The 72,089-nt window shown below is 50.8% G+C and overlaps 1 protein-coding gene across 1 annotated transcript; it reads right to left on the bottom strand.

Annotated features, from left to right (window-relative positions):
* Nucleotides 1-27,577: 27,577 nt before the first annotated feature.
* On the bottom strand, nucleotides 27,578-41,120 carry tmed10 (transmembrane p24 trafficking protein 10). Its single transcript, XM_072245601.1, has 5 exons — nucleotides 40,865-41,120; nucleotides 36,545-36,665; nucleotides 34,229-34,302; nucleotides 33,562-33,688; nucleotides 27,578-29,055 (listed from the first exon to the last, which is right to left on the bottom strand). Exons 1-5 carry the CDS (start codon nucleotides 41,054-41,056, stop codon nucleotides 28,934-28,936), a joined length of 636 nt encoding a protein of 211 aa, XP_072101702.1. The 5' UTR covers nucleotides 41,057-41,120; the 3' UTR covers nucleotides 27,578-28,933.
* Between the last annotated feature and the right edge of the window lie 30,969 nt (nucleotides 41,121-72,089).

Raw genomic sequence — 72,089 nt, 5'->3', positions numbered from 1 at the left:
TGATGGAGATGTGCACAGGAGAGGGGGAGTTGATGGAGACGGGCACAGGACTGGGGAGTTGATGGAGACGTGCACAGGACTGGGAGTTGATGGAGACGTGCACAGGAGTGGGGAGTTGATGGAGATGTGCAGAGGAGTGGGGAGTTGATGTAGACGTGCACAGGAGAGGGGAGTTGATGGAGATGTGCACAGGAGAGGGGGTGTTGATGGAGATGTGCACAGGATAGGGGGTGTTGATGGAGATGTGCACAGGGTAGGGGTTGTTGATGGAGGTGTGCACAGGAGAGGGGAGTTGATGGCGATAAGCACAAGAGAGGGGGAGTTGATGGAGATGTGCACAGGAGAGGGGGAGTTGATGGAGATGTGCATAGGAGAGGGGGAGTTGATGGAGATGTGCACAGGAGAGGGGGAGTTGATGGAGATGTGCACAGGAGAGGGGGAGTTGATGGAGATGTGCACAGGAGAGGGGGAGTTGATGGGGATGTGCACATGAGGGGCAGTTGATTGAGATGTGCACAGGAGTGGGGAATTGATGGAGATGTGCACAGTAGTAGGGAATTGATGGAGATGTGCACAGGAGAATGGGAGTTGATGGAGATGTGCACAGGAGAGGGGGAGTTGATGGAGATGTGCACAGGAGAGGGGTGTTGATGGAGACGTGCACAGGAGAGGGGAGTTGATGGAGACGTGCACAGGAGAGGGGAGTTGATGGAGATGTCCCCAGGAGAGGGGTAGTTGATGGAGACATGCCCAGGAGAGCAGTAGTTGATGGAGATGTGCACATGAGGGGCAGTTGATGGAGATGTGCACAGGAGTGGGGAATTGATGGAGATGTGCACAGTAGTAGGGAATTGATGGAGATGTGCACAGCAGAATGAGAGTTGATGGAAATGTGCACAGGAGAATGGGAGTCGATGGAGATGTGCACAGGAGAGGGATTGTACATGAAGATGTGCACAGGAGAGGGGGAGTTCATGTAGATGTGAACAGGAGAGGGAGACTTCATGGAGATGTGCACAGGAGAGGCGGAGTTGATGGAGGTGTGCATAGGAGAGGGGAGGATTGTGAAGATGTACACAGGAGAGGGCGAGTTGATGGAAATGTGCACAGGAGAGGGGAGTTGATGGAGATGTGCACAGGAAAGGACGAGTTGATGTAGATGTGCATAGGAGTGGGGAATAGATGGAGACGTGCACAGGAGTGGGGAGTTGATGGAAGTGTGCACAGGAGAGCGGGAGTTGATGGGGATGTGCACAGGAGAGGGGTGTTGATGGGGATGTGCACATGAGGTGTAGCTCATGAGGATGTGCACATAAGGGGGAGTTGATAGAGATGAACACATGAGGGGGAGTTGATGGAGATGGGCCCAGGAGAGAGGTAGTTGATGAAGACATGCCCAGGAGAGGGTTAGTTGATGAAGATGTGCACATGAGGGGGAGTTGATAGAGATGAACACATGAGGAGGAGTTGATGGAGATGTGCCCAGGAGAGAGGGAGTTGATGGAGACGTGCACATGAGCAGGAGTTGATGGAGATGTGCACAGGAGTGGGTAGTTGATGTAGATGTGCACAGGAGAGTGGAGTTCATGGTGAAAAGCACAGGAGAGGGGGAGTTGATTGAGATGTGCACAGGAGAGGGGGAGTTGATGGAGGTGTGCACAGGAGCGGGGTAGTTGATGGAAACATGCCCAGGAGAGGGGTAGTTGATGGAGATGTGCACATGATGGTCAGTTGATGGAGATGTGCACAGGAGTGGGGAATTGATGGAGACGGCACAGAAGAGGGGGACTTGATGGAGACGGGCACAGGACTGGGGAGTTGATGGAGACGTGCACAGGACTTGGGAGTTGATGGAGACGTGCACAGGACTGGGAGATGAGGGACACGTGCACAGGAGTGGGCAGTTGATGGAGACGTGCACAGGAGAGGGGAGGATGGTGAAGATGTGCACAGGAGAGTGGGAGCTGATGGAGATCTGCACAGGAGAGGGGAGTTGATGGCGATAAGCACAAGAGAGGGGGAGTTGATGGAGATGTGCACAGGAGAGGGGGAGTTGATGGAGATGTGCACAGGAGAGGGGGAGTTGATGGAGATGTGCATAGGAGAGGGGGAGTTGATGGAGATGTGCACAGGAGAGGGGAGTTCATGGTGAAAAGCACAGGAGAGGGGAAGTTGGTTGAGATGTGCACAGGAGAGGGGGAGTTGATGGAAACTTTTCCAGGAGAGGGGTAGTTGATGGAGATGTGCACATGAGGGTCAGTTGATGGAGATGTGCACAGGAGTGGGGAATTGATGGAGACGGGCACAGAAGAGGGGTCTTGATGGAGACGGGCACAGGACTGGGGAGTTGATGGAGACGTGCACAGGACTTGGGAGTTGATGGAGACGTGCACAGGCCTGGGAGTTGAGGGACACGTGCACGGGAGTGGGGAGTTGATGGAGACGAGCACAGTAATGAGAGGTTGATGGAGACGTGCACATGAGCGGGAGTTGATGGAGACGTGCACAGGAGTGGGGAGTTGATGGAGACGTCCACAGGAGAGGGGAGGATCATGAAGATGTGGACTGGAGAGTGGGAGCTGATGGAGATGTGCACCGGAGAGGGGAGTTGATGGCGATAAGCACAAAAGAGGGGGAGTTGATGGAGATGTGCACAGGAGAGGGGGTGTTGATGGAGATGTACACAGGAGAGGGGGGAGTTGATGGAGATGTGCACAGGAGAGGGAGAGTTGATGGAGATGTGCACAGGAGAGGGGGAGTTGATGGAGATGTGCACAGGAGAGGGGGACTTGATGGAGACGGGCACAGGACTGGGGAGTTGATGGAGACGTGCACAGGACTGGGAGTTGATGGAGACGTGCACAGGAGTGGGGAGTTGATGGAGACGTGCACAGGAGAGGGGAGGATAGTGAAGATGTGGACTGGAGAGTGGGAGCTGATGGAGATGTGCACCGGAGAGGGGAGTTGATGGCGATAAGCACAAGAGAGGGGGAGTTGATGGAGATGTGCACAGGAGAGGGGGTGTTGATGGAGATGTGCACAGGGTAGGGGTTGTTGATGGAGGTGTGCACAGGAGAGGGGAGTTGATGGCGATAAGCACAAGAGAGGGGGAGTTGATGGAGATGTGCACAGGAGAGGGGGAGTTGATGGAGATGTGCATAGGAGAGGGGGAGTTGATGGAGATGTGCATAGGAGAGGGGGAGTTGATGGAGATGTGCACAGGAGAGGGGGAGTTGATGGAGATGTGCACAGGAGAGGGGGAGTTGATGGAGATGTGCACAGGAGAGGGGGAGTTGATGGAGATGTGCACAGGAGAGGGGGAGTTGATGGAGACATGCACAGGAGTGGGGAGTTGATGGAGATGTGCACAGGAGAGGGGGTGTTGATGGAGATGTGCACACGATACGGGGTGTTGATGGAGACGTGCACAGGAGAGGGGAGTTGATGGAGACATGCCCAGGAGAGCAGTAGTTGATGGAGATGTGCACATGAGGGGCAGTTGATTGAGATGTGCACAGGAGTGGGGAATTGATGGAGATGTGCACAGTAGTAGGGAATTGATGGAAATGTGCACAGGAGAATGGGAGTTGATGGAGATGTGCACAGGAGAGGGATTGTTCATGAAGATGTGCACAGGAGAGGGGGAGTTCATGTAGATGTGAACAGGTGACGGAGACTTCATGGAGATGTGCACAGGAGAGGGGGAGTTGATGGAGATGTGCACAGGAGAGGGGTGTTGATGGAGACGTGCACAGGAGAGGGGAGTTGATGGAGACGTCCCCAGGAGAGGTGTAGTTGATGGAGACATGCCCAGCAGAGCAGTAGTTGATGGAGATGTGCACATGAGGGGCAGTTGATGGAGATGTGCACAGGAGTGGGGAATTGATGGAGATGTGCACAGTAGTAGGGAACTGATGGAGATGTGCACAGGAGAATGAGAGTTGATGGAAATGTGCACAGGAGAATGGGAGTCGATGGAGATGTGCACAGGAGAGGGATTGTACATGAAGATGTGCACAGGAGAGGGGGAGTTCATGTAGATGTGAACAGGAGAGGGAGACTTCATGGAGATGTGCACAGGAGAGGCGGAGTTGATGGAGGTGTGCATAGGAGAGGGGAGGATTGTGAAGATGTACACAGGATAGGGCGAGTTGATGGAAATGTGCACAGGAGAGGGGAGTTGATGGAGATGTGCACAGGAAAGGATGAGTTGATGTAGATGTGCATAGGAGTGGGGAATAGATGGAGACGTGCACAGGAGTGGGGAGTTGATGGAGGTGTGCACAGGAGAGCGGGAGTTGATGGGGATGTGCACAGGAGAGGGGTGTTGATGGGGATGTGCACAGGAGAGGGGGAGTTGATGGAGATGTGCACATGAGGGGGAGTTGATGGGGATGTGCACATGAGGGGGACTTGATAGAGATGAACACATGAGGGGGAGTTGATGGAGATGTGCCCAGGAGAGAGGTAGTTGATGAAGACATGCCCAGGGGAGAGGTGTAGTTGATGGAGATGTGCACAGGAGTGGGGAATTGATGGAGACGGGCACAGAAGAGGGGTCTTGATGGAGACGGGCACAGGACTGGGGAGTTGATGGAGACGTGCACAGGACTTGGGAGTTGATGGAGACGTGCACAGGCCTGGGAGTTGAGGGACACGTGCACGGGAGTGGGGAGTTGATGGAGACGAGCACAGTAATGAGAGGTTGATGGAGACGTGCACATGAGCGGGAGTTGATGGAGACGTGCACAGGAGTGGGGAGTTGATGGAGACGTCCACAGGAGAGGGGAGGATCATGAAGATGTGGACTGGAGAGTGGGAGCTGATGGAGATGTGCACAGGAGAGGGGGTGTTGATGGAGATGTACACAGGAGAGGGGGGAGTTGATGGAGATGTGCACAGGAGAGGGAGAGTTGATGGAGATGTGCACAGGAGAGGGAGAGTTGATGGAGATGTGCACAGGAGAGGGGGAGTTGATGGAGATGTGCACAGGAGAGGGGGGAGTTGATGGAGATGTGCACAGGAGAGGGAGAGTTGATGGAGATGTGCACAGGAGAGGGAGAGTTGATGGAGATGTGCACAGGAGAGGGGGAGTTGATGGAGATGTGCACAGGAGAGGGGGACTTGATGGAGACGGGCACAGGACTGGGGAGTTGATGGAGACGTGCACAGGACTGGGAGTTGATGGAGACGTGCACAGGACTGGGAGTTGATGGAGACGTGCACAGGAGTGGGGAGTTGATGGAGACGTGCACAGGGGAGGGGAGGATAGTGAAGATGTGGACTGGAGAGTGGGAGCTGATGGTGATGTGCACCGGAGAGGGGAGTTGATGGCGATAAGCACAAGAGAGGGGGAGTTGATGGAGATGTGCACAGGAGAGGGGGTGTTGATGGAGATGTGCACAGGGTAGGGGTTGTTGATGGAGGTGTGCACAGGAGAGGGGAGTTGATGGCGATAAGCACAAGAGAGGGGGAGTTGATGGAGATGTGCACAGGAGAGGGGGAGTTGATGGAGATGTGCATAGGAGAGGGGGAGTTGATGGAGATGTGCATAGGAGAGGGGGAGTTGATGGAGATGTGCACAGGAGAGGGGGAGTTGATGGAGATGTGCACAGGAGAGGGGGAGTTGATGGAGATGTGCACAGGAGAGGGGGAGTTGATGGAGACATGCACAGGAGTGGGGAGTTGATGGAGATGTGCACAGGAGAGGGGGTGTTGATGGAGATGTGCACACGATACGGGGTGTTGATGGAGATGTGCACATGAGGGGCAGTTGATGGAGACATGCCCAGGAGTGGGGAATTGATGGAGATGTGCACAGTAGTAGGGAATTGATGGAAATGTGCACAGGAGAATGGGAGTTGATGGAGATGTGCACAGGAGAGGGATTGTTCATGAAGATGTGCACAGGAGAGGGGGAGTTCATGTAGATGTGAACAGGTGACGGAGACTTCATGGAGATGTGCACAGGAGAGGGGGAGTTGATGGAGATGTGCACAGGAGAGGGGTGTTGATGGAGACGTGCACAGGAAAGGGGAGTTGATGGAGACGTCCCCAGGAGAGGTGTAGTTGATGGAGACATGCCCAGCAGAGCAGTAGTTGATGGAGATGTGCACATGAGGGGCAGTTGATGGAGATGTGCACAGGAGTGGGGAATTGACGGAGATGTGCACAGTAGTAGGGAATTGATGGAGATGTGCACAGGAGAATGAGAGTTGATGGAAATGTGCACAGGAGAATGGGAGTCGATGGAGATGTGCACAGGAGAGGGATTGTACATGAAGATGTGCACAGGAGAGGGAGAGTTCATGTAGCTGTGAACAGGAGAGGGAGACTTCATGGAGATGTGCACAGGAGAGGCGGAGTTGATGGAGGTGTGCATAGGAGAGGGGAGGATTGTGAAGATGTACACAGGAGAGGGCGAGTTGATGGAAATGTGCACAGGAGAGGGGAGTTGATGGAGATGTGCACAGGAAAGGATGAGTTGATGTAGATGTGCATAGGAGTGGGGAATAGATGGAGACGTGCACAGGAGTGGGGAGTTGATGGAGGTGTGCACAGGAGAGGGGTGTTGATGGGGATGTGCACATGAGGTGTAGTTCATGAGGATGTGCACATAAGGGGGAGTTGATAGAGATGAACACATGAGGGGGAGTTGATGGAGATGGGCCCAGGAGAGAGGTAGTTGATGAAGACATGCCCAGGAGAGGGGTAGTTGATGAAGACATGCCCAGGAGAGGGTTAGTTGATGCAGATGTGCACATGAGGGGGAGTTGATAGAGATGAACACATGAGGGGGAGTTGATAGAGATGTGCCCAGGAGAGAGGGAGTTGATGGAGACGTGCACATGAGCAGGAGTTGATGGAGATCTGCACAGGAGTGGGTAGTTGATGTAGATGTTCACAGGAGAGGGGAGTTCATGGTGAAAAGCACAGGAGAGGGGGAGTTGATTGAGATGTGCACAGGAGAGGGGGAGTTGATGGAGGTGTGCACAGGAGCGGGGTAGTTGATGGAAACATGCCCAGGAGATGGGTAGTTGATGGAGATGTGCACATGATGGTCAGTTGATGGAGATGTGCACAGGAGTGGGGAATTGATGGAGACGGCACAGAAGAGGGGGACTTGATGGAGACGGGCACAGGACTGGGGAGTTGATGGAGACGTGCACAGGACTTGGGAGTTGATGGAGACGTGCACAGGACTGGGAGATGTGGGACACGTGCACAGGAGTGGGCAGTTGATGGAGACGTGCACAGGAGAGGGGAGGATGGTGAAGATGTGCACAGGAGAGTGGGAGCTGATGGAGATCTGCACAGGAGAGGGGAGTTGATGGCGATAAGCACAAGAGAGGGGGAGTTGATGTAGATGTGCACAGGAGAGGGGGAGTTGATGGAGATGTGCAAAGGAGAGGGGGTGTTGATGGAGACGTGCACAGGAGAGGGGAGTTGATGGAGACGAGCCCAGGAGAGGGGTTGTTGATGGAGACGTGCCCAGGAGAGGGGTAGTTGATGGGGATGTGCACAGGAGAGGGGTGTTGATGGGGATGTGCACAGGAGAGGGGGAGTTGATGGAGATGTGCACATGAGGTGGAGTTGATGGGGATGTGCACATGAGGGTGACTTGATAGAGATGAACACATGAGGGGGAGTTGATGGAGATGTGCCCAGGAGAGAGGTAGTTGATGAAGACATGCCCAGGAGAGGGGTAGTTGATGGAGATGTGCACATGAGGGGGGAGTTGATGGAGATGTGCACAGGAGTGGGGAATTGATGGAGATGTGCACAGGAAACGGGGACTCGATGGAGATGTGCACAGGAGAGGGAGAGTTCATGAAGATGTGCACAGGAGAGGAGGAATTCATGGAAATGTGCACAGGAGAGGGGAGGCTCGTGAAAATGTGCACAGGAGAGGGGGAGTTGATGTGCACAGGAGAGGGGAGTTGATGGCGATAAGCACAAGAGAGGGGGAGTTGATGTGCACAGGAGAGTGGGAATTCATGGAGATGTGCACAGGAGAGGGGGACTTGATGGAGACGTGCATAGGACTGGGAGTTGATGGAGACGTGCACAGTTGTGAGAGGTTGATGGAGACGTGCACAGGAGTGGGTACTTGATGGAGATGTGCACAGGAGAGGGGAGGATGGTGAAGATGTGGACTGCAGAGTGGGAGCTGATGGAGATGTGCACCGGAGAGGGGAGTTGTTGGCGATAAGCACAAGAGAGGGGGAGTTGATGGAGACGTGCACAGGAGAGGGGAGTTGATGGCGATAAGCACAAGAGAGGGGGAGTTGATGGAGATGTGCACAGGAGAGCGGGAGTTGATGGAGATGTTCACAGGAGGGGGGAGTTGATGGAGATGTTCACAGGAGGGGGGAGTTGATGGAGACGTCCCCAGGAGAGGGGTAGTTGATGGAGACATGCCCATGAGAGCAGTAGTTGATGGAGATGTGCACGAGGGGCAGTTGATGGAGATGTGCACAGGAGTGGGGAATTGATGGAGATGTGCACAGGAGAATGGGAGTTGATGGAGATGTGCACAGGAGAGGGGGAATTGATGGAGATGTGCACAGGAGAATGGGAGTTGATGGAGATGTGCACTGGAGAGGGATTGTTCATGAAGATGTGCACAGGAGAGGGGGAGTTCATGTAGATGTGAACAGGAGAGGGAGACTTCATGGAGATGTGCACAGGAGAGGGGGAGTTGATGGAGGTGTGCATAGGAGAGGGGAGGATTGTGAAGATGTACACAGGAGAGGGCGAGTTGATGGAGATGTGCACAGGAAAGGATGAGTTGATGGAGATGTGCATAGGACTGGGGAATAGATGGAGACGTGCACAGGAGTGGGGAGTTGATGGAGGTGTGCACAGGAGAGCGGGAGTTGATGGGGATGTGCACAGGAGAGGGGTGTTGATGGGGATGTGCACAGGAGAGGGGGAGTCGATGGAGACGTGCACAGGAGAGCGGGAGTTGATGGAGATTTGCACAGGAGAGGGGGAGTTGATGGGGATGTGCACAGGAGTGGGGAGTTCATGGAGATGTGCACAGGAGAGGCGGAGTTGATGGAGGTGTGCATAGGAGAGGGGAGGATTGTGAAGATGTACACAGGAGAGGGCAAGTTGATGGAAATGTGCACATGAGAGGGGTGTTGATGGGGATGTGCACATGAGGTGGAGTTGATGGGGATGTGCACATGAGGGGGAGTTGATAGAGATGAACACATGAGGGGGAGTTGATGGAGATGTGCACAGGAGTGGGGAATTGATGGAGATGTGCACAGTAGTAGGGAATTGATGGAGATGTGCACAGGAGAATGAGAGTTGATGGAAATGTGCACAGGAGAATGGGAGTCGATGGAGATGTGCACAGGAGAGGGATTGTACATGAAGATGTGCGCAGGAGAGGGGGAGTTCATGTAGATGTGAACAGGAGAGGGAGGCCATGGAGATGTGCACAGGAGAGGCGGAGTTGATGGAGGTGTGCATAGGAGAGGGGAGGATTGTGAAGATGTACACAGGAGAGGGCAAGTTGATGGAAATGTGCACAGGAGAGGGGAGTTGATGGAGATGTGCACAGGAAAGGATGAGTTGATGTAGATGTGCATAGGAGTGGGGAATAGATGGAGACGTGCACAGGAGTGGGGAGTTGATGGAGGTGTGCACAGGAGAGCGGGAGTTGATGGGGATGTGCACAGGAGAGGGGTGTTGATAGGGATGTGCACATAAGGGGGAGTTGATAGAGATGAACACATGAGGGGGAGTTGATGGAGATGGGCCCAGGAGAGAGGTACGTGATGAAGACATGCCCAGGAGAGGGGTAGTTGATGAAGACATGCCCAGGAGAGGGTTAGTTGATGCAGATGTGCACATGAGGGGGAGTTGATAGAGATGAACACATGAGCAGGAGTTGATGGAGATGTGCACAGCAGTGGGTAGTTGATGTAGATGTGCACAGGAGAGGGGAGTTCATGGTGAAAAGCACAGGAGAGGGGGAGTTGATTGAGATGTGCACAGGAGTGGGTAGTTGATGGAGATGTGCACAGGAGAGGGGAGTTCATGGTGAAAAGCACAGGAGAGGGGGAGTTGATTGAGATGTGCACAGGAGAGGGGGAGTTGATGGAGGTGTGCACAGGAGCGGGGTAGTTGATGGAAACATGCCCAGGAGAGGGGTAGTTGATGGAGATGTGCACATGATGGTCAGTTGATGGAGATGTGCACAGGAGTGGGGAATTGATGGAGACGGCACAGAAGAGGGGGACTTGATGGAGACGGGCACAGGACTGGGGAGTTGATGGAGACGTGCACAGGACTTGGGAGTTGATGGAGACGTGCGCAGGACTGGGAGATGTGGGACACGTTCACAGGAGTGGGCAGTTGATGGAGACATGCACAGGAGAGGGGAGGATGGTGAAGATGTGCACAGGAGAGTGGGAGCTGATGGAGATCTGCACAGGAGAGGGGAGTTGATGGCGATAAGCACAAGAGAGGGGGAGTTGATGGAGATGTGCACAGGAGAGGGGGAGTTGATGGAGATGTGCAAAGGAGAGGGGGAGTTGATGGAGATGTGCACAGGAGAGGGGGTGTTGATGGAGACGTGCACAGGAGAGGGGAGTTGATGGAGACGAGCCCAGGAGAGGGGTAGTTGATGGGGATGTGCACAGGAGAGGGGTGTTGATGGGGATGTGCACAGGAGAGGGGGAGTTGATGGAGGTGTGCACGAGGTGGAGTTGATGGGGATGTGCACATGAGGGGGACTTGATAGAGATGAACACATGAGGGGGAGTTGATGGAGATGTGCCCAGGAGAGAGGTAGTTGATGAAGACATGCCCAGGAGAGGGGTAGTTGATGGAGATGTGCACATGAGGGGGGAGTTGATGGAGATGTGCACAGGAGTGGGGAATTGATGGAGATGTGCACAGGAAACAGGGAGTCGATGGAGATGTGCACAGGAGAGGGGGAGTTCATGAAGATGTGCACAGGAGAGGAGGAATTCATGGAAATGTGCACAGGAGAGGGGAGGCTCGTGAAAATGTGCACAGGAGAGGGGGAGTTGATGGAGATGTGCACAGGAGAGGGGGACTTGATGGAGACGAGCATAGGACTGGGAGTTGATGGAGGCGTGCACAGTTGTGAGAGGTTGATGGAGATGTGCACAGGAGTGGGTACTTGATGGAGATATGCACAGGAGAGGGGAGGATGGTGAAGATGTGGACTGCAGAGTGGGAGCTGATGGAGATGTGCACCGGAGAGGGGAGTTGTTGGCGATAAGCACAAGAGAGGGGGAGTTGATGGAGACGTGCACAGGAGAGGGGAGTTGATGGCGATAAGCACAAGAGAGGGGGAGTTGATGGAGATGTGCACAGGAGAGCGGGAGTTGATGGAGATGTTCACAGGAGAGGGGCAGTTGATGGAGATGTGCACAGGAGAGGGGGAGTTGATGGAGATGTGCACAGGAGAGGGGGAGCTGATGGAGATGTGCACAGGAGAGGGGGAGCTGATGGAGATGTGCAGAGGAAAGGAGGAGTTGATGGAGATGTGCACAGGAGAGGGGGAGCTGATGCAGATGTGCACAGGAGAGGGGGTGTTGATGGAGATGTGCACAGGAGAGGGGGTGTTGATGGAGACGTGCACAGGAGAGGGGAGTTGATGGAGACGTCCCCAGGAGAGGGGTAGTTGATGGAGACATGCCCAGGAGAGCAGTAGTTGATGGAGATGTGCACGAGGGGCAGTTGATGGAGATGTGCACAGGAGTGGGGAATTGATGGAGATGTGCACAGGAGAATGGGAGTTGATGGAGATGTGCACAGGAGAGGGATTGTTCATGAAGATGTGCACAGGAGAGGGGGAGTTCATGTAGATGTGAACAGGAGAGGGAGACTTCATGGAGATGTGCACAGGAGAGGGGGAGTTGATGGAGGTGTGCATAGGAGAGGGGAGGATTGTGAAGATGTACACAGGAGAGGGCGAGTTGATGGAGATGTGCACAGGAAAGGATGAGTTGATGGAGATGTGCATAGGACTGGGGAATAGATGGAGACGTGCACAGGAGTGGGGAGTTGATGGAGGTGTGTACAGGAGAGCGGGAGTTGATGGGGATGTGCACAGGAGAGGGGTGTTGATGAGGATGTGCACAGGAGAGGGGGAGTCGATGGAGACGTGCACAGGAGAGCGGGAGTTGATGGAGATTTGCACAGGAGAGGGGTAGTTGATGGGGATGTGCACAGGAGTGGGGAGTTGATGGGGATGTGCACAGGAGAGGGGTGTTGATGGGGATGTGCACATGAGGTGGAGTTGATGGGGATGTGCACAGGAGAGGGGAGTTGATGAGGATGTGCACAGGAGAGGGGTGTTGATGGGGATGTGCACATGAGGTGGAGTTGATGGGGATGTGCACATGAGGGGGAGTTGATAGAGATGAACACATGAGGGGGAGTTGATGGAGATGTGCCCAGGAGAGAGGGAGTTGATGGAGACGTGCACAGGAAAGGTGGAGTTGATGGAGATGTGCACATGAGTGTCAGTTGATGGAGATGTGCACAGGAGTGGGGAATTGATGAAGACGGGCACAGTAGAGGGGAGGATGGTGAAGATGTGCACAGGAGAGGGGAAGTTGATGGAAATGTGCACAGGAGAGGGGAGTTGATGGAGATGTGCATAGGAGAAGGGGACTTGATGGAGACGGGCACAGGACTGGGGAGTTGATGGAGACGTGCACAGGACTTGGGAGTTGATGGAGACGTGCACAGGACTGGGAGTTGAGGGAGACGTGCACGGGAGTGGGGAGTTGATGGAGACGTGCACAGTAGAGGGGGAGTTGATGGAGACGTGCACAGGAGTGGGTAGTTGATGGAGATGTGCACAGGAGTGGGCAGTTGATGGAGACGTGCACAGGAGAGGGGAGGATGGTGAAGATGTGCACAAGAGAGTGGGAGCTGATGGAGATGTGCACAGGAGAGGGGGAGTTGATGGAGACATGCACAGGAGAGGGGGTGTTGATGGAGACATGCACAGGAGAGGGAGGTTGATGGAGACGTGCCCAGGAGAGGGGTAGTTGATGGGGATGTGCACAGGAGAGGGGTGTTGATGGGGATGTGCACATGAGGTGGAGTTGATGGGGATGTGCACACGAGGGGGAGTTGATAGAGATGAACACATGAGGGGGAGTTGATGGAGATGTGCCCAGGAGAGAGGGAGTTGATGAAGACATGCCCAGGAGAGGGGTAGTTGATGGAGATGTGCACATGAGGGGGAGTTGATGGAGATGTGCACAGGAAACGGGGAGTTGATGGAGATGTGCACAGCAGAGGGGTAGTTGATGGAGAGGTGCACATCAGGGGAAGTTGATGGAGATGTGCACAGGAGAGAGGGAGTTGATGGAGATGTGCACATTAGGGGGAGTCGATGGAGATGTGCACAGCAGAGGGATAGTTCATGGAGATGTGCACATTAGGGGGAGTTGATGGAGATGTTCACAGGAGAGGGGGAGTTCATGAAGATGTGCACAGGAGAGGGGAATTGATGTGCACAGGAGAGGGGGAGTTGATGAAGATTTGCACATTAGGGGGAGTCGATGGAGATGTGCACAGCAGAGGGATAGTTCATGGAGATGTGCACATTAGGGGGAGTTGATGGAGATGTTCACAGGAGAGGGGAGTTGATGGAGATGTACACAGGAGAGGGGGAGATGATGGAGACGTGCACAGGAGAGGGGAGTTGATGCCGATGTGCAGAGGAGAGCTGGAGTTGATGGAGATGTGCACAGGAGAGGTGGAGTTGATTGAGATGTGCCCAGCAGAGGTGTAGTTGATGGAGATGTGCACAATAGGGGGAGTTGATGGGGATGTGCACAATAGGGGGAGTTGATAGAGATAAACACATGAGTGGGAGTTGATGGAGATGTGCCCAGCAGAGGGGCAGTTGATGGAGATGTGCACATTAGGGGGAGTTGATGGAGATGTGCACAGGAGAGGGGGAGTCGATGGAGATGTGCACAGCAGAGGGGTAGTTGATGGAGAGGTGCACATCAGGGGAAGTTGATGGAGATGTGCACAGGAGAGAGGGAGTTGATGGAGATGTGCACAGGAGAGGGGAGTTGATGGAGATGTGCACATGAGAGGGGAGTTGATGGAGATGTGCCCATGAGGGGGAGTCAATGGAGACGTGCACAGGAGAGGTGGAGTTGATGGATATATGCACAGGAGAGCTGGAGTTGATTCAGATGTGCACAGGAGACGGGGAGTTGACGGAGACGTGCACAGGAGAAGGTAGTTGATGGAGATGTGCACAGGAGTGGGGAGTTGATGGAGATGTGCACAGGAGAGGGGTGTTGATGGAGATGTGCACATGAGAGGGGGAGTTGATGGACATGTGCACAGGACTGGGGAGTTGATGGGGATGTGGGCAGGAGAGGGGAGTTGATGGGGATGTGCACAGGAGAGGGGGGAGTTGATGGAGACGTGCACAGGAAAGGAGGAGTTGATGGAGATGTGCACAGGAGAGGGTGAGTTGATGCAGAGGTGCACAGGAGAGGGGAAGTTGATGGAGATGTGCACAGGAGAGTGGAGTTGATGGAGATGTGCATAGGAGAGGGGAGTTGATGGAGATGTGCACAGGAGTGGGGAGTTGATGGAGATGTGCACAGGAGAGGGGGAGTTGATGGAAATGTGCACAGTAGTAGGGAATTGATGGAGATGTGCACAGGAGAATGGGAGTCGATGGAGATGTGCACAGGAGAGGGATTGTTCATGAAGATGTGCACAGGAGAGGGGGAGTTCATGTAGATATGAACAGGAGAGGGAGACTTCATGGAGATATGCACAGGAGAGGGGGAGTTGATGGAGGTGTGCACAGGAGAGGGGAGGATTATGAAGATGTACACAGGAGAAGGCGAGTTGATGGACATGTGCACAGGAGAGGGGAGTTGATGGAGATGTGCACAGGAGAGGGGGAGTTGATGGAGACGTGCACAGGAAAGGATGAGTTGATGGAGATGTGCATAGGAGTGGGGAATAGATGGAGACGTGCAGTGGAGTGGGGAGTTGATGGAGGTGTGCACAGGAGAGGGGGAGTTGATGGGGATGTGCACCGGAGAGGGGGAGTTGATGGGGATGTGCACAGGAGAGGGGTGTTGATGGGGATGTGCACAGGAGAGGGGCAGTTGATGGAGATGTGCACATGAGGTGGAGTTGATGGGAATGTGCACATGAGGGGGAGTTGATAGAGATGAACACATGAGGGGGAGTTGATGGAGATGTGCCCAGGAGAGGGGAGTTGATGGAGACGTGCCCAGGAGAGGGGTTGTTGATGGGGATGTGCACAGGAGAGGGGTGTTGATGGGGATGTGCACAGGAGAGGGGGAGTTGATGGAGATGTGCACATGAGGGGGAGTTGATAGAGATGAACACATGAGGGGGAGTTGATAGAGATGTGCCCAGGAGAGAGGTAGTTGATGAAGACATGTCCAGGAGAGGTGTAGTTGATGGAGATGTGCACATGAGGGGGGAGTTGATGGAGATGTGCACAGGAGTGGGGAATTGATGGAGATGTGCACAGGAAACGGGGAGTTGATGGAGATGTGCACACGATAGGGGGTGTTGATGGAGACGTGCACAGGAGAGGGGAGTTGATGGAGACGTCCCCAGGAGAGGGGTAGTTGATGGAGACATGCCCAGGAGAGCAGTAGTTGATGGAGATGTGCACATGAGGGGCAGTTGATTGAGATGTGCACTGGAGTGGGGAATTGATGGAGATGTGCACAGTAGTAGGGAATTGATGGAGATGTGCACAGGAGAATGGGAGTTGATGGAGATGTGCACAGGAGAGGGATTGTTCATGAAGATGTGCACAGGAGAGGGGGAGTTCATGTAGATGTGAACAGGAAACAGAGACTTCATGGAGATGTGCACAGGAGAGGGGGAGTTGATTGAGATGTGCACAGGAGAGGGGTGTTGATGGAGACGTGCACAGGAGAGGGGAGTTGATGGAGACATCCCCAGGAGAGGGGTAGTTGATGGAGACATGCCCAGGAGAGCAGTAGTTGATGGAGATGTGCACATGAGGGGCAGTTGATGGAGATGTGCACAGGAGTGGGGAATTGATGGAGATGTGCACAGTAGTAGGGAATTGATGGAGATGTGCACAGGAGAATGAGAGTTGATGGAAATGTGCACAGGAGAATGGGAGTCGATGGAGATGTGCACAGGAGAGGGATTGTACATGAAGATGTGCACAGGAGAGGGGGAGTTCTTGTAGATGTGAACAGGAGAGGGAGACTTCATGGAAATGTGCACAGGAGAGGTGGAGTTGATGGAGGTGTGCATAGGAGAGGGGAGGATTGTGAAGATGTACACAGGAGAGGGCGAGTTGTTGGAAATGTGCACAGGAGAGGGGAGTTGATGGAGATGTGCACAGGAAAGGATGAGTTGATGTAGATGTGCATAGGAGTGGGGAATAGATGGAGACGTGCACAGGAGTGGGGAGTTGATGGAGGTGTGCACAGGAGAGCGGGAGTTGATGGGGATGTGCACATGAGGTGTAGTTCATGAGGATGTGCACATAAGGGGGAGTTGATAGAGATGAACACATGAGGGGGAGTTGATGGAGATGGGCCCAGGAGAGAGGTAGTTGATGAAGACATGCCCAGGAGAGGGGTAGTTGATGAAGACATGCCCAGGAGAGGGTTAGTTGATGCAGATGTGCACATGAGGGGGAGTTGATAGAGATGAACACATGAGGGGGAGTTGATGGAGATGTGCCCAGGAGAGAGGGAGTTGATGGAGACGTGCACATGAGCAGGAGTTGATGGAGATGTGCACAGGAGTGGGTAGTTGATGTAGATGTTCACAGGAGAGGGGAGTTCATGGTGAAAAGCACAGGAGAGGGGGAGTTGATTGAGATGTGCACAGGAGAGGGGGAGTTGATGGAGGTGTGCACAGGAGCGGGGTAGTTGATGGAAACATGCCCAGGAGAGGGGTAGTTGATGGAGATGTGCACATGATGGTCAGTTGATGGAGATGTGCACAGGAAACGGGGAGTCGATGGAGATGTGCACAGCAGAGGGATAGTTTATGGAGATGTGCACATTAGGGGGAGTTGATGGAGATGTTCACAGGAGAGGGGAGTTGATGGAGATGTACACAGGAGAGGAGGAGATGATGGAGACGTGCACAGGAGAGGGGAGTTGATGCCGATGTGCAGAGGAGAGCTGGAGTTGATGGAGATGTGCACAGGAGAGGTGGAGTTGATTGAGATGTGCCCAGCAGAGGTGTAGTTGATGGAGATGTGCACAATAGGGGGAGTTGATGGGGATGTGCACAGGAGAGAGGAGTTCATGGTGAAAAGCACAGGAGAGGGGGAGTTGATTGAGATGTGCACAGGAGAGGAGGTGTTGTTGGAGGTGTGCACAGGAGCGGGGTAGTTGATGGAAACATGCCCTGGAGAGGGGTAGTTGATGGAGATGTGCCAATGAGGGTCAGTTTATGGAGATGTGCACAGGAGTGGGGAATTGATGGAGACGGGCACAGAAGAGGGGGACTTGATGGAGACGGGCACAGGACTGGGGAGTTGATGGAGACGTGCACAGGACTTGGGAGTTGATGGAGACGTACACAGGACTGGGAGTTGATGGAGACGTGCACGGGAGTGGGGAGTTGATGGAGACGTGCACAGTAGTGAGAGGTTGATGGAGACGTGCACAGGAGTGGGTAGTTGATGGAGATGTGCACAGGAGTGGGCAGTTGATGGAGACGTGCACAGGAGAGGGGAGGATGGTGAAGATGTGCACAGGAGAGTGGGAGCTGATGGAGATGTGCACAGGAGAGGGGAGTTGATGGTGATAAGCACAAGAGAGGGGGAGTTGATGGAGATGTGCACAGGAGAGGGGGAGTTGATGGAGATGTGCACAGGAGAGGGGGAGATGATGGAGACGTGCACAGGAGAGGGGGTGTTGATGGAGACGTGCACAGGAGATGGGGTGTTGATGGAGACGTGCACAGGAGAGGGGGTGCTGATGGAGACGTGCACAGGAGAGGGGAGTTGATGGAGACGTGCCCAGGAGAGGGGTTGTTGATGGAGACGTGCCCAGGAGAGGGGTAGTTGATGGGGATGTGCACAGGAGAGGGGTGTTGATGGGGATGTGCACAGGAGAGGGGGAGTTGATGGAGATGTGTACATGAGGGGGAGTTGATAGAGATGAACACATGAGGGGGAGTTGATAGAGATGTGCCCAGGAGAGAGGTAGTTGATGAAGACATGTCCAGGAGAGCAGTAGTTGATGGAGATGTGCACATGAGGGGCAGTTGATTGAGATGTGCACTGGAGTGGGGAATTGATGGAGATGTGCACAGTAGTAGGGAATTGTTGGAGATGTGCACAGGAGAATGGGAGTTGATGGAGATGTGCACAGGAGAGGGATTGTTCATGAAGATGTGCACAGGAGAGGGGGAGTTCATGTAGATGTGAACAGGAAATGGAGACTTCATGGAGATGTGCACAGGAGAGGGGGAGTTGATTGAGATGTGCACAGGAGAGGGGTGTTGATGGAGACGTGCACAGGAGAGGGGAGTTGATGGAGACATCCCCAGGAGAGGGGTAGTTGATGGAGACATGCCCAGGAGAGCAGTAGTTGATGGAGATGTGCACATGAGGGGCAGTTGATGGAGATGTGCACAGGAGTGGGGAATTGATGGAGATGTGCACAGTAGTAGGGAATTGATGGAGATGTGCACAGGAGAATGAGAGTTGATGGAAATGTGCACAGGAGAATGGGAGTCGATGGAGATGTGCACAGGAGAGGGATTGTACATGAAGATGTGCACAGGAGAGGGGGAGTTCATGTAGATGTGAACAGGAGAGGGAGACTTCATGGAGATGTGCACAGGAGAGGCGGAGTTGATGGAGGTGTGCATAGGAGAGGGGAAGATTGTGAAGATGTACACAGGAGAGGGCGAGTTGTTGGAAATGTGCACAGGAGAGGGGAGTTGATGGAGATGTGCACAGGAAAGGATGAGTTGATGTAGATGTGCATAGGAGTGGGGAATAGATGGAGACGTGCACAGGAGTGGGGAGTTGATGGAGGTGTGCACAGGAGAGCGGGAGTTGATGGGGATGTGCACAGGAGAGGGGTGTTGATGGGGATGTGCACATGAGGTGTAGTTCATGAGGATGTGCACATAAGGGGGAGTTGATAGAGATGAACACATGAGGGGGAGTTGATGGAGATGGGCCCAGGAGAGAGGTAGTTGATGAAGATGTGCACAGGAGAGGGGAGTTGATGGAGATGTGCACCGGAGAGGGGGAGTTGATGGAGACGTGCACAGGAGTGGGGAGTTGATGGAGATGTGCACAGGAGAGGGGGAGTTGATGGAAATGTGCACCGGAGAGGGGGAGTTGATGGAGACGTGCACAGGAGTGGGGAGTTGATGGAGATGTGCACAGGAGAGGGGGAGTTGATGGAAATGTGCACAGGATACAGGAAGTTGATGGAGATGTGCTCAGGAGAGGAGGAGTTGATGGAGATGTGCACAGGGGAGGGGGAGTTGATGGAGATGTGAACAGGACATGGGAGTTGATGGCGATGTTCAGAGGAGAGGTGGAGTTGATGGAGATGTGCACAGGAGAGGTGGAGTTGATTGAGATGTCCACAGGGGGGGAGTTGATGGAGATGTGCACAGGAGTGGGGAGTTGATGGAGGTGTGCACAGGAGAGTGGGAGTTGATAGAGATGTGCACAGGAGAGGGGGAGTTGATAGAGATGTGCACAGGATAGGGGGAGTTCATGAAGATGTGCGCAGAAGAGGGGGAGTTGATGGAGATGTGCACAGGAGTGGGGAGTTGATGGAGATGTGCACAGGAGAGGGAGAATTGATGGAGATGTGCTCAGGAGAGGGAAGGTTGGTGAAGATGTGCACAGGAGGGCTGGAGTTGATTGAAATGTGCACAGGAGAGGTGGAGTTGATTGAGATGTGCACAGGAGACGGGGAGTTGATGGAGACGTGCACAGGAGAGGGGGAGTTGATGGAGATGTGCAAAGGAGAGGGGGAGTTGATGGGGACGTGCACAGGAAAGGTAGTTGATGGAGATGTGAACAGGAGTGGGGAGTTGATGGAGATGTGCACAGGAGAAGAGTGTTGATGGAGATGTGCACAGGAGTGGGGAGTTGATGGGGATGTTTGCAGGAGAGGGCAGTTGATGGGGATGTGCACAGGAGAGGGGGTGTTGATGGGGATGTGCACATGAGAGGGGTGTTGATGCAGATGTGCGCAGGAGATGGGGAGTTGATGGAGACGTGCACAGGACTGGGAGTTGATGGAGACGTGCACGGGAGTGGGGAGTTGATGGAGACGTGCACAGTAGTGAGAGGTTGATGGAGACGTGCACAGGAGAGGGGTAGTTGATGGGGATGTGCACAGGAGAGGGGTGTTGATGGGGATGTGCACAGGAGAGGGGGAGTTGATGGAAATGTGCACATGAGGTGGAGTTGATGGGGATGTGCACATGAGGGGGAGTTGATAGAGATGAACACATGAGGGGGAGTTGAAAGAGATGTGCCCAGGAGAGAGGTAGTTGATGAAGACATGCCCAGGAGAGGTGTAGTTGATGGAGATGTGCACATGAGGGGGGAGTTGATGGAGATGTGCACAGGAGTGGGGAATTGATGGAGATGTGCACAGGAAACGGGGAGCTGATGGAGATGTGCACAGGAGAGGGGAAGTTGATGGAGATGTGCACAGGAGAGGGGAGTTGATGGAGATGTGCACAGGAGAGGGGAGTTGATGGAGATGTGCACAGGAGAGGGGAGTTGATGGAGATGTGCACCGGAGAGGGGGAGTTGATGGAGACGTGCACAGGAGTGGGGAGTTGATGGAGATGTGCACAGGAGAGGGGAGTTGATGGAAATGTGCACAGGATACGGGAAGTTGATGGAGATGTGCTCAGGAGAGGAGGAGTTGATGGAGATGTGCACAGGGGAGGGGGAGTTGATGGAGATGTGAACAGCACAGGGGAGTTGATGGCGATGTTCAGAGGAGAGGTGGAGTTGATGGAGATGTGCACAGGAGATGTGGAGTTGATTGAGATGTCCACAGGGGGGGAGTTGATGGAGATGTGCACAGGAGTGTGGAGTTCATGAAGATGTGCGCAGAAGAGGGGGAGTTGATGGAGATGTGCACAGGAGTGGGGAGTTGATGGAGATGTGCACAGGAGAGGGAGAATTGATGGAGATGTGCTCAGGAGAGGGAAGGTTGGTGAAGATGTGCACAGGAGAGGGGGAGTTGATGGAAATGTGCACAGGAGTGGGGAGTTGATGGAGATGTGCACAGGAGAGTGGGAGTTGATTGAGATGTGCACAGGAGACAGGGAGTCGATGGTGATATGCACAGGAGAGGGTGAGTTGATGGAGATGTGCACAGGAGAGGGGTGTTGATGGAGATGTGCACAGGAGAGGGGTGTTGTTGGAGATGTCCACAGGAGATGGAGATGTGCACAGGAGAGGGGGAGTTGATGGAGATGTGCACAGGAGATTGGGAGTTGATGGAGATGTGCACAGGAGTGGGGACTTGATGGAGATGTGCACAGGAGAGGGAGAATTGATGGAGATGTGCACAGGAGAGGGGAGGTTGATGGAGATGTGCCAATGAGGGGGAGTCGATGGAGATGTGCACAGGAGAGGGGGGAGTTGATGGAGATGTGCAGAGGAGAGGTGGAGTTGATGGAGAGGTGGAGTTGATTGAAATGTGCACAGGAGAGCTGGAGTTGATTGAAATGTGCACAGGAGAGGTGCAGTTGATTGAGATATGCACAGGAGACGGGGAGTTGATGGAGACGTGCACAGGAGAGGGGGAGTTGATGGAGATGTGCAAAAGAGAGGGGTGTTGATGGAGATGTGCACAGGAGAGGGGGGAGTTGTGGAGATGTGCACAGGAGAAGGGGGAGTTGTGAAGATGTGCACAGGAGAGGGAGTTGATGTAGATGTGCACAGGAGTGGGGAGTTGATGGAGATGTGCACAGGGGTGGGGAGTTGATGGAGATGTGCACAGGAGTGGGGAGTTGATGAAGATGTTCACAGGAGATAGGGAGTTGACGGAGATGTGCACAGGAGATAGGGAGTTGATGGAGATATGCACAGGAGAGGGGAGGATGGTGAAGATGTGCACAGGAGAGGGGAGGTTGATGGAGATGTGCAGAGGAGAGGTGGAGTTGATGGAGATGTGCAGAGAGGTGGAGTTGATGGAGAGATGCACAGGAGACGGGGAGTTGATGGAGATGTGCACAGGTAAGTGGGAGTTGATGGAGATGTGCAAAGGAGAGGGGGAGTTGATGAAGATGTGCACAGGAGAGGGGGAGTTGATGGAGATATGCACAGACAAAGCTCTGTCCGCCACAACAGACAGGATCTCCCGGTAGCCACTCACTCCAAATATGCCTCACATTCCCATTGAGATATATCCATACATGGCCTCTGCTGCCAGGATGAGGCTAAACTCAGATTGGAGGAGCAACACCTCATATACCATCTAGGTAGTCTCCAGCCCCTTGCTATGAACATAGAATTCTCCAACTTCCGGTAATTCCCTCCCCCTCCCTCCCCTATCCCTATTTCACTCTGCCCCCTCCTGCAGCTACCTATCACCTCCCTCAAGGTTCCGCCTCCTTCTACTACCCATTGTGTTTTTCCATATTCCTTCTTCACCTTTCTTGCCTATCATCTCCCTGCTTCCCCTACCCTACCCCTTTATCTTTCCCCTTGCTGGTTTTTCACCTGGAACCTACCAGCCTTCTCCTTACCACCCTCCCCCCCACTTTGTTTATAGGGCCTCTGCCCCTTCCCTCTACAGTCCTGACGAAGGGTTGCAGCCTGAAACATTGACTGATCATTTCCACGGATGCTGCCGGACCTGCTGAGTTCCTCCAGCGAGTTGTGAGTGTTGCAGGTGGTCTCAAGCTGGACCCAAGAACTTAACCTAACTTGTCACTAAAGAATTCCAGAATAGGCAGAGGGAAAGCACAGCTGAGCGGCATCACACATTGAACAAAGCAGTGGAAGTGGTGCATAGGAGCTTGATTTCAACATTCAAGAGATGGCAGAGGCATTAAAAGGCTATGGTCCGTGAGCAGTTTGATGAGAATATGTTTCAGCATATACTGGATGGGCTGAAGGGCCTGTTTCTGTGTTGTACCTGTCTATGTCTCGAAAGCAGGGTTCCCCATCCCGGGGTCCACAGACTCCTCAGTTAATGGCAGGAGCCCATGGCATAACAATGGTTGGGTGCTCCTGCTCTAAAGGAAGATGACCCAAATTGTTGGACGTTTCTGAGGGAGTTTACCAGAAGTGTTCTCGGTTCACCGGCATTCAGCTGCTTCACTGACAACTTTTCCACACTCATTATCATTACCAATGGTACCGGACACGCTACCTTTCATTCAGCTCTATTCCCATCCAGCACGAACAACTCCTTGGAGAACGGCTTGGCTCTAACAGCTGCACCCATTGCACCAGCCACACATGACAGAAAGGCGCACTACCTGCCGGCACCACCCTCAAGGTGGCCACTGATCACAAGTTAAATGGACCAGTCACATCAGCAATCTGCCTCACAGCCACCAAAAGGTTTGTTATCACTGTTACCCAGCTCCCCAAATCCTCAACATCCACCTTCCAAAACCAAAGGGACTACACAGGTCTGCCTTTCCAAGTCAGTGACAACAGATTCTGCAGATGCTGGAAATCCAGAGCAACATGCACAAAATGCTGGAGGAACAGCAGATCAGGCAGCATCTGTAGAGGGAAACTGTCAATGCTTAGGGCCAAAACACCTTGAACATACTGTCTAATTCACAGACCGTCGGGTTGGGAACTACATCTGTTTCATTACCATTAGGCCACGAAAAGCCCTTTGCAAATAAGATTACAAAGAATTTCAAGGCAATCCATACATAAAGAGAATTACTCAGGAGAGAGCAGGGACCACTCAAGGATAAAGGAACATATGACGTTGATGAGTTCTTAAATGAATACTTTGCATCAGTATTTCCCAAGAATTGAGCGGAGCACAGTGAGATCATGGAAAGATGAACAAGGCCACAAGTTCTGATGCAATACTCATTGTTCATCCATCATGTTCCGTGACGCATAGTTGTGGTCTTATCTGTGGCCATGATTGCTCTTTGAAAATTTCTCTACATAAGTGGCTTGTTATTGCCCTCTTCTGGGCAGTGTCTTTACAAGATGGGTGACCCCAGCCATTATCAAATCTCTTCAGAGATTGTCAGTGGTCACATAACCAGGACTTGTGATCTGACCCTTATCTAAGAAAAGATGTACTGGCATTGGAGAGGGTCCAGTGGAGGTTCACTGGATATACCAGTTTATTAAGAGATGATAAAGATTGTGGGAGCTTTGACCAAGAATCTTGGGTCTTCGCTAGCCAGGGATTGGTGAATCACTAATGTTATTCCATTGTTCAGTAAGGGAGAACAGGAAACTAAGAGCTGGCGAGCTTATCATCAGTGGTAAGGAAGCTGTTCAAGAGGATTACTGAGCATTTGGAAATCAAGTGAGGCAGCCAAGTCAGCATGGCTTTGTGCAGGGCACGCTGCGTCTTGTTAACCTGTCTGCAATTTTGTTTTGAGAAGGTGGCTGATGAAGGTTCAGCTGTGTTTACACCATAAAGCTCAGGAGCAGATTATCCAACATTCCACCATGGCTATTTTGTATTCCCTCACAACTCCATTCTTCTGCCCTCTCCTCAAAACATTTGACACCCCGACTAATCAAGTCTATCAACCTCTGCTTTAAATATATCCAATGACTTGGCTTGACATAGCCATCCATTGCAATGAATTGGAACAGATTCACCTCCTCTGGCTAAGGAAATTCCTCCTCATCTCTGTTCTAAAGGGATGTCGTTCTATTCAGAGGATGTATACTCCCCACTATAGGAAACATCTCCACATCCACTCAAATCTGTGTCCTCTGGTCCTAGACTCCCCCACTACGGGAAACATTGTCTCCACATCCACTCTATCTTGGCCTTTCAATATTTATAGTTTACATTCAGATCCCCCTCATTCTTCTAAAGTCCAGCAAGTACAGGCCCAGAGACATCACATGCTCCTCCTACATTAAACCTTTCATTCCTAGAATCATTCTCATGAACCTCCTCTGGTACCTCGCCAATGCCAACATATCCTTTCTCAGATAAAGGGGCCCAAAACTTGTTTGACAATGTCCCTAATGACAGGCTCAGAATCCATGGTGAAGTGGCACTTCCAATTGAGAATTAGCTTGCTCGTAGAAGAGTTACTGGTCGGGATTTATTCTGGCTGGAGGTCTGTTCCTCAGAGATTATACTGGGACCTCAGATGTTTGTGATGTATGGGTTAAAGGCTGAGGTGAAGATGTGGAATACAAAGATCAAGAGTGTTGTGTACAGTATTGAGGCTTCTGTTGGTCAGGGTCCTGTTGTGTCCTAGCTGTCTAGATATGCGATCCAGGGAAGTGCAATATGGAGAGCAAGCTGTTGCCCACATAGCAGACTACCCCTCTTTACACATCTGATGAACCCAAAGCAACGGCAGAGACCAGAGGCATCAAAGGAGTTGCCTGTCAGCTTTGAACTCAATGTAGGAATGTCTTCGGGACTCTAGCTCCAGATTTTACTCCTGTAACTTCTCCCATGAGTGAATATAGCCACAATGAAGCGGAGGTCAGAGTTTTCCTTTTTCCTAGGTGAGTTGCCAACCACAACTGATGAGCCCCTGGTTTTAAGGCCTTTGCCCCCTCTGTCAGTACTAACTGTTCCACCGGGCTGAGTTCAGCCACACGTGAAGGCCAGGAGCTAGACTTGGTGGTCAGAGGCCATTTGAGATGCACACCAGTGGTAGTTCACTGGCTCTGACGACTTGTCAGACAATACAGTGTCCAACTCGGGTGGATAAATGACAGGTGGTGTTTAATCTGGCCAAAGTGTGGTGTTGTACGGGTTGCTTTCAAGGCAAGTTCAAAGTTCAAAGGAGGCATGCAGGGAGCAGTGGGAACTTGGACAGTGCTGCCAGGACTGGTGGTTGAGGAAAATACGACAGAGGCTTTCAGAAGGGAAATGAATGTGCAGAGATTGGAGGGAAGTGGATATTGTGTAAGCAGACAGGATTAGTTTAGTGCAGTATTTAATTACTAGTTATTAGTACAGCACAGCATGACAGGCTGAAGGGCCTGTTCCATAGTTACCGCCAGGTGGTGTTCTTCTTTCCTGTCAGTAGCGTCCTCTCGTTTTTTACTACGGTCAGCCAGGCAAGTTCTGGGTGAATACCGTCACACTCAGGTGTAGGATTCTTCATTGCTGTTTCCATAATAGTTTTGTTTGACCAGTCAGGGTTGTTAACCCCAAGCTGAACCTCCAAATCTGCGGGGGGGGAATCAGTGGACCACTTCTAGTCTGACCTCTACCCCTTGACCTGTTTGGCATGGGTAACCCTGCCAAGAGCCAAAGCATAAAGCCCTGCCTCCATTGGGTCACTGAGGCATGCAAACCTCCAAACCACAAGGTTGTGGTCCTCTTGTTTGCATCCAAACGCTGGAACTCCCCCAAACCGTGTGGCGGCATTCACTTAAGGCAGTACACACATCTTCCTGTTGTGTATTGGCGATGGGCAATAAACGCTGAATTTACCAGCAATGCCCTCACCCCAAAACTGAACAGCACACCAAAACAGTCAGCCTACCTACCCTACACCCTGAGCCCCAGACTTTGGCATACAAGCGACTCCCACATCAGAAATTCACCCTTACCTAGTTCACAAATCACTTCACAAAAACTTTATTGAATTCACTCTCAAGAGAATTAGTGGAAAGCACCAAATATGTCAACAATTCCCCCACTTGTACCGCTTTGCGCATGGACAGGTGACACAGTTTCACACCATTGGAAAATCGAGATTGGCTCATTTACGTGGCCCCTTCCCACTCTAACTGAAGGGTCACTGGGATCACATTAGTTTTGATATTGCAGTAAAGTTGTCTGTGCTGGGTACAATCTGAATGCGTTCAAAAGGATTATTGCCTTTGGCCCCTCCCAAAATCTTCATCCTCTCATGGTCCTCAACCATCTCCCATTCATTCAAAACACCAGTGCAAAAGTGATGCCAGTCAGCCCCCATTTTGCCAACGTCTACCTTGACATTTGGCAGTGCGAGGGAGAAGGATGCAGCTGTCTTACAGGAAAGCCAATGGCTTCTTGCTACATTCAAGCACACAAAAGGTCTTCATGCAACTCAAGGTGCCTTTCATTAAATACCTCAAAGGCCGCTGGAATCTGGGTCCAATTCCCTCCTCGGTGTTGCAGGAGAGCAGGATCAGACAACTGCTACATTAACAGCAGTTAATTGGTGCTCAGATGTTTGGATGGGAAAGTTCAGAAAGATGGGCCAAACACAGGCAAATGGGACCAGCTGAGATGATAAGCATGGGCCAGATGGGTGGAGGGGCCTGCTCCTGTCCATTTAATACCAGTATAATGACCATTTCCCATCACCCTCTCCTCCAGTTCACCGCAGGCTCTGCCACAAAACAGGCTCAAAACTTCACTCCAATTAAAAGAGAAATTTATTCTTACAGTTTCTGCACAAAACTATTCCAAGTGAATGAAATGTTTTACAGTGAAAGATCACAGACCAACCCCTGGCACGTCGCACATCCACAGACTCTGCTCCCTCCTACTGACTGACATTATTGTCACCGCAGAGAAAATACGAAACAAGCGGGTAAGCAAATCAAACGCCTTGGGTGCAGGTTGCTCTCAGCCATCGGGCATCAAGTGCCTCACAATCTACACCTCCAGTGGTGCTGGGCCCTGGCCACTCTTACTGAGGGCTGGATTGAAGGGAAACTTTAGTAAGGAGTAAACTCTGCAAATTCATTCCCTCTTTTAAATCAATCTCTAGCACGAGCCCATCGGCCCGTCGGGTCCAGGTAACCCCATTCTGCTGAATGCAATCGTGTTCTGAATTTCAGTGAGGGTTCGAGGGCAGCTGACTACCTCATGTCAACAGCTGCTCGACCCATGTAACTCTAGACAAGAGGTAGTCCAGCCCTCGTTGAAATTCACAGTGCACTATTACATTCAACAGAACGGGGTTGTGTAGATGGGTGCCCGATGGTTTGCATGGACTCGATGGACTGAAGGGCCAGTCTCTGTACTCTATATCTCTCAACAAAAAACAAAATTGCAAACCTGCTTCAGTAATATGCTGGCTCCAGAGTTTGTGGGGCCAAGGGCCTCACTCACATGGGTTTTAAGCGCAGGGGTGGGGGGTTGGCATTAAACAGAAACCTTGGTGACTATCACACAGCTGATAGGTGCAGTGACCCCTGTAATAGATTCAGGTGAGGCAGCAAGTTAACTTAGCTCTCTTTGGGGTGATTATCTTGTTAAAAGACTACCGCAGATCCTTGCCCACTGCAAGATAATACCTTTTTTTTAGCAAGCTATTTGGAATTCCAGAAAATCTGCAGCTGAAAATCTGAGTCAAGAACAAAATACTGGTCAAAACCCTTCTTTTGTCGACTAGAGGTGGTAACAGTTCCTCTCCACCGGCACTGGCTTTGCCAGCATTCTCTGTTTTTGAGGCAAACTCTCAGCCTGCGGAAATAAGTTTCTACAAAAGTTCTCCCGAGGTCCTTTGCTCATCTTTTCCATGGGGAGTGATCCAGGCCAAGTGGAAGATGAAGCTTAATGTCCGTTCACAAGATTCAGAATGGCCTCGACCCCAGCCATGGGCCAACTAGTGCTGCAAATTAACACACAGCACGTGCTCAGAACCCTTAAAGCACCCCATTTAATACAAACAGTGATAAATTATCACTCATACATGCCCCCTCCAACCCATACACACACGTGCGCACACACACACACACTCACTAATAGACACTTTCTGATCGGCTTTATTCGATGAGTTTCTTGGCTTTGAAGAAGCGGCGAAGGTAGAAAACCTGCCAAGTGGCCAATCCAACCAGACAACACATAGAAAAGATGCTGAAGTAGAGAACGCGGGCACTGGTCGACTCTGCAGAAACAAAAGAGCTTGTCAATTTAACTGTCCATTCATTAGTCATTTCCCCAGACTGACACAGCACCCGACTCACCACCAGTTATACTCCAGACGTTCCCAATGAAGCCTTCGGTTGATGGGATTACAAAGACTGGGAACCCCTGGGTCAAAGTGAATCATCTTGCAAAGAAGTATCCTTTGCCCCTCCTCTCTGCATGTTCCTTTGCCCAAAATGCATTCTACAACCCTTCCCCCAGTGTACACTCATCCTGCACAAATTCCTCTTGGAGCTCACCACACCATTGGTGTACGAGACGAAACAGCAGATTGAAAGGCGCAATGGGCCAAGTTGTGCTGGTCGTGGCTGGATGTTCAGTCCTTGCTGAACGCCAGGGAGAATCAGAAACCCCATCCTTTGAAACTAACATTATATTCCATCTGCCAGACCCTCGTCCACTCACTTAACTCTCTGCAGACTCTCCGTATCCCCTGCATATTTTGCTTTTCCACTCAATTCAGTATCATCAGCAAACTTAAGATACACTACACTCCGTCCCCTCTTCCAGATCATTCGTGTATATTGTGAACAGTTGTGGGCCCAGCACCAAACCTGCAGCACACCGCTCACCAGATTGCCAACCAGAGTAACACCCTTGTATCCCAACACTCCACTTTATTAGTTAACCAATCCTCTCTCCACCCTAATACATCACCCCCAACTCCATGCATCCTTATCTTATGGATAAGTCCTTTATGTGGCATCTTATCGAACGCCTTCTGGAAATCCAAATAAATGAGGCCCATCTGTTCCCCTCTATCCACTGCACTCGTTATATCCTCAAAGAACTCCAGTAAGTTTGTCAAATAGGACCTGCCTCTGCTAAATCCATGCTGCATCTGCCTGATGGATCCATTTCTTCCCAGACGCCTCGCTATTTTTTCTTTAATGATAGCTTCAAGCTTTTCCCCCACAACTACAGATGTTTAAGTGACCTGCCTTTTGACTACATCCTTTTTTGAACAGTGGGGTGATCTTCCAATCCACTGGAACCTGCCCAGAGTCCAGAGAATTTGGTAAATTTTTACCAAAGCCTCTGTTATAACTTCTGCCATTTCTTTCAGTACCCCGGGATGCATTCCATCAGGAACAGGGGATTTATCTATGTTCAGGCCCACAAGTTTGCTCAGCACTACCTCTTTAGTGATAGCTATTGTATTGAGGTCCTCACCTCCTATCGCATCCATAACATCTCACTTTGGCACCTTAGGTGCTTCCTCCAGCATAAAGACCAACACAAAATAGTCAGTCAAAGCCTTGGCCATTTCCTCTTCACTCAATATCAATTCCGCTTCTCGTCCTCCAAGGGACCTACATTCACTTTAGCCACCCTTTTCCGTTTTATATTATAAAAACGTTCACTATCTGTTTTTATATTTTGTGTTAGTTTATTTTCATAATCTAGCTTCCCCTTCTTTATTGCTCGCTTAAGGTTCTTTGTTGCTTTTTAAAGTTTTCCCAATCTTCCAGTTTCCCACTACTTTTGGTAACTTTGTACTCACGAGCTTTTAGTTTCATTACTTCTTTTATTTCCTTAGTTAACTGGCTCTCTCCACCCCTACTGTCTTCAACTGGAATATACTTTTGTTGAGCACCATGAAAAATCTCTTTGAAAGTCTTCCACTGTTCCTCAACTGTCCCACCATACAGCCTATGTTCCCAGTCTACACCAGCCAAATCCTCCCTCATCCCATATGTATGAGAAACTCAATCATACTGTGATCACTTTTTCCAAAGAGGATCCCTAATTACGAGATCAGTATTTTTACCTGTCTCATTGCACAGGACCAGATCTAAGATAGCACATTCCCTTGTAGGTTCAGTAACATGTTGTTCAAGAAAGCTATCATGGATGCATTCTATGAAATCCTCCTCAAGACTGCCTTGACCAACTTGATTCACCCAATGTGCAAGTTAAAGTTTCCCATGATAACTGCTGTTCCATTCTTAAATACCTCAGATATTTCTCTGTTTATTGCCTGTGCCACTGTAATGTTATTATTCAGTGGCCGACAGACAACTCCCACCAGTGCTTTTTTCCCTTTACTGTTCCTACTCTCCACCCAGATGGATTCAACATTCTGCTCCTTAGATCTTATACCGTCTCTCACTATCGCCTCGATCTCATCTTTAATTAAGAGCATTACTCTGTCTCCCTTGCCTTCCCGCCTATCCTTCCATATTACCTGATATCCTTCGATACTTAATTCCCAATCCTCTCCACCCTGCAACCACGCTTCTGTAATGGCCACCCTTTGTACTGATTTGTGCCACAAGTTCACTGACCGTTTCGAATACTACCGACATACCAAATATTTTTTTCTCTCTCTCTGTCCCTCTCATTATAACTCCTTGCCTGCTCTCCACCCTCTGGGCTCCCCCCCACCCCCAACCAGGCTTCCTGTCCCATGATCTTCTCCCTTCTCCAGCCTGGTATTCCTTTTGCCAATCAACTTTCCAGCTCTTAGATCCATCCCTCCTCTCCTGTCTTCTCCTATCATTTCGGATCTCCCCCTCCCCCTTTCTTTCAGTTAGTCCTGACGAAGGGTCCCGGCCCAAAACGTCGACTGTACCGCTTCCTATAGATGCTGCCTGGCCTGCTGCGTTCACCAGCACTTTTTGTGTGTGTTGACATTCAAATAAAGTGCCCTTACATTCATTATGCTTTTAAAATCTTGTAATCTTTTACGCTTTTGCACTGACTTTTAATCACTCCAATCTTTTACCTTTCTCTTGTATCTTTTGTTTTTTCTTTATCCATATTTTTCTCTTTTACTTTATCCAGACTTCTCCATTCTGTTGAATCCACCCCCTATTATTTAATTTAAAGCCCTAGCCACAGCCCAGTTATGCAATTCACTAGGATCCAGGTCCCATCATGGTTCAGGTGGAGCCTATCCATTGGTACAGCTCCCTCCTTTCCCAATACTGCTGCCATTTCCCCATGAATAATCTTCTTGACCCTATGTCAATTTGCACGTGGTTCAGTAATCCAGAGATTACTACCATTTTGGTTCTGCTATTCAATTTTGTCCTAGCTGCTCAAATTCCCTCAACAGAACCTCTTTGTAGTTGGTACCCACATGGACCACAACTGTATCTTTTCCCTCCACTGCAAATTCCTCTGCAGGTCAGATAAGGATATCCCGAACCCAGGCACCAGGCAGCCAACACAGCTTTCGGGATGCTCTATCCTCGCAACAGAGAACTCTGTCTACTTCCCTGGCTATAGTATCTCCAATTACCACCACATTTCTCTTCTCCCCTCCCTCTTGAATGGCTCCCTGAACTACAGTGCCACAGTTAATTTGCTCATCCTTCCTACAGCCCCCACTCTCATCCACACAGGAAGCAAGAATCCTAGACCTGTTGGACAAGCTGAGGGGCTGAGGATTCCACTACCCGCCTCACTCGCAGTCACACCCTCTTGTCCCCGACCACAGACCGAATTTAAGACAGCTAATCGAATGGGTGTAACTACCTCCTGAATCAGAGAGTCCAGGTAACTCTCCCCCTCCTGATGTGCCGCAGTGTTTGAAGCTCAGATTCCAGGTCATGATCTTTGACCCCGAGTTCCTTCAGCAGCCAATACCTGCTGCAGATGTAGTCACCAGGAACCACAATGGGGGCCACCAGCTCCCACATCGTGCAGCTGCAGCACATCACCTGATCCTGCATCATCCCTACTTTATTTAATTAGCTGTAATTTAGTGACTTTTTATTCAACCACTACAAAAGCCTTACCTGCTACCTACATGTGCCTCCTTATCGAAGCCTCAAGTTCCCGCTCCTACACTGGTCCACTCACACAATGGCTGCTCTGCTTTACCTTTTTTTTAAAAAACATCCGAATGAATCATGAATTGATCCACCACTAATGTGCCAAGCCCCATGAAAACGTTCCCTCCTTAAATTCTGGTCCCCAACCTGCGCTAAGCTCTCTCTACGAATCAATAGCACCAAGCAAGCAGTGGGAGTTCTCTGCGGGTCAGGCTTTATCTGTGGAGGGGCACAGACAGCCAACATTTACACTTCTGGACTGGTGCCAGCGCAGTCCAGAAAGATCACAACCCAAAGTGTGGACCATCTGCTTTTCTCTACAGATGCCGAGCTCCTCCAACCTCTCCGCTGCCAGTAGACGATCTACACAATCCAAAGCCCCCCAAGCTCAGGAATTCCCTTCCCTAAACCTCCATATCTGGTTCCAATGTTTAGAAACGGCAGGTAAAATCATGTGCTCTGTGCCGTGCAAGGGTTGACTATGGTGATCAATTGTTCGGGGCCAGCGACAGCTTGATTTGCTTCCGTGTGCCCACACTGCTGGTGGAATTTAGCCTTGGGGGAGTAAACCTCACTCGTTAGAGCTCGACTGGAAAACTGCTGCAGAGCAGAGGAGAGGGTGCTCAGGAGAATCACACTGAAACACCACCACGCAGCCTCGGGAATGATGCAGCCACTCTCACCATTCGTGTCCCGCATCTCCTCCTCCCGCTGCTTCATGTACGCGAAGTCATTGACGATCGACTCCGACAGGTCCTCCAGCCGCCGCAGCTCCACCTCCAGTGGTTTTAGCTTCTCTGCCTTTGCGATCTGCCGGGGGGGGGGGGGGGGGGGAGGAGAATCAGAGACCATCCACCAGGAGAATGGGGCCCGCGAGTATCAGCCACAGCCCAATCATTACCCATGCAGTAGCAAAGCTGACCCCCACTGCACCGACAGAGCCCATCGCTGCCCTTAACCGGGGGTCAGATGCCATGGCCCCTACCATGAACCGAGGGGTCCATGAACCCCATGTTGGGAACCCTGCTGTCTCCGCACTCCCCCTACTCCCCACGTCAGTAAAACTCAGCCATGGACACGAAGAGTAACGGACAAAAATGCTGGGAAGAACGCAGACCAGTCAGCAGCTATTGGGAGGAATAAACAGTCTGGCCAAGGCTCTTCATCCTCTGGAGAATCTCATCTTCACGATCTGGATACAAAGACACCGGCACTCCGTACACACCCCCCGAATGGACCAGAGACCCTCTCCCTGTGAGCACTTGCCCCATCAATGTGTGTGCCACCGGCCCACGCACCCCTCCAGCATCATGTCTCTCACACAGCAGATGGAACTCTTTGGGAACTTACATCTTCATAGTTCTTGGCTTCCACCCCGTGCTTGGTGTTGAGAACAATCAGCTGGTCTGGTACCCGGAAGTGACCTGGAAACCAAACACACACAATCAAACTGATGTACGTGGGAGAATGCGACAAGCCCCAGCCTCTAATGACAAGGAAGGCGAGCAACAAAGTTAGCGGTGAGGCCAGTCCACAACATGACGCAGACGTTGCTCGAGAGGAAGGGGTACAGAGCTGTGCGAAGGTTTTAGGCACACATATATATCACTGGGGTGCCTGAGACTTTTACACAGTATTGTATTTGTCAACATAGAGCGGAGAGCAAGTTTGTAAATCTGACGGGAGCAAAGGATGTTGGGAATGGTGAGGGTGGGGTGTGGGACAGGTGGCAGAGGAGGAGTGTCAGGGGTGGGTACAGACACACCCAGCCCTGAGACACCAGGCAAGGTCATTTGATTCCAAACAATTAGTTTATTGATCATTACAGAATGTCTCTCTGGTGCTTCCCGCTCCCTTCCCCTTTTCCCAACCATGATTCCCCTCTCCCTGCCCCCTTCCCACTCTCAGTCCACAATAGAGACCCAGATCAGAATCAGGTTTATCATCACTCACATATGTCATGAAATTTGTTTTTTTGTAGCAGCAGTAGAGTGCAATACATCAAATTATTACAGTACTGTGCAAACAGTATGCTCACACAGTACTGTAAAAATCTTATGTATCGCACCATACTGCTGCCTCAAAAATAAACAAAACAAATTTCATGACGTGTGTGAGTGATGATAAACCTGATTCTGATACGGGTCTCTGTTGTGGACTGAGTGGGAAGGGGCAGGGAGAGGGGAATACATTATTAATATTAATTGTCTTCTATGTTAGCAAGTAAAATGCCAAATAAATGTATTGTGGATTTAACTGCATTCCTAAAGGCTGTGGATACCAACCCAGACATGTTGATGTCGCAAGGAAAGGATGAAGTTAGGTGGTGTAACACACATAAAAGTTGCTGGTGAACGCAGCAGGCCAGGCAGCATCTCCAGGAAGAGGTGCAGTCGACGTTTCAGGCCGAGACCCTTCGTCAGGACTAACTGAAGGAAGAGTGAGTAAGGGATTTGAAAGTTGGAGGGGGAGGAGGAGATCCAAAATGATAGGAGAAGACAGGAGGGGGAGGGATGGAGCCAAGAGCTGGACAGGCATTAGGCAAAAGGGATACGAGAGGATCATGGGACAGGAGGTCCGGGAAGAAAGACCGGGGGGGGGGGTTACCCAGAGGATGGGCAAGGGGTATATTCAGAGGGACAGAGGGAGAAAAAGGAGAGTGAGAGAAAGAATGTGTGTATAAATGTGTAAGAATGTGTGTATATGTACGGAGGCTACCCAGACGGAATATAAGGTGTTGTTCCTCCAACCTGATGGCATGAACATCAACTTCTCTAACTTCCGCTAATTCCCCACCTCCTCCTCGTACCCCATCTGTTACTTATTTTTATACACACATTCTTTCTCTCACTCTCCTTTTTCTCCCTCTGTCCCTCTGAATATACCCCTTGCCCATCCTCTGGGTCCCCACCCCCCCCTTGTCTTTCTTCCCAGACCTCCTGTTCCATGATCCTCTTGTATCCCTTTTGCCTATCGCCTGTCCAGCTCTTGGCTCCATCCCTCCCCCTCCTGTCTTCTCCTATCATTTTGGATCTCCCCCTCCACCTCTCAAATCCCTTACTCACTCTTCCTTCAGTTAGTCCTGCCGAAGGGTCTCGGCCTGAAACATCGACTGCACCTCTTCCTACAGATGCTGCCTGGCCTGCTGCGTTCACCAGCAACTTTTATGTGTGTTGCTTGAATTTTCAGCATCTGCAGAATTCCTGTTGTTTGCGTTTTTAAGTTAGGTGGTGTGATATTTTGTATGTAGCTTCAATAAGAAGCATTGTCTATAACTTTTTAAGTAGCGATTGCCTTTGTGTTTAGCATATAAATATCGAGCCCACATTGAGCTAGCAGACCTTTCTACCGAAAGCATTTCTGTCCGTATGATGCCTGCTGTACCTTGTTGTGTCGAATACAGAAGCTGCTTTGTATCTACCAGTGACTCTGTCTCTCCGATGATTTCATCCACACTACAACACCCAAAATCCTTTGCTCCTGCCAGATTTACAAACTCGCTCTCCGCTCCACGTTGACAATACAGTATTGTGTAAAGGTCTTTGGCATCCTAGCAATATACATGTGTCTATGACTTTTGCACAATTCTGTACATTTTCACTACCCCCCACCACCCCCAGACCTTCCGCAGCCCGATTTCCACTCGCACGCTCTGCTTACACTCACCTGCTGGCAGCCGACTCTCAAAGCAGATCTCGAACATGTCATAGTCATCGGTGGTGAAGGCAAACTTGCCCTTGCTCGCCTCCTCCTTGGAGTACAGAATGTGTCCAGAGGAATCCGTCACCTGGGAGAGGGGACAAGGCAGGAATTAATACACTGCACTCAGCAGTGGCCCACCTCACCAGCCCATCCCTTCTCAACCCAACCAGCCAACAATCCCAAATTCCCAACGTCAGCCCAAACTCGTTCTTCAGGTAGGGACAGAGGAGATATCAAGGGTAAGTTTTTTTTACACGGAGAGTGGTGAGTGCATGGAATGGACTGCCAGCGGATACAATAGGGTCTTTTAAGACACTGCTGGATAGGTACACGGAACTTAGAAAAATGGAGGGCTATGGGTAAGCCTAGGTAGTTCTAAGGGCAGGACATGTTCGGCACAGCTTTGTGGGCCGAAGGACCTGTATTGTGCTGTAGGTTTTCTATGTTTCTATGTTCTTCCTGCTAATACTTCCTCCCATAGCTAACCAAATTCCCCCCCCCCACCCCGAGGATCTCAGACCCAAAACTTGATTCAACTCCTAAACTCCTCAATCCTCACTGGGCTTGCAGATCACAAACACGTCACAGTCGTCTGTGGTGAAGGCAAACTTTTCCTTGCCATTCTCCGCCTTGGATCACAGATGTATCAGAGGCCATTCTAACTAGCCACATCACTGTCTGGAATGAGGTGGGGGAGACCGGCCAATATCATAATTCTCCCTTCCCAGACTGTCTACCCCCGCAGCTCCCAGCCTTTTGTATGCCTGTGGGACCCTGCTCTACTCCCAACCCTCTCCAACAAAGACAGAGAATTATTTCACTGTCTCACCCACCGAGAGACCTGGAGCTGAACATCCTTAAAACCACGGGGAAGCTCATCGACTTCAGGATGAGCTCCACCCACCTAACAACTCTCAGTTCGCACCATTTCTCTTTCTGTTCTCTGTCTATTGCCTCAGTCACTGCAAACACCTTGAATCAATTTCCATAGTGCTATTTACATTGTAAAGACATGCCTAGAATTATGCAAATTTCATTACATAGCCAAAACTTAAACTCCAACTTTATTCTTTATATAATTGTTTAATTTTTTGTTGCAAATACAGTACTGTGCAAACACCTTAGGCATATTCGACAATGTGGAGCAGAGAGAAAGTTTGTAAATCTGACGGGAGCAAAGGATGTTGGGAATGGCGAGGGTGGGGTATTGCAGGAGGGGTGGCAGAGGGGGAGTGCCAGGGGCTGGGGTGGAGTACCACAGGAGGGGTGGCAGAGGGGTAGTGCCAGGGGCTGGGGTGGCGTGCCACGGGAGGGGTGGCAGAGGAGTGCCAGGGGCTGGGGGTGGGTGCAATATACATAGAACAGTTGTGCCTTCACAATGTTGTGCCAAACCAGCTGAAAAGCAAATCAAACACCAATCCCTCTGACCTAGACAATGCCCACATCCCTCCACCTTCTTTACATCCACATGCCTATCCAAACATCTTTTCAAAGCCTCTAATGCATTTGCCTCTACCATCATACCAGGCATCCACAACTTGAGTAAAAAAAAAGGTCATAAGATTCAAAACAATTGGTGCTTCCCTCTCCCCTCCCACTCTCAGTTCACAATGGAGACCCATTACCAGAATCAGGTTTATCACTCGCACGTCATGAAATGTTTTTTTATTGTGGCAGTACTGTGCAAAAGTCTACGCACTCTAGTCAAATTTGCCCAAGACTTTTCAATACAAGTAAAGTTGATCACTGATCACATGTTTAAGGAAAGGGATTGAAAGAGTTTGAGGAGGATTTTATTTCAAATGGAGAGGGGTTGAAATCTGTGAAGTGTTTGCCCAGCCGTTGGAGGAAGCAGGCAGGCATTAACATGCCTCAGGCCAAAGGGTTCATTGTCCATATGGAATGATACTTATGGCTGAGAGAGAAAAATACATTCAGCAGTCAGACAGTGCATGGTTCAAATTCTGACCAGGGACTCTGACCGCTCTTCTCCCGTTACTAACACTTTCCCTTCCTTGACATCTGAGACTTTGGCAAACTTCTGTGGATGTGTAGTGGAGGGTATATTGACTGGCTGCATCACAGCCTGGTATGGAAACATCGATGTCCTTGAACGGAAATTCCTGCAAAAAGTAGTGGATACGGCCCAGTCCATCACAGGTAGAGCCCTCCCCAACACTGAACACATCTACATGGTGTGCTGTAGCAGGAAAGCAGCGTCATCAGGGACCCCCACTACCCAGGTCATGCTCACTTCTGACTGTCGCCATTAGGAACGTGGTACAGGAGCCTCAGGGCTCACACCACTAGGTTTCAGAACAGTTAGCACCCCTCAACCATCAGGCTCTTGAACCAGAGAGGATAACTTCACTCACTCTATCACTGTAATGTTTCCACAGCGTATTGACTCACTTTCAAGGAGTCTTCATCTCATGTTCTCAATATTTATTGCTAATTTATTTTTTTACTATTATTTCTTCCTTTTTGTATTTGCACAATTTGTTGTCTCTTGTACACTGGTTGTCTGCCCATTTGGTACAGTCTCCATTGATTCTATTATGGTCATCGCATTTATTGAGTATGCCTACAAAAAAATGAATCTCAGGGTTGTATATGGTGATACAGAGCACTGTGCAGAAGTCTTAGGCATGTATATATAGCTAGGGTTCCTAAGACTTTTGCACAGGACTGTAGCTTCAATTCACATGAAGAACTGAAGACTGGTTCTTCCTTGAATATACCTGCGATATACACATAAGTCCTGAATATTCTCTAACAAGCTTAAAAGTCATAGAACCATAGAAACTACAGCACAGAAACAGGCCTTTTGGCCCTTCTTGGCTGTGCCGAACCATTTTCTGCCTAGTCCCACTGACCTGCACACGGACCATATCCCTCTATACACCTCCCATCTATGTATCTGTCCAATTTATTTTTAAATGGTAAAAAAGAACCCGCAATTACCACCTCGTCTGGCAGCATCGAGCGAACTTCTTTACTATCTAAAGGACTGTGCAAAAGTCTTAGGAATGAATATATACACACATACATACATATGCCTGAGACGTTTGCACAGTACTTCACGTTGGTAAACACGGGAAATTCTGCGGAGGCTGGGAATCCAAAGCAACATACATAAAATATTGGAGCAACTCGGCAGGTCAGGCAGATCTATGAAAAGCTATAAACAGTCAACGTTTCGGGCCGAGACATTTCTTCAGGACTCCACTTTGATAATAAATGTACTTAGAAGTTCAATCCCGCATTACTCCCGTCCCCTCCCCACAGCCGGCTCCCAGGCCCCTGTCTCACTCCCCCGTCCCCTCCCCGACTCCCTGCCTCCCCACAGCCGGCTCCCAGGCCCCTGTCTCACTCCCCCGACTCCCTGCCTCCCCACAGCCGGCTCCCAGGCCCCTGCCTCACTCCCCCGACTCCCTGCCTCCCCACAGCCGGCTCCCAGGCCCCTGTCTCACTCCCCCGACTCCCTGCCTCCCCACAGCCGGCTCCCAGGCCCCTGTCTCACTCCCCCGTCCCCTCCCCGACTCCCTGCCTCCCCACAGCCGGCTCCCAGGCCCCTGTCTCACTCCCCCGTCCCCTCCCCGACTCCCTGCCTCCCCACAGCCGGCTCCCAGGCCCCTGTCTCACTCCCCCGTCCCCTCCCCGACTCCCTGCCTCCCCACAGCCGGCTCCCAGGCCCCTGTCTCACTCCCCCGACTCCCTGCCTCCCCACAGCCGGCTCCCAGGCCCCTGTCTCACTCCCCCGACTCCCTGCCTCCCCACAGCCGGCTCCCAGGCCCCTGTCTCACTCCCCCGTCCCCTCCCCGACTCCCTGCCTCCCCACAGCCGGCTCCCAGGCCCCTGTCTCACTCCCCCGACTCCCTGCCTCCCCACAGCCGGCTCCCAGGCCCCTGTCTCACTCCCCCGATTCCCTGCCTCCCCACAGCCGGCTCCCAGGCCCCTGTCTCACTCCCCCGACTCCCTGCCTCCCCACAGCCGGCTCCCAGGCCCCTGTCTCACTCCCCCGACTCCCTGCCTCCCCACAGCCGGCTCCCAGGCCCCTGTCTCACTCCCCCGTCCCCTCCCCGACTCCCTGCCTCCCCACAGCCGGCTCCCAGGCCCCTGTCTCACTCCCCCGACTCCCTGCCTCCCCACAGCCGGCTCCCAGGCCCCTGTCTCACTCCCCCGACTCCCTGCCTCCCCACAGCCGGCTCCCAGGCCCCTGTCTCACTCCCCCGATTCCCTGCCTCCCCACAGCCGGCTCCCAGGCCCGACCCCTCCCCCCACCTTCAGGTCGGTGCGGCCGCCCGGCTGCTCGCTCAGCTCGTACTCGCCGGTCACCAGCACGTCCTTGTGGATCTCCTCCCGGAGACACTTCCTGGAGTTGGAGGGCAGGTGGAAGGAGATGGCGCGGGCGCCGAGGACCAGGCCGAGCAGCAGCAGCGGGACAGCGAGCGATGGTGGTGGCGGCGGCGGCATGACGGGGCGCTCCGGACTCCCGGCTTCCGGCTTCGTGGTCCAGCGGACGTGGCGCCGTCCGATTGGCACGTCACGTCGCCGCTTCCCGACCGGCCGGGCATGCGCCGCGGCTCCGCCCCGCCCCGCTACCTGCGGGCACTGTGGGATACTGGAGGACCAGAGGTTGGAGGAGATGGCGGACGGCTGTTCCTCCGAGTCCGAGCAACAGTCAGTGCTTCATTCCATGAAACACGGGAACAGAATTGGGTTTGCTGGATGCTGAGGCATATAGGACGTCTTGGGATTCCACTTGCAAAGGCCTTTTCAGACCATAAGACAGATGAGTAGAATTAGGCTGTTGGGCCCATCGAGCCTGTTCCGCCATTTCATCGTGACTGATAGATAGCTTGTTAACCCCATTCGCCTGCCCTTGACACATTTACTACCAACCTCGACGAGGACTGTCCCATTCTCCCATTCCTCTTGTCCACAACCACCTGTGGCAACGAATTCCACAGATCCACCACCCTCTGGCGAAAGAAATTCCTCCTCATCTCTTTTCTGAATGGACGCCTCTCCACTCTGAAGCTGTCCCCTATGGTCCTGGACTCTCTCACCACAGGAAACGTTCCTGTCCATATCCACTCGATCTAGGCTTTCAATATTCGATAGGTTTCAATGCGATCCCCTCTCATTCTTATAAACTCCAGTGAGTACAGACACAAACACTCCTCATATATAAACTCTTTCATTCCCAGAATCATTTTCGTACACCTCCTCTGGACTCTGACCAATGCTTTATAAAGCCTCAGCTTTATATCCTCGCTTTAGTATTTTAGTCCTCTTGAAATGAATGCTAACACTGTATTTGCCTTCCTTACCACTGACTCAACCTTCGAGTTAACTCTTAGAACTCCCAAGTCACTGATTTTTCTCCCCCTGTAGAAAATGACCGTAGTGCATGACCATACACCACCCCCCCCAGAATATTGGGCTGCCAATTCTGTCACCCCATTTTCCTCACCCTATTCCCCCTCCCCTTTTCTACATACCCCTCTCCCCTTCCCCTTGTCCCTCCCCCACTTTCACCCTCCCTTCCCCATGCCTCGCCACCACATTCCCTCCTCCCCAGCCCTCCCCCCCTCCACTCCCCTATCACGCTCCCATGCTTCTCTTCTCCATTCCCTCTCCCCATAATCACTTGAACTTGTTAGTCCTGACGAAGGGTCTCGGCCTGAAACGTCGACAGTTCCTCTTCCTAGAGATGCTGCCTGGCCTGCTGCGTTCACCAGCAACTTTGATGTGTGTTGCTTGAATTTCCAGCATCTGCAGAATTCCTGTTGTTTCCATATTCTTGATTCTAGTTTGGCCTCCTGCCTACATCCATGACACTTCACATGCTCTCCATCACTTCAGTTCCCTGGTCCTGATGGCCTTATGAATGTCCAGTGCCAATACACTTCCGTCCCTGATCAGGAAGACCCTTCACTTCTTCCTGGACAACAGACCTACCCAGTTTCCCTCCACCACCAGCCTTCTCCATCTGGCAGAACTGGTCCTCTTCCTCAACAACTTCTCGTTCCCACTGCAGCTTTTCGATGTCTGGGTGAAACTGTCCATGTTCCAAGCCTACACTGCTCATGCCCCCCAACTTTTTCTCCACTACATTGACATCTGCATTGGTGCGGTTCCCAAGTTCAAGTGCGATTGTCATTCAACCATACATAAATACCCGTGAATCGAAGCAAACGAAGCCGTTACTCCGGGGCCAGGGTGAAAAACACAGTAGCAACAGTCACACACAGCACAAGGTACATCTGGCACATATGAGAAATCACCAAAACAAAAAGTCCAAGTCCCTAATTCCATGAATGCTGCAGCAGTCTGCAGTCAAACACTATATGGCTTGTCTCTTGCCAAGTGAACACTGGTGGACAGCACCACCTCCAGCTTGATTGCCACGCTGCTCCAACTCCTCCCTCCTGGGCGGCTGTGAACAGGTAGAATCACGACTCGAGGCACCAGACTGCCTCCTGTAGAGTGTGCCTGCTCCAACTCCTCCCTCCTGGGCGGCTGTGAACAGGTAGAATCACGACTCGAGGCACCAGACTGCCTCCTGTAGAGTGTGCCTGCTCCAACTCCTCTCTGCTGGGCAGCTGTGAACAGGTAGAATCACGACTCGAGGCACCAGACTGCCTCCTGTAGAGTGTGCCTGCTCCAACTCCTCCCTCCTGGGCAGCTGTGAACAGGTAGAATCACGACTCGAGGCACCAGACTGCCTCCTGTAGAGTGTGCCTGCTCCAACTCCTCCCTCCTGGGCAGCTGTGAACAGGTAGAATCACGACTCGAGGCACCAGACTGCCTCCTGTAGAGTGTGCCTGCTCCAACTCCTCCCTCCTGGGCGGCTGTGAACAGGTAGAATCACGACTCGAGGCACCAGACTGCCTCCTGTAGAGTGTGCCTGCTCCAACTCCTCTCTGCTGGGCAGCTGTGAACAGGTAGAATCACGACTCGAGGCACCAGACTGCCTCCTGTAGAGTGTGCCTGCTCCAACTCCTCCCTCCTGGGCAGCTGTGAACAGGTAGAATCACGACTCGAGGCACCAGACTGCCTCCTGTAGAGTGTGCCTGCTCCAACTCCTCCCTCCTGGGCAGCTGTGAACAGGTGGAATCACGACTCGAGGTACCAGACTGCCTCCTGTAGAGTGTGCCTGCTCCAACTCCTCCCTCCTGGGCGGCTGTGAACAGGTAGAATCACGACTCGAGGCACCAGACTGCCTCCTGTAGAGTGTGCCTGCTCCAACTCCTCTCTGCTGGGCGGCTGTGAACAGGTAGAATCACGACTCGAGGCACCAGACTGCCTCCTGTAGAGTGTGCCTGCTCCAACTCCTCCCTCCTGGGCGGCTGTGAACAGGTAGAATCATGACTCGAGGCACCAGACTGCCTCCTGTAGAGTGTGCCTGCTCTAACTCCTCTCTCCTGGGCAGCTGTGAACAGGTAGAATCGCGACTCGAGGCACCAGACTGCCTCCTGTAGAGTGTGCCTGCTCCAACTCCTCTCTCCTGGGCATCATGACTTGAGGCCGATTCCTCGCCATGACTGACAGCTCCCCCGCCTGCCGTTTGCCAATATGTCATTGAGTTGGTACTTGCAGCGTTCCACATTAACAATGCCCAACAGGGTCTGGCAATCATGAGCAAAGTGACTGAGACAATCACTGGCTGTCAGACGGCACACCGCCTTTACCCGGCGCACGACTCCTCTGACGCAGGCAGCAGCACAATCCACACCAGTTTCCCCACCCAAGAGCAATGCGCTGATGGGTTAGACCCGCGGTACCTTAAGTTCTTAATGACCAACAGGATCTTGTGATCATACAAAGCATGTTTACAAAACACGATAACACCTTTGGATGGCCACTTAGAAGCTGCTGCAACCGAACACACCGCCATCTTAGCTGGTCCATTTCCGACACCTCCGTTCCCCTTTCTTGATCTTTCTGTCTCTATCTCTGGAGACAGCTTATCTACTGATGTCTACTATAAGCCTACTGACTCTCACAGCTATCTGGACTATTCCTCTTCTCACCCTGTCTCTTGCAAAAATGCCATCCCCTTCTCATGTCCTCCGTCTCCACCGCATCTGCTCTCAGGATGAGGCTTTTCATTCCAGGACGAAGGAGATGTCCTCCTTTATTAAAGAAACGGGCTTCCCTTCCTCCACCATCAACTCTGCTCTCAAACGCATCTCCCCCATTTCACGTACATCTGCTCTCACTCCATCCTCCCACCACCCCACTAGGAATAGAGTTCCCCTTGTCCTCTCCTACCACCCCACCAGCCTCCGGGTCCAACATATAATTCTCCGTAACTTCCACCACCTCCAACGGGATCCCACCACTAAGCACATCTTTCCCTCCCCACCCTTTGCTTTCCGCAGGGATCACTCCCTACGCGACTCCCTTGTCCATTCGTCCCCCCCATCCCTCCCCACTGATCTCCCTCCTGGCACTTCTCCTTGTAAGCGGAACAAGTGCTACACATGCCCTTACACTTCCTCCCTCACTACCATTCAGGGCCCCAAACAGTCCTTCCAGGTGAGGGAACACTTCACCGGTGAGTCGGCTGGGGTGATATACTGCTTCTGGTGCTCCCGATGTGGCCTTCTATATATTGGCGAGACCTGACGGAGGCTGGGAGACCTTTTTGCTGAACACCTACGCTCTGTCCGCCAGAGAAAGCAGGATCTCCCAGTGGCCACACATTTTAATTCCACATCCCATTCCCATTCTGATATGTCTATCCACGGCCTCCTCTACTGTCAAGATGAAGCCACACTCAGGTTGGAGGAACAACACCTTATATTCCGTCTGGGTAGCCTCCAACGTGATGGCATGAACATTGACTTCTCTAACTTCCGTTAATGCCCCACCTCCCCCTCATACCCCATCCCTTATTTATTTATTATTAATCTCCCTCCCTCCCTCTCACTATACTCCTTGCCCATCCTCTGCACTTCCCCCCTTCCCCGTTCTTTCTCCCTAGGCCTCCTGTCCCATGATCCTCTCCCTTCTCCAGCCTTGTTTCCCTTTTGCCAATCAGCTTTCCAGCTCTTAGCACCATCCCTCTCCCTCCTGTCTTCTCCTATCATTTCGGATCTTCCCCTCCCCCTCCCACTTCCAAATCTCTTACTAGCTCTTCTTTCAGTTAGTCCTGACGAAGGGTCTCAGCCTGAAACGTCGACTCTACCTCTTCCTAGAGATGCTGCCTGGCCTGCTGCGTTCACCAGCAACTTTGATGTGTGTTGCTTGAATTTCCAGCACATCATTCTCCCCACCTTCTGCCACCTCCAACAGGATCCTCCCACTAAACGCCTTGTTTCTTCCCGCCTCTCTCCGGATTATCCAGAGCGATCGCTCTCTAAGTGACTCCCTGGTCCCACTCGTTCCTCCCCAGTGATTTCCCTCCTGACAAATTCTAGACTTCCTCCCTCACCGCTATTCAGGACCCCAAACAGTCCTTCCGAGTAAGGCGGCATTTCACCTGCAGTGTGGAGACAGCTTCGTCGAGCACCTTCTCTCTGTCCGCTGCAAAAGACAGTATTTTCCAGTGGCTAACCTTTTCAACTCAACTTCCCACTCACACATGTCTGTCTGTGGCTTCCTCTCCTGCCACAATGAGGCCAAGTTCAGTCTGGAGGAGCAACATATCATATCCCATCTGGGCAGCCTCCAACCTGACTGCATGAACATCGATTTCTCTAACTAATGGTAATTACTCTCCCCTCATCCCTTCTCACTTTGTGCATTCCCCATTCTGGCTCTCCTTTTTTCCCTTCTCCCTCCTCACCTGTCCATCACCTCTAGCTTCTGCTCTTCTTTCCTTATCTTCAATGGTTTGCTGAATTCTCCTATTAGATTCCTTCTTCAGCATTTTACCTCTTCCACCCATCACCTGCCAGCATCTCACTTCATTCCACCTTCCTTCTCACCTGGTCTCACCTACCACCTGCCGGCTTGTCTCATTCCTTACCTCCCTTTCCCCACATACCTCAGGCTGAAACTGTCCATTCCCTTCCATAGATGCTGCCTGACAGTAAATCGGATCACTAGGCTGTCCTTTTCCTACCTGCATACAGGCAGAGGCTAAAGAGCAAAGCTCCAGAGATTAGGACAACAAAGAGGTGGTCGCGGGAGGCAGGGGACAGGCTAGGGGTTGCTTTGAGTTGGTGGACATCGAAAACTTGGACAAACTTCTATAGATGTGTAGTGGAGATTATGTTGACTGGCTGCATCACAGCCTGGTGTGGAAACACCAATACCCTCGAATAGAAAATCTTACAGAAAATAGTGGATGTGGCCCTGTCCTTCACAGATAAAGCCCTTCCCACCACTGGGCACATCTACATGATACACTGTCGCAGGAAGTCAGTATCCATCATCAGGGACCTCCACCTCCGAGGCCGTGCTTTCTTCTTGCTGCTGCCGTCAGGAAGAAGGGACCCGCAGTACAAGAGTCAGGAACAGTTATTACCACTCAACCTATTGAACTTGCCCCACCGTTGAAATACCCCCACAACCAATGGACTCTGTCTGTGAAGGTCAGTCACTCTGGTCATTGTATATTGAGCAGTAGTAAATCAAGGCAACTGGACTGGCTGTGCTGTCTAGAAGGCGTTTCTCCATTCACCCAAAAGGTTTCAGCAGTTCTGCTCCACAGTGGGTAGTTTTCCAGATTATAAACCGTGAGCTGTTAAAAGCTGTAGCAATCACATGAGGGTCATTAAGAGTCATGAAGGTAATGAGGGGGTCATTAGTCTTATCTTTGCACTGTGAGCTGTTGTGGAGACGTGGGGGTAGAGGTGTTAGGACTGCACTGTAAGCAGCTGGTAAGTCGTATCATACTCCACCCCCTCTGTTCAAGGATAGGTTTTTCCAGTTTGACAAAGATGGCTTCTTTAACCCTCTTTCAAACCTCCTGTCCTCTTGGATGAGTGCCCAAATGTCTTCTGGACTACACAGCAAGTCTAGTTGCCTTGATTTACCACTGCTTGGTAACCAATGGACTCACTTTCATGCTTTTGATATTTATTGCATATTTATTTATCATTATGATTGTTTTTATTTTTTTTCTTTCTTTTTATACTGACACAGCTTGTTGTCTTTTGCACACTGTTCTCCACCCTGTTGGTGTGGTCTTTCACTGATTTTATTACAGTTATTGGATGCCCACGAGAAAACAAAGCTCAGGTTTGCATGTGGTGGCATATACGTCCCTTGATAATAAATTTACTTTCAACCTTGCACTTTGCGTTCTGAGTTGTCACTTGTGTTTGTTCAATGTGAAAAATTACTTTTTTGACAAGTAAACTTTCAAAAACATCACAATCTAATGAGAAGTTCTAAATTGAATTAAATGTATGCAAATTACAAAATAAAGTTTGAAACGCCGCGTTGTTTCCTGCTGACAGTGATGGCTGGTCCGTGCAGCTGTTAAAAAGTTGGGGGGAATGTTGACTGTGAGGCTTGAGAGAAAGCGAGCCGGAGCTGCAGCTGTCTGAGAGCTTGTGCAGACTTGATGAACCAACTGGTAGCCTCTGGTGCCGTAACCATTCCATCTGTCTCTCCTGTTCCCAATGCTCCGTGCCCATCACATGGCCCACTGCTTCAATTCCATATTTATAAACCCTCCTGTGCTCAACTCAATGATCACATGGGACTTCTCTCCCAGCAAATTTAAGTCCCGGTCATTCCTCTGGTCCTGATACCTGCATCTTTGCTACACTTCAAATCCTAGCCTGGGGTAAGCATTGAATTTAAATCCTCTTTCAGATGGGGCTTCCTTTGTTTCCTGTGAAAATGCAGAAACATAGAAATCTACAGCACATTTCAGGCCCTTCGGCCCACAATGTTGTGCCGACCATGTAACCTACTCTAGAAGCTGTCTAGAATTTCCCTGCCGCATAGCCCTCTATTTTTCTAAGCTCCATGTACCAATCTAAAAGTCTCTTAAAAAATCCTATTGTATCCACTTCCACCACCGTCACTGGCAGTGCACCTCTCTCTGTGTGGAAAAACTTGCCCCTGACATCCCCCTTGTACCTACTTCCAAGCACCTTAAAACCAATGCCCCCTCGTGTTAGCCATTTCAGCCCTGGGGAAAAGCCTCTGGCTAGCCATACGATCAATGCCCCTCGTCATCTTATACACCTCTATCAGGTCACCTCTCATCCTCTGTCGCTCCAAGGAGAAAAGGCCAAGTTCACTTGACCTATGCTCATAAGGTATGCCCTCCAATCCAGGCAACGTCCTTGTAAATCTCCTCTGCACTCTCTATAGTATCCACATCCTTCCTGTAGTGAGGTGGCCAGAACTGAACACAATACTCCAAGCGGGGTTTAAGAAAAAGCTCCAGTGCGAGTGTGAGGTGTTGCACTTTGGTAGGACCAACCAGGGTCGGTCTTACACAATGAAGGGCAGGGCACTGAGGAGTATGGTAGAACAAAGGGATCTGTGAATACAGGTCCATAATTCATGATGACAAAGAATCAAAAAGATCTTTTGGCACATTGGCCTTCATAAATCAAAATATTAAGTACAGGAGTTGGGATGTTACGTTGAAGTTGATTAAGACGTTGGTGAGGCCTAATTTTGAGTATTGTGCCCAGTTGTGATCACCTACCTACAGGAAAGATGTAAACAAGGTTGAAAGAGTGCAGAGAAAATTGACAAGGATATTGCTGGGACTGGAGAACCTGAGTTATAAGGAAAGATTGAAGAGGCTAGGATTTTATTGCTAGGAACCGAGAACATTGAGAGGAAATTTGATAGAGGTGTACAAAATGATGAGGGGTATAGAGATAGGGAAAATGGAAGCAGTTTTTTCCACTGAGTTGGGTAAGACTACAACTGGAGGACATTGGTTATGGGTGAAGGGTGCAATGTTTAAGGGGAACATGAGGGGAAACTCCTTCACTCAGAGGCTGGGAGAGTGAGGAACGAGCTGCCAGCACGTGGTACATGTGAGCTCGATTTCAATGTTTAAGGGAAGATTGGATCGGTACATGGATGGGAGGGGCACGGAGGGCTATGGTTTGGGAGCAGGCCGATGCGACTGGGCAGATTAAATAGTTTGACATGGACTAGATGGGCTGAAGGGCCTGTTTTTGTGCTGTAATTTTCTGTAACTCTATGACTAAGCCGTGGGCAAATTCAAAGGACCAGGTTGAGGCCATTCAGCCCCTCCAACTTGCTGCAAGAACCGATTGAACATCATTCCTTTTCATCCTTGGGTCCCAATGACCTAAAGTTTCATCCCGGAAGCAGGAACAGGAGTCTGGCAATGATGGGTTTGCTTTACTAGGAGCCGGCACAGTCTCAGTGGGCCAAATAGCCTTATACAATACTGTGCAAAGTTCTTAGTTCAAAGTTCAGAGTACAGATATGTCATCATATACAACCCTGAGATTCATTTCCTTGTGGTGCCAAAGACTTTTGCACAGTACTGTAGTAATCTTATGTATTGCACTGTACTGCTGCTGTGGAAAAAAACAGATTCCACGACATGTGTGAGTGATGATAAACCTGATTCTGATCTGGGTCTCTGTTGTGGACTGAGAGTGGGAAGGGGGCAGGGAGAGGGAAATCATGGTTGGGAAAAGGAGAAGGGAGAGGGGAGGGAGTGGGAAGCACCAGAGAGACATTCTGTAATGATCAATAAACCAATTGTTTGGAATCAAATGACCTTGCCTGGTGTCTCAGGGCTGGGTGTGTCTGTATCCACCCCTGACACTCCTTCTTTGCCACCTGTCCCACACCCCTCCCACGGTGCCCCACCCTCACCATTCCCAACATCCTTTGCTCCCGCCAGATTTACAAACTCACTCTCCGCCCCACGTTGACAAATACAGTACTGTGTAAAAGTCTAAGGCAGCGTTATGTTTTGTATCTTCAAAACATTAAACTAATTGAAAGGAAAGTAAAGGAATCCGAAATGCAGATCTAACTTTGTCTTTACTTTAAACAAGTCGCACACGTATCACGTAGTAGTGCGATGTCGAATGCAGTTCATGCAATTTACATATAACATAATTAATAAATTAAATGATTGAGTGCTTAATCAAACTATATATACTCAAATTACTCAGATGTTATTCACACACCCTATGTATAGTGGAAAAGGGAAAGATTATATTCCTTACTGCAGGACATCGATGAGAATGTGAAAAATAATGGGACGAAGCTGCGAGGAAGGGAGGAACTGAGATCTACAATTACCCCATCGAAACCTTCCATGTCAACGCCCACCTCGAACAAACCTCTCAACCACGTTGAACCCTGGAGAAGAAATGCAGGTTGATTGAACAGCTCTGTAGAAGATGATGCTGAGATCAGGGCTGTATGGGGGCCATACCATCTGAAACCATATAAAAAATCTAGGGTGCCTAAGACTAGATGTTTGTGGCTGAATGACAATAAATTTAAACTTGAATTCAGGTTTTCCTAAACTCCTCATAAAGCGCATGCCCTCAGACTGCTCGCTTTCTGTGTCTTTAGAGAAAGCAACGAACCAACAACCAATGATGGCAGTTCTGGTTGATCCACCACAGGAGGCACGTGAGAGGACGTGAAAGAGATGATCAAAGTTCAACCTAAATCTATAATCAAAGTTAATACATTTATTATCAATTTACGATCACTGCACTCAAAACCTTGTAACTTCTCTTTTGGAGTTGGGCTTCTGAACCGTCTGACATTTCTGCAGTGTGAACCGAAGTCTCGGAGGTGCAGGAGGGTGGTTGCGAGGCGTGTACGGGCCGAATCGAGGTGGCTGGGCCCTAGTGTGGCAGTGTTCGGCTATTGCTGGAGCGGACTTGGAGGCGATTTGATACCGTAGAACTGAGGCGAGGCAGAGTCGAAGCAGCAGGGCCCTGGTCCAGGTCCGAGAGTAAACAAAGACCCGAGGTTTGATTGATTTAGGTGCCGGCCCAAATTGGAAACGTCGGGTACAGGCTGAACTGTGGTGGCAAATCCCAGGCCCAAGAGCAGTAGGGCCCGGCTCCAAGAACATAGAACATAGAAATCTAAAGCACATTACAGGCCCTTCGGCCCAGAATGTTGTGCCGACAGACCGAGGTTTGGGGTATTTAAGAGCCGGGCAGATTGAAAAGGTCACAGTACTGGGGCTGGAGGAGAGGGATGGGCCAGTGTTCAGCTCGCTGCTCTGCGAGATTTTCTCATCTCTGCATTGAACCGAGGCTGTGACCAGCAACTAACAGGCTCCTGGAACTGCTGCAGTGACGGCTGGCCTCCTAGCCGTGGTCTCACTTACGTGAACTTCAGTTCTGAATGTTATTTGCTAACTTTTGTTGTTCACACATTTTTTTTTCCTGCACATTGGGGGTTAGATGGCCTTCTTGTTTTTTTAATGGGTTCGATTGGGTTTCTTTGTTTTGTGGCTGCCTGTTTGGACACAAAGCTCGAGACTGTATATAGTTTACATGCTTTGGTAACAAATGTACTTTGAACTTTGACATTTAACATAGGGAAGGGAGGAACGACATCCTCTTTGACTCTGGTTCCCCGAAACGCACAGTACTTTTTATGAATCAGAAGGCATAATGTCTGATCTGTGTCCAGTGGAGATGGTGACTGACAGAGGATCGCTCCAACGCCTCAGGGGCACCAGCACCGACCTCGGCCACTTACATCGACGCAAAGTGTTTCCATCCACGTCGAAAGGCTCTACTGAGATCCTGCAAAGAATCAGATCCAGTAATTGCTGGAGGAAAGCAAATAAAATTACGGATGCAGGATTTTTTTAAATTTAGAAATACAACTGCCCCTTGCAGCCGAACGAGCCCAATTACACCTAGGTGACCAATTACCTTACTAACCAGTGGGTCTTTGTACTGCGGTCACAAGGAGAACATACAAACTCCTGACAGACAGCAGCGGGATTGAACTGGGCCACTGTCGCTGCATTAGTGTTAGGCTAACTGCTACTCTGCCGTGCCTCTCAACCTGAATCAAACCCTGAAAATCAAGCAGCATCTGCTGAGGAAGAGAAACTGGTTAATGCTAAAACACTCTCAGAACTAGCTGATGAAGGGTTGTCCACTGGAAACAACTAGTTTCTCGTCGGAAAGGAAAGGTACGTCGCATCCGGAGTTTCTCCGGTTAGCGGACGATTTCCCTCCACGCTTCTCTGACGTAGTGGGGAACCGTGTACGAGGCCAGTTACAGCAGTGGTTTGCCATTGCCTTCTGCCGGGTGAGTTTCCAAAGAGATCACCAGCTCGTAACCCAGCGCGTGCAGGGGAGCCAGCTGGATTCGAACTCGGGACCTTTCATCCAGCACTGATGCCACTACACCACAACACCAGAAAAATCTGCAGATTCTGGAAATTGAGAGTAACACACACAATATGCTGGAGGAACTTGGCAGGTCAGGCAGCGTCTATGGAAATGAATAAACAGTCAACGTTTTGGGCTCAGACCCTTAAGATCATACGACATAGGAGTGGAATGAGGCCATTCAGCCCATCGAGTCTGCTCCACCATTCCATCATGGCTGATCCCAGATCCCACCCAACCCCTTACACCTATAAGACCAGGACTGTAAATGAAGGTGGAAGACGACAGAATAAAAAAGATTGGGGGGAGGGAAGGAGGATGGCTGGAAGGTGATGGGTGAAGCCGGGTGGGTGGGAAAGGTAAAGGGCTGGAGAGGAAGGAATCTGATAGGAGAGGAGAGTGGACCGTGGGAGAAAGGGAAGGAAGAGGGGACCCAGGGGGAGGGGGGTGCTAGGAGGCTGAGCAGAGGTAAAAGGCCAGAGTGGGGAATAGAAGAAGAGGGGAGGGGCAGGGAGTTGGATTTTATCTGAAGGTGAAATCGATATTCATGCCATCGGGCTGGAGGCTCCTCCACCCTGAGAGTGGACTCATCTTGGCACGAGAGGAGGCCATTGACCAACATGGTGGAACGGGAATGGGAATCAGCATTAAAATGTTTGGCCACCAGGAAGGACGGAGCAGAGGTGCTCGATGAAGCGGTCCCCCAAGTTACTGCAGGTCTCACCAGTGCGGAGGAGGCCGCGTCGGGAGCACTGGGCATGACAGACAATCCCAGCAGATTGACAGGTGAAGTGTTGCCTCACCTGGAAGAACTGTTTGGGGCCCTGAATAGAAATGAGGGAAGAGGTGATTAGGCGGGTGTAGCACTGGGGTCATTTGTGGGGAGGGACGACCGGACAAGGGAATCAAGGATGGAGTGATCCTTGTGGAATGTGGAGTGGGGGGAAGATCAGGATGGGTATGGTGGTAGGATCCCTTTGGAGAGGATGGGAGTTACGGAGAATGATGTGTTGGATGTAGTTTCTCTTTCCACAGATCCAGTGCTTCTCTTCTGTCTGTCCGAACAGTTGGAGATTTTTCATTTTCGTACATTGGCTGTTTGACGGACTTTCTTAATGGTTTCTTTGTTTTTTATGGCTGCCTGGAAGAAGATGAATTTTAAGGATGTACAGTCCTGTGCAAAAGTCTTAGGCACATGTATATAGAGCCAGGGTGCCTGAGACTTTTGCACAGTACTGTAGTAATTTTCTGTATTGCACTGTACCGCTGTCGCAAAAAAAAAAACAAATTTCATGACATGTGTGAGTGATGATAAACGTGATTCTGATCTGGATCTCTATTGTGGACTGAGAGTGGGAAGGGGGCAGGGAGAGGGGAATCATGGTTGGGAAAAGGGGAAGGGAGAGGGGAGAGAGCAGGAAGCACCAGAGAGGCATTCTGTAATGATCAATAAACCAATTGTTTGCAGTTAAATGACCTTGCCTGGTGTCTCAGGGCTGGGTGTGTCTGTACCTATGGCCTCCCCCAACCACCCCCAGCATTCCTTCTCTGCCACCTGTCCCACACCCCGCCCGCGGTGCTCCCCCCTCACCATTCCCAACATCCTTCCTTCCCACCAGGTTTACAAACTCACTCTCAGCTCCACGTTGACAAGTACAGTACTGTGCAAAAGTCTTAGGCACCCCAGATATATATAAGTATCTGACATATGCACAGGACATATTGAGTGACCATAATATGGTGGAATTCTTCATTAAGATGGAGAGTGACATAGTTAATTCAGAAACAAAGGTTCTGAACTTAAAGAGGGGTAACTTTGAAGGTATGAGACGTGAATTAGCTAAGATAGACTGGCAAATGACACTTAAAGGATTGACGGTGGATATGCAATGGCAAGCATTTAAAGATCGCATGGATGAACTACAACAATTGTTCATCCCAGTTTGGCAAAAGAATAAATCAAGGAAGGTAGTGCACCCGTGGCTGACAAGAGAAATTAGGGATAGTATCAATTCCAAAGAAGAAGCATACAAATTAGCCAGAGAAAGTGGCTCACCTGAGGACTGGGAGAAATTCAGAGTTCAGCAGAGGAGGACAAAGGGCTTAATTAGGAAGGGGAAAAAAGATTATGAGAGAAAACTGGCAGGGAACATAAAAACTGACTGTAAAAGCTTTTATAGGTATGTAAAAAGGAAAAGACTAGTAAAGACAAATGTAGGTCCCCTACAGACAGAAACAGGTGAATTGATTATGGGGAGCAAGGACATGGCAGACCAATTGAATAATTACTTTGATTCTGTCTTCACTAAGGAGGACATAAATAATCTTCCAGAAATAGTAGGGGACAGAGGGTCCAGTGAGATGGAGGAACTGAGCGAAATACTTGTTAGTAGGGAAGTGGTGTTAGGTAAATTGAAGGGATTGAAGGCAGATAAATCCCCAGGGTCAGATGGTCTGCATCCTAGAGTGCTTAAGGAAGTAGCCCAAGAAATAGTGGATGCATTAGTGATAATTTTTCAAAACTCGTTAGATTCTGGACTAGTTCCTGAGGATTGGAGAGTGGCTAATGTAACCCCACTTTTTAAAAAAGGAGGGAGAGAGAAACCGGGGAATTATAGACCGGTTAGCCTAACGTCGGTGGTGGGGAAACTGCTGGAGTCAGTTATCAAAGATGTGATAACAGCACATTTGGAAAGTGGTGAAATCATCGGACAAAGTCAACATGGATTTGTGAAAGGAAAATCATGTCTGACGAATCTCATTGAATTTTTTGAGGATGTAACTAGTAGAGTGGATAGGGGGGAACCAGTGGATGTAGTATATTTGGATTTTCAAAAGGCATTTGACAAGGTCCCACACAGGAGATTAGTGTGCAAACTTAAAGCACATGGTATTGGGGGTAAGGTATTGATGTGGATGGAGAATTGGTTAGCAGACAGGAAGCAAAGAGTGGGAATAAACGGGACCTTTTCAGAATGGCAGGCGGTGACTAGTGGGGTACCGCAAGGCTCAGTGCTGGGACCCCAGTTGTTTACAATATATATTAATGACTTGGATGAGGGAATTAAATGCAGCATCTCCAAGTTTGCGGATGACACGAAGCTGGGTGGCAGTGTTAGCTGTGAGGAGGATGCTAAGAGGATGCAGAGTGAGTTGGATAGGTTGGGTGAGTGGGCAAATTCATGGCAGATGCAATTTAATGTGGATAAATGTGAAGTTATCCACTTTGGTGGCAAAAATAGGAAAACAGATTATTATCTGAATGGTGGCCTATTAGGAAAAGGGGAGGTGCAACGAGACCTGGGTGTCATTATACACCAGTCATTGAAAGTGGGCATGCAGGTACAGCAGGCGGTGAAAAAGGCGAATGGTATGCTGGCATTTATAGTGAGAGGATTCGAGTACAGGAGCAGGGAGGTACTACTGCAGTTGTACAAGGCCTTGGTGAGACCACACCTGGAGTATTGTGTGCAGTTTTGGTCCCCTAATCTGAGGAAAGACATCCTTGCCATAGAGGGAGTACAAAGAAGGTTCACCAGATTGATTCCTGGGATGGCAGGACTTTCATATGAAGAAAGACTGGATGAACTGGGCTTGTACTCGTTGGAATTTAGAAGATTGAGGGGGGATCTGATTGAAACGTATAAAATCCTAAAGGGATTGGACAGGCTAGACGCAGGAAGATTGTTCCCGATGTTGGGGAAGTCCAGAACAAGGGGTCACAGTTTGAGGATAAAGGGGAAGCCTTTTAGGACCGAGATTAGGAAAAACTTCTTCACTCACAGAGTGGTGAATCTGTGGAATTCTCTGCCACAGGAAGCAGTTGAGGCCAGTACATTGGCTATATTTAAAAGGGAGTTAGATATGGCCCTTGTGGCTATGGGGATCAGGGGGTATGGAGGGAAGGCTGGGGCGGGGTTCTGAGTTGGATGATCAGCTATGATCATAATAAATGGTGGTGCAGGCTTGAAGGGCCGAATGGCCTACTCCTGCACCTATTTTCTATGTTTCTATGTTTAGGACTGTACCAGTCCACATACTTCTTAAAAAGTACCTAACGTACCTGCCTCAGTCACCTCCTTAGGCTTGATTTCCATAGATCTATGAGCCGCCAAGTTAGGAAAAGGTTGCCCCTTAGGTCTTATAAACCTTTCACCTCTGACCCTTAAACCACGTCGTCTCGATTTCAATTCTCCAACTTGGGAGCCATAAGACTTGGGAGCAGAATAAGGCCATTCAGCCCATCGGATCTACACCACCATTCCATCAGGACTGATTTAAAATCTCTCTCAACCCCATTCAGAATCTCTTTATTGCCAGCATGTGAAACACACCAGAATTTATTGCCTAGCGGAATTAGTCCTTACTCTAAATAATTTCTCCTTTGACTCCTCCCACTTCTTCCAAACTAAAGGTGTACCCATGGGCACCCATATGGGTCCGAGCTATGCCTGCCTTTTTGTTGGCTTTGTGGAACAATCTATGTTCCGTGCCTATTCTGGTATCTGTCCCCCACTTTTCCTTCGCGTCATCGACAACTGCATTGGCGCTGCTTCCTGCACACATGCTGAGCTCGTTGACTTCATTAACTTTGCCTCCAACTTTCACCCTGCCCTCAAGTTTACCTGGTCCATTTCCGACACCTCCCTCCCCTTTCTAGATCTTTCTGTCTCTATCTCTGGAGACACCTTATATGCTGATGTCTACTGTAAGCCGACTGACTCTCAGAGCTATCTGGACTATTCCTCTTCTCATCCTGTCTCTTGCAAAAATGCCATCCCCTTCTCGCAATTCCCCCATCCCCGCCGCATCTGCTCTCAGGATGAGGCTTTTCATTCCAGGACGAGAGAGATGTCCTCCGTTTTTAAGGAAAGGGGCTTCCCTTCCTCCACCATCAACCCTGCTCTCAAACGCATCTCCCCCATTTCACGTACATCTGCTCTCACTCCATCCTCCCGCCATCCCACTAGGACTAGGGTTCCCCTTGTCCTCACCTACCACCCCACCAGCCTCCAGGTCCAACATATAATTCTCCGTAACTTCCGTCACCTCCAACAGGATCTCACCACTAAGCACATCTTTCCCTCCCCCCACCCCCACTTTCCGCAGGGGTCGCTCCCTACACGATTCCCTTGTCCATTCGTCCCCCCCATCCCTCCCCACCGATATCGCTCCTGGCACTTATCCTTGTAAGTGGAACAAGTGCTACAGATGCCCTTACACTTCCTCCCTCACTACCATTCAGGGCCCCAAACAGTCCTTCCAGGTGAGGTGACACTTCACCTGTGAGTCGGCTGGTGTGATATACTGCATCCGGTGCTCCCAATGTGGCCTTCTATATATTGGCGAGACCCGATGCAGACTGGGAGATTGTTCTGCTAAACACCTACGCTCTGTACGCCAGAGAAAGCAGGATCTCCCAGTGACCACACATTTTAATTCCACGTCCCATTCCCATTCTGATATGTCTATCCATGTCCTCCTGTACTGTGAAGATGAAGCCACACTCAGGTTGGAAGAACAACACCTTATATTCCGTCTGGGTAGCCTCCAACCTGATGGCATGAACATTGACTTCTCAAACTTCCGCTAATGCCTCACCTCTCCCTCATACCCCATCCGTTATTTATTTATATACACACATTCTTTCTCTCTCTCTCCTTTTTCTCCCTCTGTTCCCCCTCACTATACCCCTTGCCCATCCTCTGTTTTCCCCTCCCCCTTTTCTTTCTCCCTCGGCCTCCTGTCCCATATTCCTCTCATATCCCTTTTGCCATCAACTGTCCAGCTCTTGGCTCCATCCCTCTCCCTCCTGTCTTCTCCTATCATTTCGGATCTCCCCCTCCCCCTCCCACTTTCAAATCTCTTACTATCTCTTCTTTCAGTTAGTCCTGACGAAGGGTCTCGGCCTGAAACATCGACTGTACCTCTCCCTAGAGATGTTGCCTGACCTGCTGCGTTCACCAGCAACTTTGATGTGTGTCGCTTGAAATTCCAGCAGCTGCAGATTTCCTCGTGTTTTAGAATTTATTGTGGTTCAGTGCCAAGCGTAAAACACAGGACAATACCAGAACAGACAACACAATAGCAACCAACAACAATGCAGCCATGAGAAATCAGCATTTAGCACAAATGTCAATAACCAAACTTAAATAACTGTGAACATATGCCAGCCTTCTCCCCGTAACCTGTCACATTCCACTTTACATAATGAATTCAACACTCACCACACACTGGCTAAAATTTCTCATCTCTGTTCTAAATGGACGTGCTTCTATTCTGAAGCTGTGCCCTCTGGTCCTTGACTCCCCACCACAGGAAACATCCTCTCCACATCCACTCTATCTGTGTCCTCTGGTCCTAGACTCCCTCACTATAGGAAACATCTTCTCCACATCCACTCTATCTGTGTCCTCTGGTCCTAGACTCCTCTACTACAGGAAACATCTTCTCCACATCCACTCTATCTGTGTCCTCTGGTCCTAGACTCCCCCACTATAGGAAACATCCTCTCCACATCCACTCTATCTGTGTCCTCTGGTCCTAGACTCCTCCACTACAGGAAACATCCTCTCCACATCCACTCTATCTGTGTCCTCTGGTCCTAGTCTCCCCCACTATAGGAAACATCCTCTCCACATCTACTCTATCTGTGTCCTCTGGTCCTAGACTCCCTCACTATAGGAAACATCCTCTCTATCTGTGTCCTCTGGTCCTAGACTCCCCCACTATAGGAAACATCCTCCCCACCTCCACTCTCTCTGTGTCCTCTGGTCCTAGATTCCCCCACTATAGGAAACATCCTCTCCACATCCACTCTATCAAGGCCTTTCAATATTCAATAGGTTTCAATGAGACTCCCCCTCATAAACCTTAATTCCAAAGAGTACTGGCCCACAGCCATCAATCACTCTTTGTTTCCTTTCATTCCCAGAATCATTCTTGTGAACCTCCTCTGAACCCTTTCCAATGGTCACACATCCTTTCTTAAATCAGGGGTGCAAAACTGCTCACAATACTCCAAGTGAGGCCTCACCAGTGCTTTATAAAGCCTCAGCATTACATCCTTACTTTTATATTCTAGTCCTCTTGAATTTAATGCTTCCATTTGCCTTCCTCACCACTGACTCAGCCTGCAAATTAACCTTCAGGGAATCCTGCCCAAGGACTCCCAAGCCCCTGTGCTCTCCTTCCTCCTTGAGAATAATTCATCAGCTGTTCAAAGACATCCTTGGCCCTGGCACCAGGGAGGCAAAGCGCCTTCCTTCTGTTGCCACAGGATATCCGAAGGAGCTCACGCACAAATGCTGGAGAAACTCAGCAGGTCAGGCAGCATCTATGGAGGGGAATAAACAGTCAACGTTTCAGGCCGAGACCCTTCATCAGGACAGGAAAGGAAGCGGGGGGGGCGGTGCAGAAGTCAGAATAGGAAGATGGAGGGAAGGTGGGTGGGTGGGTAGGAGAGGGGAGATGAACTGAGAATCTTGGAGGGGAGAGACAGAAAAAATAAAGGCTGAAGAAGAAGAAATCTGATCAGGGAGGAAAGTAGACGATGTGAGAAAGGGAAGGAGGAGGGGATCCAGAAAGAGCTGATAGTCAGATGAGTTGGAACGAGAAAGGGGAGAGGGATTGATAAACAAGGGTAATTAGGAGCAGATAGGATACCCTTCCTGCTGAGCATCAAAGCCAGTCCTGATGCCACAGGCCTGGCCCTTGTTACCCTTCTCATGAATCGTTATCATTCCAACAGTACCCAGTGCAGAATACTTGTTTCCTCAGGGACTGGACACAGGGGAGCCTTGCTCAAGCTATCTCCCTCCCCCCCCCCCCCCGCCCCCGCCCCGATACCATTTCTGCTGGTCGCTGAACTCCAAAACCTTGTACCTTAGGTATGGCCACTTCACTGAAACTCTCACCTATGATAGGTTCGTTATCCTGGATGATCCTGGTCCAGTGCAAACACGGTGACAGATACTGTATAGTGCTCGGGTGCCTGAGACTTTCACACAGGGCTGTATTTGTCAACGTGGAGCGGAAAGTGAGTTTGTAAATCTGGCGGGAGTAAAAGATATTGGGAGTGGTGAGGGTGGAGCGCCGTGGGAGGGGTGAGGGACAGGTGGCAGAGAAAGAGTGCCAGGGGTGGGTACAGACACACCCAGCTCTGAGACACCAGGCAAGGTCATTTGATTCCAAACAATAGGTTTATTGATCATTACAGAATGTCTCTCTGGTGCTTCCTGCTCCCTCCTCTCTCCCTTCCCCTTTTCCCAACCATGATTCCCCTCTCCCTGCCCCCTTCCCACTCTCAGTCCACAATAGAGACCCATCTCAGAATCAGGTTTATCATCACTCACATATGTCATGAAATTAGTTTTTTTTTGTGACAGCAATACATAAAATTACTTCAGTACTGTGCAAAAGTCTTAGGCACCCCAAATGTATATAACTGTATGAGCCTAAAGATTCGCACAGTACTGTTTGCCTAATTCCAGCTCGTGTTCCTTATCATGGTCAGTCAGCGGCTGGCGGGGGGAGGTCACACAGGTATAGCCGTCGGGAACACTGTCTGTCTCCCTGATCTCCAGCTCCTTATCACGGTCAGTCAGCGGCTGGGCGGGGTGGGGGGGGGGGAGGTCACACAGGTATAGCCCTCGGGAACACTGTCTGTCTCCCCGATCTCCAGCACCCCGTTCCTTATCACGGTCAGTCAGCGGCTGGGGGCGGGGGAGTCACTCAGGTATAGCCCTCGGGAACACTGTCTGTCTCCCCGATCTCCAGCACCCCTGTTCCTTATCATGGTCAGTCAGCGGCTGGGGGGTGGGGGGGGTCACACAGGTATAGCCCTCGGGAACACTGTCTGTCTCCCCGATCTCCAGCACCCCTGTTCCTTATCACGGTCAGTCAGCGGCTGGCGGGGGGAGGTCACACTTACCACAGGTATAGCCCTCAGGAACACTGTGTGTCTCTCTGATCTCCAGCACCCCTGTTCCTTATCACGGTCAGTCAGCGGCTGGGGGGTGGGGGGGGTCACACAGGTATAGCCCTCGGGAACACTGTCTGTCTCCCCGATCTCCAGCACCCCTGTTCCTTATCACGGTCAGTCAGCGGCTGGCGGGGGGAGGTCACACTTACCACAGGTATAGCCCTCAGGAACACTGTGTGTCTCTCTGATCTCCAGCACCCCTGTTCCTTATCACGGTCAGTCAGCGGCTGGGGGGTGGGGGGGAGGTCACACAGGTATAGCCCTCGGGAACATTGTCTGTCTCCCTGATCTCCAGCACCCCTGTTCCTTATCACGGTCAGTCAGCGGCTGGGGGGTGGGGGGGGGTCACACAGGTATAGCCCTCGGGAACACTGTCTGTCTCCCCGATCTCCAGCACCCCTGTTCCTTATCACGGTCAGTCAGCGGCTGGGGGGTGGGGGGGGGTCACACAGGTATAGCCCTCGGGAACACTGTCTGTCTCCCTGATCTCCAGCACCCCTGTTCCTTATCACGGTCAGTCAGCGGCTGGGGGGTGGGGGGGGGTCACACAGGTATAGCCCTCGGGAACACTGTTTGTCTCCCCGATCTCCAGCACCCCTGTTCCTTATCACGGTCAGTCAGCGGCTGGCGGGGGGAGGTCACTCAGGTATAGCCCTCAGGAACACTGTCTGTCTCCCTGATCTCCAGCACCCCTGTTCCTTATCACGGTCAGTCAGCGGCTGGGGGGTGGGGGGGGTCACACAGGTATAGCCCTCGGGAACACTGTCTGTCTCCCTGATCTCCAGCACCCCTGCCCAACCTGCCATCCCGAGTCCAGCTTCACATCCCCTTCCTTTTCCAACTGCTGCCCACCTCTCCACCTGACCTGCATCCCTGCTCCTGCTCGACACTACTCTTCCAACTCTGCTCCCTTCTCTCGGTAACATTTGATGCCATTAATAATCAAGAACCCATTAGACTCTGCTCCAAATAACTTCCCGCAGCTCTCTGTGGCACTGCATTCCACTGACTTACCACTCTCTGGGTAAAGAAGTTCCCCCTCGTATCTATTCTCAAAGGATATCCTCGTATTCTGAGACCAACTTTCTCGCTCCTTTCATTTCCATTCCATTTCTCCCACTCAGGTTGGAGAAAGAACACCTCATATTCCGTCTGGGTAGCCTCCTAAGGTTGTCAAGCCGAGGGGTGGTAGTGGGGACAAGCTCCCACTACCTAAAAGTGCTCTTCACGGCATGCAACTCAAACAGCCTCTGGCAACCAAGTCCAACTCCTGGCCTTCTCATGTGGCTTAGCCTCTAAGCCCGACGAAACTGTTTCTACTGACAGGAGAAGTGGCGAAGGCGGGTCCTGGTGCGTTAAAACCAGTGCTTCGGGTAGACGGAGCTCGTCAGCCTAGGAAGACAGTCCATCTAAGCCATACCCACTCATGGGAAAGGCTTCGGGAGTAAACCCTGAGGACAAATCCAGAGTTGGAGTCCCTAAGGCAGTCCGACTTTGCCTTCAACCTTGTTAAGGCAACTCCTGTGACGTCACGGTTGCCAAGCTGTATGGGTCCTAATGCCCTTCCCTTGCCAAGCTGTATGGGTCCTAATGCCCTTCCCTTGCCAAGCTGTATGGGTCCTAATGCCGTTCCCTTGCCAAGCTGTATGGGTCCTAATGCCGTTCCCTTGCCAAGCTGTATGGGTCCTAATGCCCTTCCCTTGGACAACATCGGTGGCGTGGAGAGGGGAGACTTGCAGCGTGGGCAACTGCCGGTCTTCCATACAACCTTGCCCAGGTCTGCGCCCTGGAAACCTTCCAAGGCGTAAATCCATGGTCTTGCAAGACTAACAGATGCCACCAAATAGCCTCCAACCTGATGGCATGAACATTGATTTCTCCTTCCGGTAAAAAATATTCCTCCCCCTCCCCACTTCTCACCTGCCTATCACCTAGCTCTGGGCCCCCTTCTCCTTCCTTTTCTCCGATGGCCCACTCTTCTCTCGTGTCATATTCCTATCCTCCAGCCCTTTACCTTGTCCAGTCCTGATGAAGGGAAACGTCGACTATTTATTCATTTCCACAGATGCCCCCTGACCTGCTGAGTTCCTCCAGCATTTTGTGTGTGTTGCTCCACATTCCCAGACTCTGTTATCTGTGATAATAAACTTGATTCTGATCCTGAGCTGCCTGTTGGCAGATCTGTCTCAGTTTCCATCACCCTCTGTTCAGCATTTCCCACACGGTTAGCTCAGACTCCAGTCAGTGCCACCCGGGCGGGCCCGGGGGCGGACTGGCACTGTTTAACTGGGCCGCCCAGATTAACCCTGGAACCTGCAAGCGCTTTGGGGTTCTCAACCAGTGGCTCAGCCTCCCACCTCTCTGAACTTCTTCATGGAGCCTTTTCTTCCCTTTGCATCCTTCGCCTGGCCTTTCCTCCTGCGCTGTCCCCTCGACAGCAGCTGGCTCTCATCACTCGGAACGGCAAAGTGGCAGGTCTTGTCCGGGAGCTCTTGCGGCTGAACTTTCACCTTGCTGTCGAGGAGTGGGGTGAACAGGGACCTTCCCTCCGTTGCAGCAGTCAATCCCCTGCCCGCCTTCTTTCTCTCTTGCTTACATCGGGGAAACGTCAGGCTCCTCGAGATATAGAGGTTTGACCTCTTCCCAGCCTCATTGCACTCGGAGAGGAGTTTGACATCTTCCTCTTCACTCGCCATGTCTCGCACCGCTTCCAGCCTGGGATAGAAGCCCTGACGTGCGTCCGCAGAGCGGTGAACCACGCTGCCTGGCGCCGCGAGCCCACGATGACAGCTCAACCCCAGGCTGCCGCAGCAGGCAAATGGTTTGTTGTTTTGCTCCCTGCAGTCATGCCCAAGGAATTTTATCAAGAAGTCCAATGTTCAATTACACCTGATGGAGCACGCGTCAGCAAAGATTACGTACAGTTCAGCTGCTCTTCTAACCCCAACGATTAGCGCAGCACCAGTCAGGTGAATCTGCACAAAATCAGCGGCTGTGCGACCCAAGTCGAGCCACCCACTCCAGTACAGAGAGAATGCAGCAGCTCTTCTGCCAAGTCGTCTGGCTGCGGGCTCTCCTGGCAATGTAAAGGAGCGATTCAAACAGGACTTCTCAGAGGATTCTTCTCAGCACGGAGGCGGATCACACTGCTCCGCTGCCCGCCACTGACCTTTAAAATCCAACCTAAGAAGACAGATAGTGCATTGGCCTTCATAGGTCAAGAGCCACGAGCTAATGTTTTTCTAACATTTTATTTCATCGAGTTATAGCGTGGAATGCCACCCAGCCTAATCAGCGGACAATTTACAATGACCAATTAAACTACCAACCGGTACGTCTTTGGACTGTGGGAGGAAACCGCAGCACCCGCAGGAAACCCACGCGGTGACAGGGAGAGTAGACAAACTCCTGACAGACAGCAGCAGAAATTGCAGCTCTGTAAAGTCATGGTCAGACTACATTTGATGTATTGAGTCCAGTTCTGCCCGCCTCATTATGGGAAGGTTGGGAAAGTAGTGGAGATTTACCAGGATGCTGCCTGGATTAGAGAGAGTTTAGAGGTGATTTACCAGGATGCTGCCTGGATCAGAGAGGGTGCAGAGGAGATTTATCAGGATGCTGCCTGGATTAGAGAGGGTGCAGAGGTGATTTACCAGGATGCTGTCTGGATTAGAGAGGGTGCAGAGGAGATTTACCAGGATGCTGCCTGGATTAGAGAGGGTGCAGAGCAGATTTACCAGGATGCTGCCTGGATGAGAGAGGGTGCAGAGCAGATTTACCAGGATGCTGCCTGGATGAGAGAGGGTGCAGAGGAGATTTACCAGGATGCTGCCTGGATTAGAGAGGGTGCAGAGGAGATTCACCAGGATGCTGCCTGGATTAGACAGCATGAAATCTGACTCTGAATAGGAATCAGGTATTATATCACCGGCATATTTTGTGAAGTTTGTTGTTATGCAGCAGCTGTACATTGCATTACACAATAATAAAAATGGTGAATTTCAGTAAGAGTACATGTATATATGTGTGTGTGTGCCTGTATAAATAGTTAAAGAAGTCATAAACAAATAGAAATAAACAGCAGTGAGGTGCTGTTCATGTGTTCAATGTCCATTCAGAAACCTGACGGCGGAGGGAAAGAATTTGTTGATGAATCGCTGATTGTGTGTCTTCAAGCTGCTGTACCTCCTTCCTCATGGTGGCAACGAGAAGAGATCTGGTCAAGTTAAAATCCCCAGAAAGCAAAGAAGGAATGAGAGGTGATTTGACTGAGATGTATAAAATGGTTAGAGGCACAGATGGAGTAGACAGCCAGGGAATCTTTCCCCAGGGCAGAAGTGACCAATACCAGGGGGGTGGGGAGTGAAAATTTGAAGGTGTTTGGAGGGAATGTCATTGGTAGCTCTTTTGGACAAAGAGGGATGAGTGTGTGGAACATCCTGCCAGGGGTGGTGGTGGAGACAGATACATTAGGGACATTTTCAGGAATCTTAAACAGCCAGATGCATGATAGCGTCTGCAGGAGTAAAGGGTTAGATCTTAGAGTGAAAAGGTCAGCACACCATTGCGGGCCAAAAGCCCTATAGTGCGCGGTCGTGCCTGTCTCTATATTTCCTTACAATTGAAATGCAGGTCTCCCTGTAATTACATCCTCTCAACTGCCTGTGCTCTACCATCATAGTCTCCCCGATTCTTCTGGACAAATCCAGGGACCTGAGGGCTGAAGAGTCTGAAGAAGACGTCCAGAGGCACCTGAGCACAGCAGTTAGTGTAGAGCCAGGACAATGCCAGTGACCTGGTTTCAGATCTGCTGCTGTCTTTTTTACGTACGCCCCTCGACCGTTCCAACATTTTCCTTCAGAGTTTCCAGCTTCCCCCTACATTTCAGCGATGTCCACATAACTCGGTTAATTGGTCAGACTGATGTAATTGGGGGGCGCAGATGCTTTGGGACAGAAGGGCCTGTCACCGTACTCTGCATGTCAGTCTAAGTGTCACTGCAGTCTCACTGGACCCAACACCTTCGACCACTCTTACACAGCACCAGGGACATCTACTGCTCCGTCCCGACACCATTGATCACTGTAACACACCGTCAGGGACATCTACTGCTCCGTCCCAAAACCCTCGACCATTGTTAGACACCAACAGGGACATCTACTGCTCCGTCAGAATACCCTCGATCACTGTTACACACCGTCAGGAACATCTACTGCTCCGTCAGAACAACCTCAACCACTGTTACACACCGTCAGGAACATCTACTGCTCCGTCCCAACACGATCGACACTGTTACACACCGTCAGGAACATCTACTGCTCTGTCAGAACACCCTCGATCACGGTTACACACCGTCAGGGACATCTACTGCTCCGTCACAAAACGATCGACACTGATACACACCATCAGGGACACCTACTGCTCCGTTCCAACACGATCGACACTGTTACACACTGTCAGGAACATCTACTGCTCGTCCCAACACCCTCGACCACTGTTACACCGTCAGGGACATCTACTGCTCCGTCAGAATACCCTCGATCACTGTTACACACCGTCAGGAACATCTACTGCTCCGTCTCAACATGATCGACACTGTTACACACCGTCAGGAACATCTACTGCTCTGTCAGAACACCCTCGATCACTGTTACACACTGTCAAGGACATCTACTGCTCTGCCCAACACCCTCGATCACGGTTACACACCCTCAGGAACATCTACTGCTCCATCCCAACACGATCGACACTGATACACACCATCAGGGACACCTACTGCTCCGTTCCAACACGATCGACACTGTTACACACTGTCAGGAACATCTCTGCTCGTCCCAACACCCTCGACCACTGTTACACCGTCAGGGACATCTACTGCTCCGTCAGAATACCCTCGATCACTGTTATACACTGTCGGGAACATCTACTGCTCCGTCAGAACAACCTCAACCACTGTTACACACCGTCAGGGACATCTACTGCTCCGTCCCAACACGATCGACACTGTTACACACCGTCAGGAACATCTACTGCTCTGTCAGAACACCCTCGATCACGGTTACACACCGTCAGGGACATCTACTGCTCCATCTCAACACGCTCGATCACTGTTACACATTGTCAGGGACATCTACTGCTCCTTCCCAACACGATCGACACTGTTACACACCGTCAGGAACATCTACTGCTCCGTCACAACACGATCGACACTGTTACACATTGTCAGGGACATCTACTGCTCCTTCCCAACACGATCGTCCACTGTTACACACCGTCAGGAACATCTACTGATCCATCCCAACACGATCCACACTGTTACACACTGTCAGGGACATCTACTGCTCCTTCCCAACACGATCGTCCACTGTTACACACCGTCAGGAACATCTACTGCTCCATCACAACACAATCGTCCACTGTTACACACTGTCAGGGACATCTACTGCTCCGTCCCAACACGATCGACCACTGTTACACAGTCAGAAACATCTACTGTTCCGTCAGAACACCCTCGATCACTGTTACACACCATCAGGGACATCTACTGCTCCGTCACAACACCATCAATCACTGTTACAAACCGTCAGGAATATCAACTGCTCCTTCCCAACACCCTGGATCACTGTTACACACTGTCAGAGACATCTACTGCTCTGCCCAACACCCTCGATCACTGTTACACACCCTCAGGAACATCTACCGCTCCGTCCTTACACCCTCGACCACTGTTACATACCATCAGGAGCATCTACTGCTCTGTCAGAACACCCTTGATCACTGTTACACACCCTCAGGAACATCTACTGATCCATCAGAACACGATCAACCACTGTTACACACCGTCAGGACATCTACTGCTCCGTCCCAACACGATCCACACTGTTACACACCATCAGGAACATCTCTGCTCGTCCCGACACCCTCGACCACTGTTACACACCATCAGGAACATCTACTGCTCCGTCAGAACACCTTCGATCACTGTTATACACTGTCGGGAACATCTACTGCTCCGTCTCAACATGATCGACACTGTTACACACCGTGAGGGACATCTACTGCTCCGTCACAACACAATCGACACTGTTACATATCGTCAGGGACATCTACTGCTCCGTTCCAACACGATCGACCACTGTTACACGCTGACAGGGACATCTACTGCTCTGTCAGAACACCCTCGATCACTGTTACACACCGTCAGGAACATCTACTGCTCCGTCCCAACATGATCGACACTGTTACACACTGTCACACACTGTCAGGGACATCTACTGCTCCGTCACAACACCATGATCACTGTTACACACCGACAGGGACACCTACTGCTCCGTCCCAACACAGTCGACACTGTTACACACCATCAGGGACATCTTCTGCAACGTCACAACACCATCGATCACTGTTACACACCGTCAGGAACATCTACTGCTCCGTCCCAACACAATCGACACTGTTACATATCGTCAGGGATATCTACTGCTCTGTCCCAACACGATCGACCACTGTTACACGCTGACAGGGACATCTACTGCTCTGTCAGAACACCCTCGATCACTGTTACACACCGTCAGGAACATCTACTGCTCCGTCCCAACATGATCGACACTGTTACACACTGTCACACACTGTCAGGGACATCTACTGCTCCGTCACAACACCATGATCACTGTTACACACCGACAGGGACACCTACTGCTCCGTCCCAACACAGTCGACACTGTTACACACCATCAGGGACATCTTCTGCAACGTCACAACACCATCGATCACTGTTACACACCGTCAGGAACAACTACTGCTCCGTCCCAACACAATCGACACTGTTACATATCGTCAGGGATATCTACTGCTCCGTCCCAACACGATCGACCACTGTTACACGCCGACAGGGACATCTACTGCTCTGTCAGAACACCCTCGATCACTGTTACACACCCTCAGGAGCATCTACTACTCCGTCCCAAGCACGTACCTTGGTATATACTGTCTCAGCTTCTGCCAAAGTGTCATGGCACTGGTTAGGAAGTCAAGGCCGAACTGCGTAGCAGAGCTGGAGGGGCAAATTCAGAATTGCTTCAAGTCTGTGGACTGTGCCATGTTCAGTGATTTGAACCTACCGGACTGTGCACAAGTCTCAGAGACATATATATAGCTGAGAGGCCTCAGACTGGTTCACAGTGCTGTATTTGACAGTGTAATTTGGGAGGAATAAACAGTCCAGATTTCGGGCCAAGGCTCTTCATCCTCTGGAGAATCTCATCTTCACGATCTGGATACAAAGACACCGGCCCTCCGTACACACCCCCCGAATGGACCAGAGACCCTCTCCCTGTGAGCACTTGCCCCATCAATGTGTGTGCCACCGGCCCACGCACCCCTCCAGCATCATGTCTCTCACACAGCAGGTGGAACTCTTTGGGAACTTACATCTTCATAGTTCTTGGCTTCCACCCCGTGCTTGGTGTTGAGAACAATCAGCTGGTCTGGTACCCTGAGGTGACCTGGGAACCAAACACACACAATCAAACTGATGTACGTGGGAGAATGCGACAAGCCCCAGCCTCTAATGACAAGGAAGGTGAACAACAAAGTTAGCGGTGAGGCCAGTCCACAACATGAGGCAGACGTTGCTCGAGAGGAAGGGGTACAGAGCTGTGCGAAGGTTTTAGGCACACATATATATCGCTGGGAATGGTGAGGGTGGAGCGCCGTGGGAGGGGTGTGGGACAGGTGGCAGAGAAGGAGGGTCAGGGGTGGGTACAGACACACCCAGCCCTGAGACACCAGGCAAAGTCATTTGATTCCAAACAATTGGTTTATTGATCATTACAGAATGTCTCTCTGGTGCTTCCCACTCCCTCCCCTCTCCCTTCTCCTTTTCCCAACCATGATTCCCCTCTCCCTGCCCCCTTCCCACTCTCAGTCCACAATAGAGACCCAGATCAGAATCAGGTTTATCATCACTCACATATGTCATAAAATTAGTTTTTTTGTGGCAACAGTACAGTGCAATACGTAAAATTATTGTACAAAAGTCATAGGCAGCTAGCCGTATATACATTAAATATACAATATCTGTGCCTAAGACCTTTGCACAGGACTGTAGGTGAATACGCTACAGGCATCTTGCAGCAGGGCAGAACTGAGCTGCAGCCTCTGTTGAGGCACAACTCAGATGTCGTTGTATTTTTTATTATTTTACTACGATCATATGGATTGATTGGGGGACCGAGGGAGGAGCTCAGAGTCAGGCTGGGGTTTCGGGACAGGAATGTGGGTGAGTTAGAGTCAAAGTCTCCTCTCCACGATCGAAGATGTGGGACATCTGTGGTCAGATGTTGGATGTTAGGCGGGCAGAGAGTGGGCAACAGCTCACAGGCCCCACTGCTCCCCACCAACTCCGATGTCAGCGAGTTGTTGCTGGTTCCAGCATCAGATATCCACAGCGGCCGGAGGAATGAGTCCCAATGATCGCCTGTGAGTTCCAGAGACCAGAGTCAGAGATCCACACCGGTTGAGGGAACCAGTGACCGACTGTGTTGGCAAATCGGTGAGAGGCCGAGGGTTCGGTGGTCGGCTTGTCCTGGGATCAAAGCTGAGGACTGAGGCCCAAGGATGAATCGCATGTTTGGAAGTCAAGGCACATTGGCCAGAGCCAAGTCTGCTGTTCTCTGTGAGTTTGCTGAGAGGGTTGAAGCCCGTGGTCTGCAGCCCCAACTCTGAACCTACTGAATGCTGGAGGCCTGTCCTTGGGGGGAGAGGACCGTGTGGGAGGGAGGGGGGAACGGTGTTTGTTTTGTTGCTTGCTGTGTTCTGCGTTGTTTTACTGAGCATCGTGAGTATGGTCTGTTGGTGCCAAAATGTGTGGCAACACCTGTGGCCTCCCCCAGCACGCCCTTAGTTAGGTTGTGTTGGATCGAAACGCAAACAATGCATTTCACTGTTCCCGTGGTGAATAAACTTGATTCCTGAACCCCCGTCAGGACACGGGTGGACGTGCGGACGCCGACAAAACATTCCGAGTCTGAATTCTTGGATGAACCAGGAGATCCATAATCTGCTGTGGGCTGGACCTGTGGCATTCAGGGCCGGCGATACACAGGAAACACACTCTGGGTGGAAAAGTTATTCCTTGAATCCACACCACAACTCCTACCCTCTGACTGAAATCTGCATCTCCACCTCAGCAAAGGGGAGAAGGCAGGAGAATGGGGTT

This window comes from Mobula birostris, chromosome 28 (assembly GCF_030028105.1).
Source record: "Mobula birostris isolate sMobBir1 chromosome 28, sMobBir1.hap1, whole genome shotgun sequence".
NCBI lineage: Eukaryota > Metazoa > Chordata > Chondrichthyes > Myliobatiformes > Myliobatidae > Mobula > Mobula birostris.
This window is presented reverse-complemented; position numbering and strand designations above follow the sequence as displayed.

Coding starts and splice junctions, on each gene's coding strand:
- tmed10 (XM_072245601.1), bottom strand. CDS start 41,056: ATGCCGCCGCCGCCACCACCATCGCTCGCTGTCCCGCTGCTGCTGCTC. Junction 34,303..36,544: donor TGAGAGTCGGCTGCCAGCAG/GTGAGTGTAAGC, acceptor TTTGGTTTCCAG/GTCACTTCCGGGTACCAGAC. Junction 33,689..34,228: donor AAGCCAAGAACTATGAAGAT/GTAAGTTCCCAA, acceptor CCCCCCCGGCAG/ATCGCAAAGGCAGAGAAGCT.